We start from the raw sequence: 72,089 nt of genomic DNA, 5'->3' as shown, positions 1-72,089 counted from the left end.
ATCTGGCTCAGTCTAATCACTAAGGACTCTGTTTCATTTTAAAAGGGGGAGAAAACAGTGTTTTGAACGATTTCAAGTCTTATTCTAAAAAGTAAGATCAATGTTTGCTATATTTTTGTTAGGTTTCAAAATACTTTCCACACTGTCTGAACATGTGGACTGTGACAAATAATACAATATATAACATTACCTTAGACTCTAGTAACTACTTAGACTCTGAATTATTTTACTGGATAGTTGCTTTTCCTGTTGAAATCCATAGTCTTTCAGCATGTTACTTCACCAAATAATCTCAGTCTCACTTAAATGTGTATATTTATTTCATTATTAAATTATAGTGGCTTCCATAGACCAGTTCAGAGATAAGCTATAGAAAAAATGTTATGAAGGAACATTTAAAACCCATATTCCTTGGTTTCCATCCCCTCAGCACTTTCCCACCACACACATACACACACAGTAGACAAAAAGAAAATCCATAAATCTTTATTTTCCCAAAGCTCCTAGGTGAGTCTAATGCAGAGCCTGATTTATAAGTATTGATATAGCACATATGAACAAACTTCAGGCAACCATATAAAGTAGTTATACAGAAGTTCACCCCATTCCCATTGTTACTAGTGAGAAATATAGTCTGTTAAACTCTAAAAGAATGAGGAGAGAAAGCACAAGTAATTAATTCTAGCAAAAAATAAAAATAAAAAAGGCACAGAATGTGAGCAATATTTGCTGTTGTCTGTCTATAGAAAAGCATACTTTACATGCCATTTATGGCTAGTAGGATCTAAACACATTGTAGTTGTGACCTATTTGGATCCTAGGGCAACATTAATGAGAGCAAAATAAATACATTTTCAGCTAAAGAACAGCTGGGGGAGTTTATGTCTAAAATTTGCATTTTTATTTTAGCCTTTTGTGTTTTAGGATTAAAGTGTATGTCTTTTAGGCAACATATTATTCAGGGTTGATATCTTACCCAATTTAACAATTTTGGTCAGTTAATTACACTGTTTAGTCCATTTATGTAAAGCAATTATTAATGTGACTAGATTTCAGTCTGTCATCTTGCAATGCGATTTCCATTTGTCCTATTTTTCCTTATCTTTCTTACATCCTTTCTGACTTAATTTGAGTTATTTATTTATTTTATTTTACTAGCCAATTTGATTTTCCTATCGACAGCTTAGATCCACTTCTTTTTATTATTCTGTCCATAGGTGTTCAACGGTTATCAAGATGTGCACTTATCAAAGACTATTTAGAGTTAATATTGACAATTTACATTTTAAAATTCACATCACATTCTTGATACCTTCCACTTCCTACTTTCCACTTGCCATACTTACTTAATACTTCATCTTTTCCACTCCCATGTCATGCTATTCACTCCCACTTGAAAAAATTCTGAGAAACAATGTAATTCCACTATCTTTTGTCCACCCCTTGAGCTTTTCTGATATGTCTTTTATTCCAGGAATAATACCTCAATGCATAATACTTTGTTTTTACTTTACACAGATATTTGACTTTTATGGAAGTTAATAAATATTAAAGAACTTTCATCTTCATTTATATACCCTCATCCTGAGGAATATCATTTAGCGTTTCCTGTAGTGCACATCTAGTCATCTCAGTTTTTCTTCATCTGCAAATATTTTATTTTACCCTTAATTTTAAAAAGTATGTTCCTGGTTGAAATTTGATGACTTTTATTTTTTATTTTTGAGTACTTTAAAAATATCAATATCATTCCATTGCCTTTTGGTTTACATTGTTTCTGATGGAAAGTAATTTTTCAACTTTCTTTTGTTTGGTTTGGGTTTTTTTGTTTGTTTGTTTGTTTGTTATCTTTTCCTCTGGTTGCTTTCAAGGTTTTCTTCTTGTCTTTCACTTGCAATAGTTTAACTGTAAAGTGCCTGGGTGTGGTTTAGTTAGTATTTTTTATATTTGGGTTTGTTTAGCTTTTTATATGTGTCACCTTCATTCATCAAATTCAGGGATTTTTTTACCATAATTTCCTCAAATATTCTCCAAATCATTATCTTATTGTCTTCCTCATCTAGGATTTCAATTACACACACAGTAAAATATTTGGTATAGCTCACAAATACCTGAGCATAAATTCATAATTCTTCATTTTTAAGTGTATTTTAAGATTAGAGCGTTTCTACCAATCTCTCTTTAGAAATGCAGACCTTTCCACCATCTCCAATCTGATCTCAAGATAATTCAGTTAATTTTTCATTTCAATGAATATAATTTTTAGCTCTTGAATTTCCTTTTTTTTTTTTATTCAGACTCTATTTTGGCGAAGATCCCCTTTTATTTATATAAGCAATTTATTTGTTATTTAGAATATTTACCTTCAATATTTTGAACTTCTATTTGAACCAATTTATAATAACACATTTAAATTTTTGTGCTCTAATTCTAATGTCTGGCCATCTGTTATGAGTTTTGTTTCTTATATTTGGATAACAATTTCTAGTTGACTTCCATGTCTGGTAATTACATTTTAATAAACTTTATTAAAAATTTGTTTTTATATTTATGGGAAAAATTTTAAAAGTAGTAAAGAGTTCCTTATATTCACCCTTGATGTCCTCAGTTATTAACATCTTGAATTAGTATGGAAGATTTGTCACAATTAATGAAACAATAATGATCTATTTAGGTTATAACCTAAAGACAATACATTATTTAGATTGCCTTACTTGTTTTTCCTAATATCCTCTTTCTGTTCCAGGATCCTGTCCACGGTACCATACTACATTAATAGTCATGTGTCCTTAGTCTCATCTTCACTATGACAGTTACAATAATAATAATTATTACTATTATCATTTTCATATAATTTGCAATGAACCTGGTTCATTGCAGAAACTTTAATTGTATTATGTTCCTTCAAGAAATATTGGTTTTTATTCCAGGAGGCAATTCAGTTACTGGCTTTTGTTCTTGAACTTGTTTAGGCCAAGTCCATTCTATGATGTGGTAGCTTTATGGAAGGCTCAGTTCCCAAGCTTCTCTAACTTAGTGACGTTAAACTCCCCTACTTGGGTCTCCCTGAAGTTCTTGGAACTTCATTCTTATGCCTAAGGAGCATTACAGGTATCTCAACCCATGCCTGCAGAGTTATCAGAAGCTAACAAAGTTTCTCCTTTCTGCCCTGCCTGTACCATTCTGCTCCTCTTAGTTTCTTTTATTTCTGTTCTACTCTCAACCATATAGCAGCTGCTGTCTAGTAAGCCAGTTGAGGTAAATTTTCTTGGAATGTGAGCAGCCCAACTTTCAGCCAAGGATTTGTGGGAAATTTCTGTCATACCCCCTTTTCAGATCACTTTTTCTATTGCCTTTCATTACAAATTGTAGTTGCATCAATGACCCTAGTTCCAATATCTGCTTTCTTAATTCATTAGGACTCTGGCTTTTTATGGATGCCAGCTTGCTGGGCCAGAGGAAAAATATCATCCCAAGGAAGGGGATCCAAGTGACTATGGTGCTTACTAACTATATCTCCCTTCACTCAGGAATTACAGTGTGTATTGCCTGTTTTCCAATGCCAGGGATATTAAAGCAAACCTACTCTTGACAGACCCACACTTCTCTGATGAGTGAAATCTGCTTGAATATTTTTATATGGTTTTATTATTATTTATTATGGCAGGGCTAGTCTGGAATAAGTTATTCTACCATGGATGAATGCAGGAGTTCTCTGCTCAGCACTTGGAGGAGTGACAAGTATGTTTCAATGTTGAATAGAGGCCAGGAGGAAGAGGAAAGAGGTTTCCTTTGTGTTTGAGGTGCACAGTTATGATTTAAATAAAGTTATAACGTGGCAAACAAGTACAAATTCAGGTTAGAGACCAGACTGGAAATGCACAAATATTATCCTATGCATATTTTAATCACAGAGCTGGAAAAAATTTTCTAGGAAGTGAATATAGAGAAGATAAAATGCCTAAGGACTGAACCATAGGGGATTCAAATACCTCAAGGTCAGAAAGATACAAAAATACTCCCCAAAGATATAGGTAAGTAGTGAAAACTAAGGTGAGAGTTTTCCAAATACCCTAGAAAAAAGGAAATAAACTATACTAAGCAAGAGGAACACGGCAGGTATGAAAATGTACCTCTCACATCTCCTGCTGCACAGCTGACTGCTAGGCCCCACTGCGGTGCTCTAAAACCCATCTCCACATTGGCTCCACAGCCACACCTGACAGATGCTGCTCTGAGCCAAAGACAAAGTATGCGCTTCTCTGAAGGGTGATTTTGTTTGAAGATTCCCCACGAGCCTACTGATAAATACTTAGAACTGCAAAGCAGATTGGCCTAAAGAGATTATCTTCAATCTCTTTATTCTTTCTTTCCCTCTTACCTTTCCTTCATTCCATTCCTTCCTTCTATCCTTCTTAGGATTGAAATCTACATCATGATCTGATGATTCTTCAGTCATTATTTTAGCTCCCTCTCTCTATTCCCTCATACGCATTTGCCCTCAGTCGATCTTGTTCCTATTCATCCCATCTGCTTCTCCATGTCTGAGTCCGTAAAATGACCTTTATATGGAAAACAAAAACAGTATTCTAAAGAGACTGCTATGTTTTGTTAGAATGATGGAATAAAGTAAACTCTCAAAAAAGACTTTTAATTTATGAGGAGTTTGCTGATGAGACTATAGTACATGTACCTCTATAGTTTGGTAGAAATGGAAGACTAAGTCAGATTAAAGGAAGTATAGATTAAAGGAAGTATAGAGACATGGAATATATTCTTCCTCATAGCCTTCAGAAAGACCAATGCCTCTGACATCTTAGTCTTAGACTTCTAGCCCTCAGACCCATGATATAACACAATTCTCTAGTTCAAGCTACCCAGTTTGTGGTACTTTGTTACAATAGCCCTAGTAAACTAATATACCAGGTGATGCTTCAGGTATCTGTGATTCTAGAATTCTCTGCCTAAATGGCACCAGCCTTGGTTATTAGGAATCTGACTCTGGGAGAATGACCCATGTCTCCATTATACAGAGTTCAGCAATGTTCATGTGGTGACTTTGCTGGGTGAGGAGGTTACCGTGGACATGCAGTCTGAGATACCATATACACATTTGGTGGTTAAAAACAGAAGTTGGGAGAGAAGGGTGGTGGACAAAAGAGGGGCTATGAGCCCAGCTCTCTGTGTTAACACAATGTATTGTAGAACTCCAAGGGGTCTAAGAATTCTAGATTGCAACCTACTTCTATAAGTCATTTCCAAGATATATTTGTCAATATGAGGCAGAATATATTTTTTATCAACTACTTTATTTGATTTATGATTTGAAAAGTGTAGACATGATATTTGGACCTACATGTATATTTGGTTCAGGCCACATTCAGGCAAGGCTGTCCATGTTAAAGTTAATTCTTCCTATTGTCATTAGACACAGGCAAACAAATATTAAAAAGATAATCTCTATTTTTCTATTTTTCAGGCATGAGCTAGTTATTACTACTTTAAAAAATGTATTACACTATTAACACAAGGACAATAGGAACTTATATGCTCTTGGAAGTAGTTCACTAGAATACTTTAGGGCATAAAGCTGAAGAAGTGTACTGACTACATCAACCATATATATAACAATTGTTGATTATATATCTTGCCAATCACCTGAATTTATGTGATTAAACTGATTACTCTACTTGACCAAATGAAGTCCCATAAATGGATTTTTACTATGTCAAAAGAATCATCTGAATCATTAAGAGCCCATTCAGTGTTCATATAGTTAAATTTTGGAGTAGCTATAGCGATGTTTATTCCTCTTTACAACACTTAGCAAAATAAATACCTTCTTTTAATTCTTTAAATGTTCTCTTGTATTAGGGGACATAAAATCTTTTATTATTTTAATATATGATCATATATTTAACATAGCCTTTTTAACAATTATTTTTTTCTAATCATCACATGTATTAATTTTTCCAAATATTTTAAGTCCAATAAGAATATTGCTCATATTACTTATTATTCTTATTGTTCTTTGTATTATTATTTTTACTATCATGCTAATTTTTTCAATCTCTTCATTTATTAGGCTTTAACCAATAAGAATATTTTAATAGCTAAAAAAAATTCAATTCATTATTTGATCAAAATATTTTTTGAAATCAAAGTGCATACAATAAATCACACATTTATTTTATAAACAGTTTTAAATGTATATGCATAATATGCATATTTTTATAAATATGTATTTAGCATATATATTCGTACACATACAATTAAAACATAACACTTTCTATAGCACATGAAAAAGAATTTGGACATTAAAAATACATTCTATGTCATTGGAATTTGTAAAATGAAATGCCTTCTAAATATTTATATTAAGTATTTACTTAACATAAATAAAGTTATCAGGAAAATTTGGGATGTAGTGCTTTACTTAAAATTCACTAGCTAATAGATATATTAACCAAACTACTCTTGGAGCATTAAAGAACTGAGATTAATCTACTATTTCATATCATCTACCTTTCCATAAAAATGATCACAAATCCCATGTTGAATATGTCACTTCTTGAGAGATGTGCTTGAACATTCATTCATGGAACCCCGACAGTAAATGTTGAAATCAGTCAATGAGCCACAAGATGAAGAAGGGTAAATATGATAAAGGGAGTTCTGTTTTTTTTTTTTTTTTCCAGAAAGGAGATACAGTTGTTCAGTAGTATATTAATCATCAGTATATGCATTAAAAAGTCCTCAGTAGTATGATATCTCCAAAGGCAGATTATATGTAATTTATTATCTTTTTCAACTATTTGTGGTAGTTATGTTGAAATAATAAAAACTAAACAAATTCAGCAAAACTTTATGGTAAAAAACATAAATAATGTTGTTTTACTTTCTCATGGGTTAAACAAAATGTTTTTGTTGTTCCACTCCTGAGTAAATTAGAAAGCTATTTGTTTTTGCTATTATTCTAAAAATGAAAATTGACTTCTCTTTAGATAACTTGTTGTTTATATTGGAAATTTCTCCTTCATTTTTGCTAGAAAAGATTGCTACAGAAACCCAAAAACTTAGGAGGAAGAGTTAAGATGACGGAGGAGTAGGGGACCCCTTTTTCAGCAGGTCCCCTGAGTTGAGCTGGATAGGTACCAGACCAGCCTAAATAACCACGGAATCAGCCTGAGACGCAGGAAGATACATCTGGATCTCTACAAATGAACATCTCCAGTGCTGAGTATTGAGGTACGAAGAGGGGAGCCGTGAAACCACGCACAGATATCGGAAGATAAACGGAAGGAGGAGGGAGCCGCCGCGTTCGGGCGCCGGGAAACGGCAGCCACCTGCACAGGGGAGCAGTCAGACTCACAGTCGGCACCTGCGAAACAGCAGACTGAGACCCTGAACCAGGTGCACGCGCCACCAGGCTTCTTACGGAACTCTGGAATCCCGGTGTGCTCACCGGGCATAGACTGAGACCAGGAGATCCGGGAGCGCGCGGGGCAGCTGGCAGCTGGCGGCATTAGAAACACAAAGGACAGAGACGCGCCGGCCCTGGAAGTGAGGGCAGGGACGCCGGGTGTGGGGCGCACATCCCGGGACGCTGCAGGGTTGAGCAGCACCAACAGTAACAGAGTTAAAGTGGCCAGGACATTAGTAGAGAACGGGCTGCAATCCCTCTGTTCTGTGACAGAGGCTGAAATTCAGCCGCTGCTGCTCTGACTCTCAGAAGAGGCACAGCAAACTGCCAGGGAAAGCCGCCAGAGAACAAAAGCCTGGAAATACCAGCTCAGAGAGTGCCCATCCCCATCCCCCCTCGCAGGGGATGCTGAGACTCTACCCAAACAGGGTTGCCTGAGTATCGGCGCGGCAGGCCCCTCCCCCAGAACACAGAAGGCAGGCTGAAAAATCAAGAAGCCCACAACCCGGGCACCTGGGTGGCGCAGTCATGGAGCGCCTGTCTTCGGCTTAGGGCGTGATCGGCGTTCCCGGAAGAGTCCCTCATCGGGCTCCTCCGCTGGGAGGCCTGCTTCTTCCTCTCCCACTCCCCCTGCTTCTGTTCCCTCTCTCGCTGGTTGGCTGCCACATAAATAATAAATAAAATCTTTAAAGAAGCCCACATCCCTAAGATCCTTATAAAACAAAGAGGGCACCGCCTGGGACAGTCGTAATTTGGGCTCTGGACAACCCGCAACCTCTCCTCATCAGAATGACAAGAAGGAAGCCCCCCCCGCAGCAAAGAAAAGACAGTGAGTCTGTGGCCTCTGCCACAGAAATAATGGATATGGATGTAACAAAGTATCAGAAATGGAATTCAAGAGTAACGATGGTGAAAATGATGAGTAGGAATTGAACAAACTATTACGAGAAAGGTTACTGAGAATATAGAACTCTAAGGACAGAAATGAGAGCGAATTGACGAAATTAAAAAATTGCTATTGAGCCAAATGCAGGCAAAACTAAGAGGCTCTGATGGCCAGGGTCACAGAAGCAGAGGAACAGGTTACGGAATTGGAGGATACGTACTAGAGTGAAAAAAACATAGAAGCTGCTCTTAAAAATCCCACGCCCCTGAATGTGAGGTTACAGGAGATCACTGACTCAATGAAAGCGATCCAATGTTAGAGATCATCGGCATCCCCGAGGGTGGGAAAACAGAGGTCTAGAAGAGATATTTGAACAAATTGTAGCTGAAAACTTCCCTAATCTAGCAAGGGAAACAAACATTCGTGTTCAAGAGGCAGAGAGGTACCCCTCCCAAGCTCAACTCAACCGACCAAACCCTTACGCCACGTCCTATAGTGCATTGCAAATATTAGATCCAAGGATACAGATATTGAAAGCGGCTAGTGGCAAGAAATTTCTCACGTACCAAAGGCAAAGGCATCAGGAATGTATGTCAGACCTGTCTACAGTACCTGAATGAGAGTAAGGTGGACATATTTAAAGCTCTTTCAGAGAAAAACATGCAGCCAAGCATCCTTTATCCAGCAAGGCTGTCATTCAGAATTGATGGAGAAATAAAGATATTTCAGAATCGCCATGATCATTAACCATTTCGTGAACCACGAAAAACCAGCCCTACAGGAGATATTACAGGGGTTTATAAAAGTAAAGGCACTGGTGAGTGTACAGAACAGTAAAAGTCACAGCTAATACAAACAAAGACTTTTACTGGACAACATGGCATCATTAAAATCATATCTCTCAGTACTCAGTCTTAATGTGAATGTTTGAACCATCCCCATAAAGAACCAGGGTTCAGATTGGATGGAAAAGAAATGACCCATCCAGTTTGCTTCTACAAGAGACTCATTTCGAACCCAAAGATGCATTCAGACTCGAGAGTAAAGGATGGAGTACCATCTTCATGCAAAATGGACCTCAAAGAAAGCTGGGGTAGCAATTCTCATATCAGATAATTTGGATTTTAAACTAAAGACTATAGTTACAGGCGCAGAAGGGCACTATATAATTCTTAAAGGAAGTATTCAACAAGTGGATATGACAATTATGCATCATATATGCCCCCAACAGGAGCACAAGATACACAAGCCAACTCTTTAACCAGAATAAAAGAGACATATAAATAAAAATACATTAATAGTAGGGGACCTCAACACTCCCGACTATCAGAAATAGACAGAACACCCTGGCAAAAACTAAGCAAAGAATCAAAAGACTTTGAATGCCATACTCGATGAGTTGGACCTCATAGATATATATAGAACACTACACCCAGAACCAAAGAATACTTTCTATTCTAATGCCCATGGAACATTCTCAAGAATAGACCATGTTCTGGGATACAAAACAGGTCTCAACCGATACCAAAAGATTGAAATTATCCCCTGCATATTCTCAGACCACAATGCTCTGAAATTGGAACTCAACCATAAGGAAAATTTGAAGAAACTCAACCTGGAGACTAAGAACCATCCTGCTCAGGAATGACTCGATAAACCAGGAAATCAAAAATCAAATTAAACAATTTATGGAGACCAACGAGAATGAAAACACAATGGTCCAAAACCTATGGATACTGCAAAGGCAGTCCTAAGGGGGAAATACATAGCCATCCAAGCCTCACTCAAAAGAATAGAAAAATCTAAAATGCAGTTTTTATATTCTCACCCTCAAGAAGCTAGAACGGCAACAGAGGGACAGGCTAATCACGCACGAGAGCTAGTTGACTAAATTGAGCTGCAAATCAATCAAGCAGAAACCAGAAGTACAGTAGAGCAGATCAACAGGACTAGAAGCTGGTTCTTTGAGAGAATCAATAAAATTGACAGACCACTGGCAAGACGTATCCAAAAGAAAAGAGAAAGGACCCAGATTATTAAAATTATGAATGAAAAAGGAGAGGTCACGATGAACACCCTTGAAATTAGAAGGATTATTAGAAATTTTTATCAACAGCTATAAGCCAATAAACTAAGCAATCTGGAAGAGATGGAATCCTTCCTGGAAACCTATAAACTACCAAGATTGAAACCGGAAGAAATTGATTTCTTAAACAGGCCAATTAATTATGAAGAAATTGAGTCAGTGATAAACAACCTTCCAAAGAACAAAACTCCAGGCCCAGACGGTTTTCCTGGGGAATTCTACCAAACATTCAAAGAAATAATACCTATTCTCCTAAAGCTATTTCAAAAAACAGAAACAGAAGGAAAGCTACCAAACTCATTCTATGAGGCCAATATTACCTTGATCCCCAAACCAGGCAAAGACCCCCTCAAAAAGGAGAATTACAGACCGATTTCCCTAATGAATATGGACGCCAAAATCCTCAACAAGATACTTGCTAATAGAATCCAACAGTACATTAAAAGGATTATCCATCACGATCAAGTGGGATTCATACCTGGGATGCAAGCGTGGTTCAATATTCGCAAATCAATCAGCGTGATACATCATATCAACAAGAAAAGACTCAGGAACCATATGATCCTCTCAATCGATGCCGAAAAAGCATTTGACAAAATACAGCATCCTTTCCTGATTAAAACCCTTCAGAGTGTAGGAATAGAGGGTACATTTCTCAATCTCATAAAAGCCATCTATGAAAAGCCTACTGCAAATATTATTCTCAATGGGGAAAAGCTGGAAGCCTTTCCCTTAAGATCAGGAACTCGACAAGGATGCCCACTCTCGCCACTATTATTCAACCTAGTACTAGAAGTCCTTGCAACAGCAATCAGACGACAAAAAGGGATCAAAGGTATCAAATGGGCAAAGAAGTCAAAATGTCTCTCTTCGCAGATGACATGATACTCTATATGGAAAACCCAAAAGAAGCCACTCCCAAACTATTAGAAGTTATAGAGCAATTCAGTAACGTGGCGGGATACAAAATCAATGCTCAGAAATCAGTTGCATTTCTATACATGAATAACGAGACCGAAGAAAGAGAAATTAGGGAATCCATCCCATTTACAATAGCACCAAAAACCATACGTTACCTTGGAATTAACTTAACCAGAGACGTAAAGGACCTATATTCTAGAAACTAAAAATCACTTTTGAAAGACATTGAGGAAGACATAAAAAGATGGAAAGATATTCCATGCTCATGGATCGGAAGAATTAACATAGTTAAAATGTCCATGCTACCCAGAGCAATCTACACTTTCAATGCTATCCCAATCAAAATACCGAGGACATTTTTCAAAGAACTAGAACAAATAGTCCTTAAAACTATGGAAACAGATAAGGCCCCAAATCTCCAAGGAACTGTTGAAAAGGAAAAACAAAGCTGGGGGCATCACAATGCCGGATTTTGAGCTGTACTACAAAGCTGTGATCTCAAAGACAGCATGGTACTGGCACAAAACAGACACATAGACCAATGGAACAGAATAGAGAGCCCAGAAATGGACCCTCGGCTCTTTGGGCAACTAATATTTGATAAAGCAGGAAAAAACATCCAGTGGGAAAAGGACAGTCTCTTCAATAAGGGGATGCTGGGAAAATTGGACAGCTACATGCAAAAGAATGAAACTTGACCACTATCTCACACCATACACAAAGATAAACTCCAAATGGATGAAAGACCTCGATGTGAGACAGGAATCCATCAAAATTCTAGAGGAGAACATAGGCAGCAACCTCTATGACATCGGCCAAAGCAACCTTTTTCATGATACATCCCCAAAGGCGAGAGAAACAAAAGATAAAATGAATTTATGGGACTTCATCAAGATTAAAAATTTCTGCACAGCCAAGGAAACAGTCAGAAAAACTAAGAGGCAGCCCACGGAATGGGAGAAGATATTTGCAAATGACACTACAGATAAAGGACTGGTATCCAAGATCTACAAAGAACTTCTCAAACTCAATACACGAGAAACAAATAAACAAATCAAAAAATGGGCAGAAGATATGAACAGACACTTTTCCAATGAAGACATACAAATGGCTAACAGACACATGAAAAAATGTTCAAAATCATTAGCCATCAAGGAAATTCAAATCAAAACCACACTGAGATACCACCTTACGCCAGTTAGAATGGCAAAAATAGACAAGGCAAGAGACAATTGTTGGAGAGGATGTGGAGAAAGGGGATCCCTCCTACATTGTTGGTGGGAATGCAAGTTGGTACAGCCACTCTAGAAAATGGTGTGGAGGTCCCTTAAAAAGTTAAAAATTGAGCTACCCTATGATCCAGCCATTGCACTACTGGGTGTTTACCCCAAAGATACAGACGTGGTGAAGAGAAGGGCCATATGCACCCCAATGTTCATAGCAGCAATGTCCACAATAGCTAAATCGTGGAAGGAGCCGAGATGCCCTTCAACAGATGACTGGATTAAGAAGTTGTGGTCCATATATACAATGGAATATTACTCAGCTATCAGAAAGAACGAGTTCTCAACATTTGCTACAACATGGACGGCACTGGAGGAGATAATGCTAAGTGAAATAAGTCAAGCAGAGAAAGACAACTATCATATGATTTCTCTCATCTATGGAACATAAAAACTAGGAAGATCGGTAGGAGAAGAAAGGGATAAAGAAAGGGGGGGTAATCAGAAGGGGGAATGACACATGAGAGACTATGGACTATGAGAAACAAACTGAGGGCCTCAGAGGGGAGGGGGTTGGGGGAATGGGATAGACCAGTGATGGGTATAGTAAGGAAGGCACGTACTGCATGGTGCACTGGGTGTTATACACAACTAATGAATCATTGAGCCTTACATCGGAAACTGGGGATGTACTGTATGGTGACTAACATAATATAATAAAAAATCATTAAAAAAAAAAAAAACCCAAAAACTTAATTTCCCTCCTCACTTAGTTAATAATAGTTATACATGAAATCTTTGAAGAGTTTCTTGTTTTAAAATGGTTTTTCCTCTTTTTAGTGGATGACTGTTATTTCCTATAGATTATAATTTAGAATGTTTATTGATATTTATCTTTCCTTATATGTAGTTCTTGCCTTTAAAATAAATCATATATATCACATTTTAAATTAATCTGAAAGAAATTGGTTAATTTTAGTGTTGTCTGGAAAAGACATTGTCTTATCCAATGGCTCTTAAGTCAGTAATTTATATTACTTCCAACACATTACATCCTAACACCACCTGGGAAGTAAAATTTTCTGGAGGGTTGGTTTTCATTTCATTCTAAATGCCTGATTGATGAAATTAAGCATGTAAACATTTAAGAAGCTGAATTAAGAGGTTCATGAATAGAATAAACATTCTTTTACTGTGTCCCTTTAGATTTGTTGCAAGATGAAGCATAAAATCTAAAATAAACATTTATAAATGCTGAATTTCTGGGTTAAAATATAATCACATTTCAGGGATTCATATACATACTTACTATCTAAATTTAGTATCAGAAGAAACCTAAAAGTTAATCTAGTTATTCAAATCAGAGTATTTTATTTTTTTTACAAATTAACTAAGATTTATAATGGTTAAGATTCCTGCCCAAGTTAACAGGAATAGATAATGACAATTTTATTAGTACTCAGTGTTTCTGAACCAACACAGTTCCCCATAAAATACATCTATTTAGACTTTTTTTCTTAAGATTTTATTTATTTATTCGACAGAGATAGAGACAGCCAGCGAGAGAGGGAACACAAGCAGGGGGAGTGGGAGAGGAAGAAGCAGGCTCATAGCGGAGGAGCCTGATGTGGAACTCGATCCCATAACGCTGGGATCATGCCCTGAGCCGAAGGCAGATGCTTAACCACTGTGCCACCCAGGCGCCCCTCTCTTTAGATTTTATACATAGTCCTTTTTTACCACAGGTGGAATGTGCCAATTTACATAACAAAAGCTGTTTAAGAAATTATGAAGAGTTCTTAGTTTCAGAACTATTATTTTGAAATAAAGGAAGCAAATGTTTCATGATAAACAATTATTTTAGATTTCAATAGTATTTGGGTGAGATAAGTAACATATATTTTTTAAATATATGGAATGACTTAAATGATTTGACAACTTTGTTCTCAGTAAGAATAAGATCAATTCCAGATTCATTTTTGTACCTGTAAAATTTAAGACATAGCATAATATGGTGATCAATTAGTGTAGAACTTTATTAAATTGAAAATAGGATGAACACAGGAGTGAAAATCTCTGCCTAGGAAATTAGGCAACGAGTACATATAAGGAGTACAATGTTTTGATATCAAGGGGTTTTCAAAAGAAGAAAAAGCAGAAGATTTGAGTAATTCAAGTGTTCCTGAATTTTAAAGCATATTCTAATGTTCACATGTACATTTATTCTGTAGATAATAGAGAGAAAAATATCTGTTGGAATTATAGAGATCAAAACTACCAAGAAAAGCAGAAAGATGAAATTATCTGAAAATATGGAAGTGACATAATCTAATTTTCACGATGAGAAAGTAAATTGCAAATTGAAAGAGCAAAGGCTTTAGTATTTATTAAAAAATAATCAGGTCAAGTTACTGTTATTTAAAGTGCAAATATGCTTTTTTGATGGATATCCAAATTGTCTTTCTCAATCTTCATTTCACTTCTTTTTCTATTTGGAAAAAAATACAACTAAAAACATTTCCCAACTCCTTTGAGCTAAAATCACTGCTGCTGCCAATTAATAACAATTCAGTTATTTAGTATGAATTTGAGGGCTAAAGGGGTAAATGCTTTAATAGTATGGGTAGACAAGGATCCTGGAACATGGTCATAACACATTAAAACAGATATGTCCCTAAAGATACCTGTGGCCATGTTACAGGGTGACTAGGTCCAAAGGAAAGTGACTTGACCCAACTTTTGGGGAAATAACAGTTAATGAGATAATGCTAATTACTACAGCTATAGTAAGCTACGATGACATAATAATTTGGGTGAAGGTTGTGTTTTGGCTTAAGTCTAATGCACAGTGGGACCAACACATAGACGATCCACATTTGTGGTTATTTTCCCGGAAATGCAATGCATAGTCAGAATAGTCATAAGTTATGAACTAGCAGAATCTCTTTCTCCTCCACCCTCTCATCCCATTAGATCACTGACATGACAGTATGGGATTTATGGTAGGAAAGACTCAACAAAATAGCAAATTTGGTAAAGAGAGTGTCAGGAATAAATTTTGTTTGCATTATTTATTGCTGCATAAGGAAGTACAACAAAAATCAGTGGCATAAGCAATTACTTTATTATATCTCATACTTAGTGAGTCAGGAATCAGACCAGGGCTTGGTAGGGTGACTCTTCTGTTCAATGCAGCATTGATTGTGGTGTATTAGAGGTATTTGTCTGGTAGCTTGCCTGGATTGGATGCCCTCATATACTTGGAGCCTTGGCATGGGTGGCTATAAGTCTAGGCTCATCTGGGCCTCTTTCCTCTTCATGTTGTCTCAGAACTTTTCCATATGATCTAACAAGGTAATTGCATTTCTTAAAGGGGACTCAAGACTCCTGTAGACTATATTGGGACCTAGCAGATGTCTTACAGACTAGGCCCACAACTGAGATATTGTCGCCTCGCCATACTGCAGTTAAAACATCTACACACCAGCTCTCTATGAGACAATTCTCAAAAAAATGTGAACTTTTAAAAAATTTTTCCACAACCACATATTCTAAACTGGTCATAGTAATCATTGGTGAAACTAATTCTTGGATAATCCAAGGTGACAAAAGACATATAATAAATAAAGAAGGGATATCTTTTAAAAGGGTATCTTCTTATTTGTAGGAATAGTCTTTTGCTGCCTCCACGCTTTGGGGTATCAGTAGAGAGAGAGAATATAAACAGGATTCTTCACAAAGTTTTTTTTTAATTACTTTTTTTTTTTCACATAGGGGAAGCTGACAAAAATATAAAACTTGTTCTAAAGCACAATAGGAGTAAGTTTCTTATGAATGATGAGCATAGGTCTTCAAGTGTTACATATTTATAAGAAGAATGAGATTAGTGTCAGCCCAGTGTCTGGAGAAGCCAAAGGGAGGAGACACTGAAATAGAATTTATAGGATAAGACTGAAGAGAGGTGGTAGCAGTGGGTATAGATAGCCTGGTCCTATCATATTGGGGAGATCAAAGGAAATGTGTTTTTCCTTTGGCTGACTGGCTAATTGTAAATTTTCAATTTCTGTTGTCAATAAATTGCTTCCTACTATCTTGCCACTGCACATTAATTTCATGAGGGATGGAATATGATTCTTAAAATCTTAATTTGCAACCCATGACATACTAGGTATTTTTCCTTCGGATATTGAATTAATATTCTGTAATAAGTATTATTTTAAATAAAAAGACAATAATTAACTGCATATAGACTGATACCAACTAAATGGAACAGATAAAAGTATGTTCTCTCTAAAGTATTATATTAATGTAAATAACTTTGCTTAAATATTAAAGAATAATTATAAATTTAAATAAAAGAATGAGAATCCTCTATTTACTTAAAATGAATCTAGGTCACAAAGGTGTGATTTTAGGTTTAGAGAAAAATCAAATGGAAAGATACAGGTATCTTCCTTATACCTCCCATTCTTAGATAGGCATAGCCCCCTGTTTTAATTATACGATTATATGTCCTCCACCAGAGTGGTACATTTGTCTCAATTGATGAATCTACATTGATACATCATGATCACTCAAAGTCCATAGTTTACATTAGAGTTCACTTTCCTTTTGTAACTTCAATGAATTCGGATGAATGTATAATGACATGTATCCTTCATTATATCATGTAGAGTATTTTCATGCTGTAAAAAATTCTCTGTGCTTCCCCTATTCATAACTGTTTCCCCCTAACTCCTGGCAGACACTTTTCTTTTTGCTGTTTACATAGTTTTGTTTTTACAGAATGTCAGAGTTGAAATCATATGGTATATATCCTTTTCAGATTGGTATTTTTCACTTAGTAAAATGCATTTAAGGTCCCTCCATGTCTTGGGGCTTGATAGCTCATTTATTTATAGTGCTTAGTAAATATTCCACTGTTTAGACGTACCACAGTTTTCATTCACCTAATGAAGGATATCTTGGTTGCAATTATGTATGAAGTTACAATAATCATGTGTGTGCAGGTTTTCACACTCGTGTGCACCATTGCTGGCTAATATGGTAAGACTATGTTTAGTTTTGTAGAAAACAGCCAAACTATGCCCCATGGTGGCAGCAACATTTGTATTCCCACTAGCAATGAATGACAGTTCCTCTTGCTACGTATCGTTCCCAGCATTTGGTGTTGTTAATATTTAAGATTTTGGCTATTCTAGTAGGTATGTAGTGGCATCTCAATATTGTTTTACTTTGCAATACTCTAATGACCCATGATATGGAACATCTTTTTCCAATGCTTGTCATCTGCGTATCTTCTTTGGTGAAATGTCTGTTCAGATACCTTGCCCACTTTTTTTAATAGAGCTGTTCATTTTCCTATTATTGAATTTGAAGAGTTCTTTGTGGGTTTTTTTTGTTTTTTAGTTTTTATTATGTTCAGTTAGTCACTGTATAGTACATCATTAGTTTTCGATGTAATGTTCAAGGATTCATTAGTTGCATGTAATACCCAGTGCTCATCACAATACGTGCCCTCCTTAATACCCATCACCGGGCTAACCTATCCCCCCACCCCCTCCCCTCTGAAACCCTCGGGTTGTTCTTTTTTTATATTTTGTATAACAGTCCTTTATCACGTATGTCTTTTCGCAAATATTTTGTCCCAGTCTGTAGCTTGTCTCCTAATTCTCTTGACATTGTCTTCTGTAGAGGAGAACTTTTTAATTTTAGTCAATTTTCTTTAATTGATGGTGACTTTGGTGTTATATCCAAAAAGTCACCTCCATTTGTGACAACATGGGTGGACCTAGAAGGTATCATGTTAGGTAAAATAATAATCCAAGTCCACTTTCAAATAACACTTCACAGGTAGTGAGAGTACTTTATAATTATAAAATAATCTCAATTTCTCCTTCTCTTCTATGTTTCACTTATGTCATTAATTTCATTGAACAAACCATTATCTGTTAGATCATTTAAAAATAAGAAAAATGAAAGTATTTATTTACCTTCACCTATTCCATATCTGATGATCTTCCTTTCTTCATGTAGATTTGGAATTCTGACTGTTTCATTTTCCCCTCTCTCTGAAAAACTTCTTTTAACATTTCTTGCGAGGCAGTTCTACTGACAACTAATTCCCTCAATTTTTGTTTGTCTGAGAAACTCTTTATTTCTCCATTACTTTTGAAAGATAATTTCTCAAGATACAGAATTTCTAGGTTGGTAGGGTTTTTGTTTTGTTTTGTATTTCTCTTAATATTTTAAATATTACAGTTCACTCTCTTTGTGTTTGCATGGATTGTGAGGAGGAGTCAAATGCAATTCTTATTTTTGCTTTTTTAATAGGAAAGGTGCTGTTTTCCTCTGACTCCTTCCAAGACTTTTTCTTTACCTTTTATTTTCTGCTCTTTGAATATAATGTTCCTTTAGCATTTATCCTAAGTGGTGTTCTGTGAGTCACAGATACATGATTTGGTGTCACAATTATTTTGGGGAGGGGCGCCTGGGTGGCACAGCGGTTAAGCGTCTGCCTTCAGCTCAGGGCGTGATCCCGGCGTTATGGGATTGAGCCCCACATCAGGCTTCTCTGCTATGAGCCTGCTTCTTCCTCTCCCACTCCTCCTGCTTGTGTTCCCTCTCTCGCTGGCTGTCTCTGTCGAATAAATAAATAAAATCTTAAAAAAAAATTATTTTGGGGAAATTATCAGTCTTTATTGTTTCAAATATTCTACTGTTCCTTTCTCTTTCTTCTACTCTTAATATTCCCATTATGCAGGTGGGACATTTTGTAGTTGTCCCACAGTTCTTGGATATTTTTTCTTTTTTTCTCTTTGCTTTTCAGTTTTGGAGATTTCTACTGAGATACCCTCAAGCTCAGAGATTCCTTCCTCTGTTGAGTCTAGTCTACTAATAAGTCCATCAAAAACACTCTTCATTTCTTTTATAGTGTTTTGGATCTCTAGCATTTATTTATTCTTTCTTAGGATTTCCATTTCTGTGCTTACATTGCCCGTCTATTCTCACATGTTGTCTATTTTATCCATTAGAATCCTAAGCATATTAACCATAGGTGTTTTATATTCCCGAAATGTTAATTCCAACATCCTTGTTGTATCTGTTTCTCATTCTGATCCTTGCTCTGTCTCTTCAAACTGTGCTTTTTGCCTTTTAATATGCCTTGCAGTTTTGTTTTTGCTTTTGTTTTCCTTGATATCTGGACATAATGTATTGGATAAAAAGAATTGTAACATAGACTTTTAGAAACATGATAGTGTGTTGGTGGAGGGTACATTGTCTATAGTCTGTAGTCCTATGATCAGGGATTGGCTTTCAGTCTTTCCATGAGCCTGTGCTTCTGGTATATAAACTTCACAGGTGTGGGGTGTCTTGTGTCAGTTGGGCAACCAACTCTTGATTTTGGCTCAGGTCATGATCTTGGGGTTCTGGAATTGAGCCGCACGTCAGGCTCCATGCTTAGCAGGGAGTCTCCTTGGGGATTCTCTTTCTCCCTCCCCCTCCACCCCTCTCAAATAAATAAATCTTTAAAAAAATTAAAAAATAAACTTTGCAAGTGCTTCTTAGCTCCCACTCCTTTCCTTGGGTGGGACAGGATGGCTGAATGTGTTAGTAGAGTTGGGTATTTTCCTTCTTCCATGTGAAAGGACACAGTAGGGTCATGTTGGGTATTTTGCTTCTCCCAGGTTAGTCAGGCTCTGAAAAAAAAGGCCAATGGTTTAAACTCTAGTAAAATAGTTTCTCCTGAAGGCAGGCTTTGTTAAGAAGAACGGAATACTGGTGCATATCAAAATGGTTATGTTTCTCCTCCACATCAGGAAAGCATGAGAGGAATTTTCTCTAATATTCACTGTGAAATATGGTCAAGGACCTGGAGGTAAAAGTTACAAACTTTCATTCCTCCTATGACAAAGTTCCCCTGGAGTTTTTAACTCAGACTGGTCTACACTGACCCTTCATAAATTTGTCTACTGCAGTTTAGGTTTTCCTCCCCAAAACTGGTTCCTGCAATGGTTTCTGCTCATGGGTTTCTCCTAGAGAAAATTGTAATTCTCTGCATCTGTCTGTCTGTCTCTAAAGTTTTGGGAGCAGTCATTTTCCCTATGACATCATTTCTCTAACATATCTAAGACTTTTATTTTTTTCTCTTTTTCAAGCTTTTTACTTGCTGGTATGACAGTAACAACTTCCAAGCTTCTCACATGTCTAGCTGGAATCCAGAAGTCCAAGACATATTCTAAATCATGAAAAGTACAATGACAAACCATGTCTCCCCCCATCACTGCATACTAATTCAACATTAGGGATTTAGCACTATCTTCATGTCAAATGGATTGATCACCCAACTAACTGCACATAAACATTTTCTTTTCATATTTCTTCTTATAAATCAATATTTCAAAAACATTTTGTCCATGCACTTCTATTAGTAAAATAAAAACTGGAATACTGGCTCCTAATATGTCTACATTTATTTATAGTTTTTAAAAATTATATGTATAATACCAAGTCAATATCTATTTTAACATTATAATACATAGATAAGATAGACATGAAAATGATACTAAATAATGTGTGTACATGTGCACACATGCACACAAATACATAAATTTATCATTTCTATATAAATACATAAAATTTCTAATTTCTACTTTCTAATGATTCCTGCACCATAATCACAATGGATTATCCTGAAAGTTCCCTGGGTTGAATGGGTTTGAGATCATGATCTAGATAACTATTTAAAAGTTCACATTATCCTTACATATAGCCTCTTATGTCTCTAAAAAGAAAACCTTGAATCTCATGTTTCATGATATATGTTAGATAAACTGTGATTTTCAAAAAGTACATTCTATGTGCTATGAATACCATACAAATTATTAGAATCCAAAGGACAAGACTATTAAAAGAATTCCCAACAGGGTACCTTGGGAAGTGTTTTATGTGATTTGTACTCAACTGGGAAAGACTTGAGAAATCATATTGCTCTCTCCAGAGGTTTTTTTTTTTTTTTTTTTCAGCAGATAATAAATCCCACAAGTTTCTACAAATTCCCTTTGTCATTACTTTTTTTTTTCCTATTATCCTGGTGCCCCAGGAGTCTAGGATTGCTAGGGGGGATATTTCAAGTACTGAAACATATTTTATATCACAAAAATTACCTTAAATAAAACATTATATACCCATATGTATATATGTATGTATGACATACACAAATGCACATATATGTAATCAAAGTAAGACAATTTTCCCTATATTTTTATATAATACATTTTAAAGAACTATTATTTTTTAAGTATTCAGCTATCAAACTATATAATAAAGAATCCAGTAAAGTCAGCACAAATTTTTCCTTATGTAAAAGCATCCACTTTTTGCGTTTCCAATAGTATCCCAATTCATATATGGATATCTTAAACTTTTCATTCTTTGTGTGTGACAATATAGAATTTTCTATACAAAGTGCCATTTAATAGTAGAAATTATACTTGGAGTGTGCACATACTTTGTATAAATATGTGTTATTTTTAAATTTATCACTAGTATGACTCAAACTGCCAGTTAAAAACTACAGTTCAAATGAAAATGATCTACCTTTAAGAAAACAGACTGAGTATATTTGAAATTGTGGAAAGAGGTATAATGATAACAGATAATAATGTGAAAAAAACATATAGCAAAATTATGCCTGTCAGTGCTGAAACATGGGCTGCAATGGTTGCACATGCATGGTTAGAAATGAGTCAAAACTAGGTTTTTGGGTGTGGGAGGAACACCTTAAATAACAGATAAATGCAAATAATTTGCTTCTGAGAGTCAAGTATGTCAGTAAGGAACAAAAATAATAAAAAAAAATCATGAAGTTCTCTAGCAAGTGAATACTCTTACTCTTTCAAAACACACCCACATACGCAATGATTTAAATAATCCAAGGCTGTTTTATTAAAATATTAAGTGAATTAAAAACAAAAGGCAAAGATGCTTATTTTAAGTAGATACTATAAAACCATTTTGATATTCCATCCCCTTATCTTCCTGGTCTCATGGCATCCTATATTTTAATCATCATAATTTCATGATGCTGTACAGTTTGCCTCATTACCATTGTTTTCCCTGAACAAACTATAGTCTCCTTGAAGACCAGGGTCGTGTTTTACATGATAATTGCTGGGTGTTTGGAGTTAACACATTGTGGTCTGTAATAAATAGCTTCATGTAAGTGACTAAATGGAGAAATAACGGAATGAATGAATGGATGAATGAATGAATGAATGAATGAATGAATATGTTATACTATTCTTAAATTTGAGTATTTTTCTATTTAAAGTATTTTCCCAAATACAGATCTCTAAAGTAGAAGCCAGATGATCAGGGATATTACCAATGCAACTTGCAGGAAACACAACAAACACAAAATTGTCTCTGAGAGTCAATATCAAATACAAAAGAATGATATATGTCATCCAACTGCACATTAGTATGAAGCAGAAATTTTGAAAAAATGACAAATAATATTGGCTGAAGTGTCAACATGCTTAAGGTGAAGGACAGATGAATTTGGTAGGGAATAGGGTGATTGTGCCATCATTAAAACAGAAATATCATATTGCCCTTTCACAAATCTAGGATGATTCGGTTTTCTCTGTTTGAAAAAGTGAATGTGTTTTTAAAAATAGATATTCTGTATGAGATAGATATGAAAGTTTTTCACAATAGTTTTATATAAATTTATAAAAAAAATAAAAGAATATATCAGATAATCAGCCCAGTGAAGCTTTCAACACTAATAAGACATTTCCAGAGGCATAGCTGGCAGCACAATTCCCTGACAGGTTCTTTCTGGGATGGACTATCCTTGGGAGTTTGATATCTTAGTTCTCCCATGCCAAGTGAAAGAGGAAAAAGAAGAGAGGTGTTAAACACCAAATGCCAAGTCACACCAACACCTGTGTTTGAGGGGTGTGCTTGACTTGGGGGTTAAGGATGCTTGCATATGTCTTTTGTGTATCTGTCACATTCATATTTTGTTAGATATAATCATTATCAATCTAAAGTTTTCAAAGAACATTATGAAAGGCATTGGTTTTATTGAAATCATTAACAATAAAAGTGGGTTTTTCCCTTTTTTAAAATTTTGCTATATGTATAGACTTAGAATGTTTACAAATTATGTTTTTTTTTTGTAGGTTTCCTAAGAAAAGTCACAAAAAGAATTTACCATCTGAAATTCTATGGAGGCTTAAACCTATTCTAAAACAATAACATAGAAAAAAAATTAAATCTGTTTCATTCATGTGGATAGTAAACCCGCTACTCAGAATACAGTGTATGAGCTATCACTACAGCTGACCCTCAAACAACATGGGTTTGAACTGCGTGGGTCCACTTATATGTGGATAGTTTTCAATAAATACAGTACAGTGCTATAAATGTATTTCTCCTCCTTGTGATTTTCTTTCTTTCAAGATTGTAATTATTTATTTGAGAGAGAGAGAGAACATGAGGGGGGGACAGAGGAGGAGGCAGAAGCAGACTCCCCACTGAGCAAGGAACCTGACGCAGGACTCGATCCCAGGACCCAGAGATCATGACCCGAGTCAAAGGCAGACACAACCAACTGAGCCACCCAGGCACCCCTTCCTTGTGATTTTCTTAAAAATATTTTCTTTCCTCTAGCTTATTTTATTGTAAGAATACAATATATAATACATACAACATACAAAATGTATTGACTGTTATCAGTAAGGCTTCTGCTCAACAGTAGGCTATCAAAATCCTTAAGTTTGGGGGGAGTCAAAAGTAGTGCGCAAATTTTCAGCTGCATAGGGGGTTGTTGTCCTTAACCACCATGTTATTCAAGGGTCAACTGTATTAGTAGAAGTAATAGTTATAGTAATACTATTAAAAAGGTTGTCTCGATGGGTGCTTGTGCATATGAAATGTTAGTTCAAAAGCAGTTATAATTTACACATAAAATATCTAGTTTAAATTTGTATAAAATAAATACATATTGGATAATTCAGATTAAAAATGATTTCCATAGTAACTAGCTAATTGGAAAATATTTTGGATTATGTTTTGAGGGGAGGTCAGGACAAAATAGCAATATAAAGACACATTTTAATATTTTCCAGTTTTTCACCTTACTTAAAATATCTAGAAATTGACAGAATATGACTGGGATTAGGAGTTAATGAGAATTAAATATGTATAGTAGTAAGGCTATTATAATGTTAAATGCCATGGTTTGAAAAACAATTCTGCTTGAACATCTTAAAATTCCACAATATTAACCTGGAATGATAAGTAGAGTATTCCTACAGATAATTGTTTACTATCTTTCATACAAGTCAAAATGAATAATAGATATTAATATTAAATGGGTAAAGGAGAATAAGGAACCAAATAATAATTTTACCACTAGTCATTAACCACAACAGTAACAAATACATAGCTAAAGACCAAAAGCTACATGACGTAAGGCAATACCAAATCCTTAACAAACTTCACGAACAAAGAAATAGCTAAGCGTATAGTCTAATATATGTATATACACAGAGCTATATATATATATGACAAAGGTTTTAGAAAGTTTTAATGAAAACAGTAATAAAAAAATTGGACAAAATTTATCGTCGACTGAAATCTTACATATTAAAATAAATGTCTGTTGCACTGAAATAGCCCAAAATGTGTTCTAATAAAATAACATGATTATTTGGATATAAGTTTCACGGATGATTTTTTTTTCTCTTTATAGTTTTCTGTGTTAGCCATACTTTTATAACAACAATAAATTATTTCTAATATAAAGAATCAAATCTTACAAAAAATCAAAACCTGAGTTTTAAGTCATTAAGCCCTACAGTGATATTAACCTCAAAATTATATATTTGTATTTTCTAATATTATTTTAATTCTTATATATGTCCAATACAATGTTTAGAAAAAAATGATATATTTTAACACTATATAATTTAGTTTTGGTTCCACAGAAAATAAACATACATTTGCAATGGATATCATTGAAAAGAATTTTTTTTCTTCTTAGACATTACCTTTTCTGACTTCTATCACTGAAGTCTAAGAGTCTAAGAGTGAAACAAATGACATTAATATACTGTCATAGCTAAATTTAGTTTCTGGTATAAAGTGAGAAAGAAAGAAAATTTAATACAAGAGAATGTGATTTGTACAAACCATCCATCATATTGTCATACTATAGGCAAATATTTCATGATAATCTAATCAATTTTTGAAAATCACCTTTTAGTATAGAATATATATATATCTTAATGCAGCTGTGTTTTATATTTACTAGCAGAAAAATATGATATTTAAAATGGCCCGCTCTTTAAAGAACATTTTAGTGGCATGAACAGCATCTTTGTATTTTTGGAACTGAAAATCTTTATCTATGGACTACTTGGTTGCAGCAATATGAGAAACAATCACGATGAAACCATGGACATTTGCTCAGCTTATTTTCTATATTAGCAGGGCCTTTCTATTTAGCTGTTTTTATCAACTTGACTTTATTATTTTTGGAAAATTTGCATAGAAAGATAGATGTAACAATTACCACAAACTTAGTCAAATAACATAAATCATAAAACTCAGAATTGAGGATAAATTATTAGCTTATTGTCTCACATTCTGTAGGCCAGATATCGGGCTGGACTAGCTTTGTTGGTTTCTTGGCTTAGGGTATCCCAAGGCTGAAATCAAAATGCTGTCTGAGTAAGGGTTTTCTCTAGAAGTCTGCAGAAAAATCTACATCCAAGCTAGCTCATTAAGGTTGTTAATAGAATTTAGTTTCTTGCAGTTACAGGGCTAATGTCACTATTTGTTTCCTTGCTGTGGCGTGGGAGATGCTCTTAGCTTCTAGGCCATTGTATTCTCCGTTAAGGACCCCCTCCATCTCAAGCCAGTTATTATACTTTGAATCCTTCTAATGCTTCAAATCTCTCTTGTTTCCCTTTCCACCACAAATCTGATAAAGGGTTTTGCTTTTAAATCACTCATCTAGTTATATTGGGTGTACCTAGACAATCTCTCTTGTGATTAACCCAAAATCAACTGATTAATAAACCTAATTACATGTGCCAAATCCTTTGCTACATAATGTAACACAATCATTGGGGGCATCATATCTCATCATACTCACAGTTACATGGATTCTGGTGGGAAAACTTAAGGCGGCACTTTGGAATTCTGCCTATCATAATTAAAGTTGGAAATAATTTTATTGTTCATTTTAGAAACTTCCAGAAAACCCAACATCCAATATGGCTCAGGAACAAAAACAAAGAAATAGGACCTGTGGGATCATCCTGAGGGTATCTTCATCAACACTACTTGTTCCAATATGCTGCAGAAAATGTCTAAGAGTTCATTGCCCTTTTAGGAAGACACAGAATGACTTAATGAGACAATGTGTGCATCCAGGAAAGGAAAAGAGTTTCCTTTCCAGGGTATGTGGAACTCTTTGCTGCTCCACAAGCGGCAACGAGCATCACACCTGATAGAGGAACAAGGCATGCAGCACATCTCCTGGCCAGATAGGCCAAAGTGAATTCAACCAATCACATGATGACTTAACAAATGAAGGCCAGGTTTACTTCACTGACACTGGGGTGATCGCTAAACACCCTGGAATGATGAGAGGGGACACATGAAGTGGGAAGAAACACAGCAGACTGTGACTAGACCATGAACTTGGAAAAGAACTAGGACATTAATCAAATCACTGCATCTGACTAAATATGTTGAATTGAAATAAAATAATTTTGCTTAGGCAGATTGGAGAAAGAAAAGCAAATGTGAGTTTACTTACCAAAAAAAAAAAAAAATCCCCTTTTCCCACATTTTAATTTTGGGGCATAGATTAGATTCTGCTTCAGTTCCAAGAGATATGGTAAACACACAAAAAAGAAAAAATTATCTTGACAATCTGTAGGTTCTGTGAAATCTAAGGGTTCTCCTATCCCGCCCTCTTCTTTATAGCCACTGTATAATTGTGATGTGCACATCTACCCTCTGAAATTTATAGTATTGGAAAATCTCAGACAAGCACTCTTGGATGAACAAATATATAGATAGATCATCCTTGATGTCAGCAACTCCCACACACTCTGTGTGTGTTTATGTCTGTATCAGGTTTACAATTTCTGAAGAACAGGAATACGAGTCAAATTGTCCCCAATCATTTGTTAATTGGTCAGTTTAAAATGTCATGAAATTGTCATCCTGATCACTTGTGAGCAATGAGGGGGTGATGAATTCAGTTATTGACTTGGCTTTAAAAAACAGAAATAGTGAGAAAAAAGCTGCTTTTAAAATCTTGGTTACTTCAGAACTGCAAGCAAACAGAAGTATTAGAGTTAATGCATCTTCCTTTCAAAGAAGAGAGGAATCTGCAGGAAAATACACCTGTTATTTATCTCTTGCTGAGATATATCCTCAAAATCTCTTTGAAAGAGTTCCTATAAACTAATCCATATTGTGACATCCTTTTCAAAAGCCCTGCATACATAAAGTCTAAAGGGGGAGGGGGGGTCATTTCAATGTACTGAAAGTCTCACTATGTATCACAATATGTATTTTCCAATCCTTTTTATTCTGACCTTCTCTTTTTTTTTTTTTAAGTCATACTTTACTTTTCAATTTCCACTGGCTTTATTCTAACAAAAGTGCTGCTGAGAGTAGGTGAGACTTTTGTAAAATATATAACCTCACTCATATCTTTAGCCATTCTCCATTCTCCCTCTGACCCTGCCAAAATACAAGACACTAAAAGTTTCACTAAGTGGAGGAAAAAATTTATGTAACTAATAAAGATATTTAATCATCATAATAGTTCATACTTATGTAGTATTTCACATCATCTTACTGTGTTTATACCTCAGCAGAAAACTATCAGAGTGATTTAGAATTTATAATTGTGATGTGCACATCTACCCTTAGGGTCTGGGGGAACAAAGATAAAGAAGTTAATGTCCCTGACTCAAAATAGCTCAAACCCTAATGAGATATGGAGACGAACAAGTATCTATAGGAACTTTTTATAGTACAAAGACTTTAGGGAGTCCAGAAGAAGGTTTCCTATAGCACTTTGACTCCCTGATTCAGAATCTCTCAGGACTTCATTCAGCTTAGGGCCAAATCCTAGAGAAAGAGGAGGGCTTTTCAAAGTAGAAAGATAAGTGAAGAGACACTCTCAAGAAGAGAGTGAGAAAGACCAGAAACAGCATGGTGGAAGAAATCTGCTCCTATTTGCTGAGAGTAATGTTACAACATCTGAAATGAAGCTGAAGAAGAATGAAATAAATCACAGAGGACCTATGTCACAACCCAAAGTCTACATTATATTATTTCAAAGGCCATTAAGAACTTCAAAGAAGGTTTTCAAAAAGAAGTGATATAACCTATTTCCAATTTCTATTTCACATATATGAAGAAGTAATATAGGATGGATAGTGATTACATTAACTGCTGGACTCTTGAAATAGATCAGTTGTGTTCAATTTCCAGCTCTGCCACACGTTAGCCCTGTGTACTTGGGTAACTAACGTAGTACTCTGTGCCTCAATCTCATCATCTCGTGTCAAGCGAATTACATTGAGTTAATATGCTAACTGGAATTTAAATAAAAACTTGAAACAAAAAAAAATTTTAATTAAAAAATAAAAACTGAGTTACTATAGAGTACTTAAAATGATGCTTGAAATAAAAATGTGATAGACTAGTTAGCTATCTAAATAATAACTGTTAATACTATCATCAGTTATTGTTTTTATTTTTTAGGAGGTACAATAACACTGTATGCAGAAAAGCCATATTAGAAGAATATGGTAATATTTTAAGGAAGAGAGAGCTGTATTTCTGGTTTTAGTCATTTGGTTAGAGAAAAAGATGGACTAAAAAAAAACCTTAAAGATGCAAAATTAATATATGACAGTTATTGAAAGTCAAATTTGCTTCTGTTAAAAGATAAACTGAGGGGCGCCTGGGTGCCTCAGCCATTAAGCATCTGCCTTCAGCTCAGGTCATGATCCCAGGGTCCTGGGATCGAGCCCTGTATCGGGCTCCCTGCTCAGAGGGAAGCCTGCTTCTCCCTCTCATACTTGCCTTGCTTGTGTTCCCTCTCTCGCTGTCTCTCTCTGTCAAATAAATAAATAAAATCTTTAAAAAAATAAATAAACTGACGCATATTAAAAATTTTATTTGAGCAAAAATTGATTCCACTTGGGTAGTGCCAAACTAGAAACTCTGGAAAAGACTTTTATAGAGAAAAGGTGGCAGCAAAGCAAGAAATTATTTATTGGCTATTAAAGCCTCATTGGTATTTGTGATTAGTTGTCTCTAGGTTTAAAGTTTGTACCCTTGGGGCATTTACAAGGTTAGATTTTAGTTCACTAACATAGGCTACCACAGCGTTAGAGCCACATCAGTCAAATAACATCCTAGTTTAATTAATTACACACTTCTCATATATGTAGTTTGACCAATTGGTTGGGTGCCGTCTGAAATAATGAATACAAGGACAGGTGTGTAACAAGGATATTTAAAAAATTCTCTTTTGGAAAATATTAGGGTTTTATGAGACTATGGTACTGATAGATAGCAATACTTAGCTAATAATTATATTTACTTTAAAAATGTAAAATTTTACCTTATGGTTGTGAGTTGGCCTTTTAAAATTTTCTCTTATTAATTTATTTTGTGATTGTGCTGGTAAGAAGGGATGAATGCTGGGAGATTTTTGTAAATGTGTTACTAAAATTTGCTTCACTAAGGAAGAAACAAAAATTAGTCTACTACTTTTTACTAACTTAATATAATAAATAATAATAATATTGCTTTTGTTTAAATGACACTGGAGGTTACAGAATAAGAAAGGAGGGTAACACTGATTAAAAAATGATTATGGGTCGGGGCAGGATTATTATGTTGTGCATTTTGCTTACGCAAATAATAATAAATTAAAATTTAAGATCAGTATTCATTATTTCTATCTTAATTTTTATTGTAAGAATGATGGATAACAACTTCTTAATCCTAGAAATTTAAAATGTATCTTTTGCACACAGACATATGGGTCAATAATGGTTTTCCTGGCTCACCCTGCTTTGCCTTCAGGCTGAGATTTGGGTTCAGGTCTATTCCATTTGTCTCCTCATTTTAGGACCAATGACTGTTTTCCTTCATAGTGGGTTAGAAAAATATGAGAGTAAACCAAAACTTAAAAGCACATCTAAATTTGTTTCTCTCATCAAGTTCCCTTGTAAAAACAACTCACCTAGCTAAGCCAAATTTCAAGGTGACAGGAAAATGTACTCCATCTGTTCTAGTGAGAAACACAACAGAAAATTCACATGGCCAAGGGTATGGATCTATACTTCCATTATAGGAAGGAAATTAAAGGTTGACAGTGATAATCCATTCTATCATATTTACTCTTTGTTTTTTTAATAAATAACAAATAAATAGAAAGCAAGTTTTATTTCAAACTATTTAAACTTATTTATTATAAACGAAGTCTGAAAAAAAACCATGTGAGAAGGTATTAACATGTGCTCCACCATAAATTCTTCTAGCCAGAGTCTAAGCTAAATGGGACCAAGTATAAATTAAACCTAGACAAATTTATGACAGACTGCATGGCGTGAAAAGAGCCATTTCAGGAGCTTCAACATTTAAGATGTAGATGAAATAAGAGAGATCATGAAAAAGATTAAAGTCCTGAAACACAGAGGGAGAATCACAACAGATGGAAGAGAGAGCTCAAAAAGAGAAGAAGCACTGATTAAAGATGAGAGTAAAAGTAACTTGAAGACTGACAAATATCTATTAGATGTGGCGGTTAGGAGTTCATTAATGGCCTTAGCAATGAAATTAATGCAAATCATTTATTGCTTTACAATTTCCAATTTAAAATAAATAATAAAATTCAAATATTTTACCAGACCAAGATAAATAAAAATTGATTAGACAAATTAATTTTCTTGACAGCTTAGGATGACTGAACAGCATTTGAAAACATAATTCAACCTCTTTATTTATGATGACTGATGGGAAGAACAATAATTTTTATTTTTATTTTTTTAATAATCATTTTTTTATTATGTTATATTAGTCACCATACAGTACACCCCTAGTTTTTGATGTAAAGCTCCATGATTCATTACTTGCATATAACACCCAGTGCACCATGCAATATGTGCCCTCCTTAATACCCGTCACTGGCCTATCCCGATCCCCCACACTCCTCCCCTCTAAAGCCCTCAGTTTGTTTCCCAGAGTCCATAGTCTCTCATGGTTCATTCCTCCTTCTTTTTACCCCCCTTCCTTCTTCCCTTTCTTCTCCTACTGATCTTCCTACTTCTTATGTTCCATAAATGAGTGAAACCAATGGTAATTGTCTTTCTCTGCTTGACTTATTTCGCTTAGCATTATCTCTTCCAGTCCCGTCCATGTTGCTGCAAATGTTGTGAAATCATTCTTTTTGATGGCTGAGTAATATTCCATTGTATATATGGACCACATCTTCTTAATCCAGTCATCTGTTGAAGGGCATCTCCGCTCCTTCCACAATTTGGCTTTTGTGGACAACCCTCTATGAGCAATTCAGTAATGTGGCGGGATACAAAATCAATGCTCAGAAATCAGCTGCATTTCTATACACGTACAATGAGACTGAAGAAAGAGAAATTAGGGAATCCATCCCATTTACAATAGCATCAAATTTCATACTTTATCTCAGAATTAACTTAACCAGAGATGTAAAGGATCTATATTCTAGAAACTACAAATCATTCTTGAAATACACTGAAGAAGACACAAAAAGATGGAAAAATATTTCATGCTCATGGATCAGAAGAATTAACATAGTTAAAATGTCTATGCTACCCAGAGCAATCTACACTTTCAATGCCATCCCAATCAAAATACCAATGACATTTTTCAAAGAACTGGAACAAACAGCCCTTAAATTTATGTGGAACCAGAAAAGGCCTCGAATTGCCAAGGAATTGTTGAAAAGGAAAAACAAAGCTGGGGGTATCACATTGCCTGATTTCAAGCTATACTACAAAGCTATAATCACAAAGACAGCATAGTACTGGCACAAAAACAGGCACATAGACCAATGGAACAGAACAGAGAACCCAGAAATGGACCCTCGGCTCTTTGGGCAACTAATCTTTGACAAAACAGGAAAAAACATCCAGTGGAAAAAAGACAGTCTCTTCAATAAGTGGTGCTGGGGACATTGGACAGCTACATGCAAAAGAATGAAACTTGATCACTCTCTCACACCATACACAAAGATAAACTCCAAATGGATGAAAGACCTTGATGTGAGACAGGAATCCATCAAAATCCTAGAGGAGAACATAGCCTGCAACCTCTTTGACATCAGACACAGCGACTTTTTTCATGACACATCTCCAAAGGCAAGAGAAACAAAAGAAAAAATGAACTTGTGGGACTTCATCAAAATAATAATTTTTTTTGATAAAACAAGATAAAAAAGAGATCAATAACTTCTATCAAATGCTTAATGGCTTCAAATTTCATAAAGAAATGTCATAAATGCTAATTATAATCACTACCCTCATACTTCTAGAGATAAAAATAAACTTAAGCAACACATTCCTAATATAAAACTTTCTATACTTCACTCAAAATGTAATTGTTTTCCAGACAATACTTCAGTCGTGTTGCTTTGTATAACTTTAGAAACATCTGACATAGTTGAAAACATATGATGCATAAGAATAACTATAAACATTGTGTTCTTGTTTTCTTCTTTGCTTAGATTTATTTGTAATAATAATTACTTTTATATAAAACATGTAACTTATTTGTTCAGAGTTGTTTTTTGAATTTATTTCTTCTCATGTGTTCATTTCCACAGTTACATTTTTAAGGATATAATTTTATTACTAAGAATTAGTGGATATTGGTCTGTAATTTCTTTTAAAATATTTAATTTTTCCTGAACTATATCTAATACAATACAGAGAAAAATGTTCATTTACATTAATGTCAAATATGTGTGTGCGTATACACATAACCAACAGCTTGTTATAATCATATCACCATTAGTCAAAATCAAAGAAAAAAGAGATATTTTCCATTAGTAATTTTGAAATATAAACATAAATCTTGATAAAAATAGTATTTTAAATTTTAGATGTGCCTGAAATGATTGAAAAAAGAGATCCACTTTGAGAAACAAATATGTATATTTTAGGATCTCCAAATCTGTAAAAGACACATTTATCTTAGACATCCAAAAAGAACCCCAAAGCTATCATTGCACAGTTCATCTTTCTAATCTATAGGGAAGTGTGTAATACAGATAAGAACTTTAAAAACTCTGATATAATATAAATACATGCTTATATTTCTTTCTCACTACATATATATTGCATTCACCTCCATTAAAGGTATGAAGATAAGTTTCTTATTTCTCAACCAAATCATAAAAGATTTTCACTTACTTGAACTAACATATATTTAACATTTTTCTCTTTCTTTTATTTCTTTAAAATTTCAGCAAGTATTTGCTGATCCTCTTCTCCATATGAGACACTGTACTAACTTTCCCCTACTCTGATGTTTTATTGTTATATTCATGAAAGGTATTTGATCAACATTATGGCTACTGTGCTTTTTTTGCTCCTTATAATGAGTATGAGTCAGTCCATGTCACAATACCCATTGAAAGTTATATAGGAAATACAATTGTTCCAGTAACTGTGGCTGCATAACTAATTACTCTAAAACTCAGACGTAACATAACCATGTATCATCCTATGGATTATATAGGCCAGGAATTAAGGTAGGACACAGCAAGATAGTTTCTTTTAATTTCCCAAAGGCTAAGGTTTCACCTTGAGGGCTTGAAAGTTGGAATAATTTGAAGGCTCACTAGCTTATTGGCTGACAGCTGATACTGGCTGTTTGCTGAGACCTCAGTTGGGACCATCACTGGAATACCTACACGTGGCCTCTCCATATGACTAGAATTCCTTGACTACATGGTAGCTAGGTTCCACAGTTGATCATCCAGAGAAAGGGCCGGGTGGATTACTTTTAATGACATAGCCCCAACTCTCAAATAGTGTCACTTCTGTCATGCATATTGTACCTAAGAGTCACAATCCCTCTCCCCCAAGATTCAAAGGGAAGCAAAATAGATTCCAACACTTGATAGGGAAGAGAAGTGGCACTGTTTGGAAGAGTATATGGGAATGGAGATATTGCTGTGGTAACTTGCAAAATCCACTTCAGTACTGAAGCATCAAATGCAGTAATCTCAGGGATGTCAGTCTAAGGGTATTTATTTATGTTTTAATTCTTTATAATTATTTTTATATTTCATATTTTAAATAATAATAATATACTTATTTAAAACAAAAAAGTAATATGTGTGTACATAGTAGGAAAATCATCCACAGATGTCTTATCCAGAGTATAGGAAATAGCGTATTATGTTTTATCATTGTAGTTGTCCTTATAAGTTTATATAGGCAGCGAGGCATGGTAGTAAATATTTTATCCCTGAATGTTTTTTTATTTGACAGTAAAATAATAAAATAAAAGTATCACTGTTTTTCAAAATATTTTTTGTTAAAGTTATCTATATTAGTTTCCTAGAAATTCCGTAACAAGTTACTAGAAACTAGATGGCTTAAATGACATATATTTATTCTCCCACGGTTTTGGAATCCAGAAGTTGGAAACTAAAATGTCAGCAGGCTCTGGGGGAAAATCAGTTCCATGCCTCTCTCTTCTAGCTTCTGGTAAATGACACCAATACTTGTAGATTCATCATTCTAGTCTGCATCGCCATTTCACATGGCCTTATCCTGTGTGTGCCTTCTTTTCTTCTCTTCTAAATACACTTGTCAGGGGATTTAAGATCTATCCAGATAATCCCAGGACGACTTCATCTTGATACGCTTAACTTAAGTACTTCTGCAAAGACCCCTTTTCCAAATAAATTTACACCCACAGGTTCTGAGTAGGCATAATTTTGGCAACACCATCATTTAATCTATTACAATATCAATGGTAATATTTTACCAAAAGTATAAAAAATCTATTAGTACACAAAATGCTCAATTATTCTAAAGGGAAAGCACAGAAAGTTATTTTAGTTTCTCTACTTTCAATAACTTTTTTTTTTCTTTTTCAATATTATTACTATGTGTTGCTAGTCATCATTAATTAAAGTACTTTATAAATTCGGGGAGTTGTTTGCTTTTCTTTCTTTCTTTCTTTCTTTCTTTCTTTCTTTCTTTCTTTCTTTCTTTTTTTTGATGCTGCATTATCATTGAATTAAGGTTAACATAGTTAAACTTAAGGCTAACGTTGTCATACTTTAAAAATTTTACAAAGATCACCATTTACTTGTTCAACTAGTTGATTTAAAATTCTGTCCATATATGGACCAGTAGAGTAAGACACCTACCTGTCTATCATACCTCATTCACCCCAGGAAAACAAAAACAAAAACAAAAACAAAATCATATATATACACACACTCTTTTCCCATTCAATCTCTTTACACCCAACATGGCCTGCAATTGTTCAATTTATACCAAAGCATAGATAATTTATAGTGGAGAAATTAAGTAGATTATAAACAGTGGCTTAATACAACTAATTAATCCCTATCATTCTTAACTTTTTATTAATCTGTACTTGCTGTTGACTTTCCACTTTTCACAAATACTCTTATGTATAGGTGGCCCAATTATTTTACCATAAAAAGCCTTTCTTTCCTGTTTAAGAATGACATGTTATCTATTAAATGCATTCACTAATTTTCACAATTTTTTTCTCAAATTCCACATCTCTACAACATTGTAACTGAGTATGTTAACCCTATGATTTTGAAGGTAAAAGTAAATTAAAACATGATCAACATAAAAGTTAAAATCTTTATTTCTAAGAAAATATCACATTCTTATTTAATATGTATTAAATAGGGAGTATGGCTTTCACACACTCTTTTTAGATGCTTATGATTTAAAACATCCCTTAAATTTGTAGTCATAAAACAAAATATGATTTATGTGTAGTTGTTTTTGTTTAATAGCTCACTGAAATTATTCTTCACTTCAGTATATGTGTATAGGTCTCAGTGGTGACTCCTGGTTAATAACTATAAAAGAATATAGAATTTAACATTGGCACAGATAAATATTTTATATTTAGCATACTCTGTAAACTAATTTTGTGTAGAAAAACAACTTTCAGGTATGGCATATAAAGGGCCAGTTAAGTCTAATTTCATAGAAATGAGAACTTATAGGTAAAAAAGGACCCTGTAAATCATGAACCTAAGGCAAATAGAGTTTTGAAAACTTGTTTGAGTCAGTTCTAAGGCAAGAAACAGAATACTTTGATTTCCAGTTCTATTTTCTTTATATCATTACATTTGAGAAAATGTCCTCAATTTATCCCCCAATTTAACGGGGCTTTACAATTTAGTTACAAATAAATTAATCAACAACACTTAATTTTAGTTTAGGCTTTATTTAGTTTTTACTAACAAGGAAAATTTGATAGAGATTTTTTTCCCAGCTTGAATTATCTCAAAACTTAATAGTAATTTAGACGAGTTAGCTTGAATTATCTCAAAACTTAATAGTAATTTAGGCGAGTTAGCAATAGGATGCTTATTTGGGGGTAGAGGGAGAAGTGTACTAGAATCAAGTGTAAGAGTTTCTAAAGTCACAAATGTAAATGTCGAATTACTATGTTCATACTAGTATGAAACACCTAAAACTAATACAAGATTGTATGTCAAAACGATACTTCAATTAAATATACATTAATTATAAATAAATACATAAATACATAAAAACACACAACCACAACTTGATTCCCAGTGGTGATTAGTTTAAACTGTGCATTAAACATTTTAATGTTTAAATTTCTTAAGTTCTCTTTAAATCGAGAAACTTTTAAAATATTAAAAATAATGGAATGTTCTAGTTAATGTTATAGTGTTTATTATCATTATCACTTTATTAGTTGAATTTCAAAGCTGTGCTTTTAATTGTACTCCTATGTTATTTATAATTGCCTGAAACCATCAGTTAAACTAAAAATAGACTTTTTTTTAGCATAATGACACAACGTTTCTCTGCTTATTTTATGGGAATGTAAAAGAAAGATGAAGTTAGTTATTTTCTTAAATTGGATTTCTCTCTGAAATTCCTTTTGTGCAAAACAATGTCTTGGAAACTGCTTTACATTTTTTAACAAAGAAAATCTATCTTGTTTAATCCAAAAATAAACTAACTACTGATTAACTCAATTAAGAAATGTGTTGTGGGAAATCAGAAGTTTACTTATATTGGTTATTTATAAAGTTGGGAAAATAGTCTTTTTTTTAAAGATTTTATTTATTTATTTGACAGAGAGACAGGCAGCGAGAGAGGGAACACAAGCAGGGGGAGTGGGAGAGGAAGATGCAGGATGACAGCAGAGGAGCCTGATGCGGGGCTCAATCCCAGAACATCGGGATCATGCCCTGAGCCGAAGGCAGACGCTTAACAACTGAGCCACCCAGGCGCCCTGGGAAAATAATCTTCTAACTGGAGTATCCAATTTTGTGAATCCATAGCACAAGTACGTATCATAAAACTATTTTGAAATTTGAAAAAATGTACTTTCATTAGGTTCATAGAATTATAGGGTGTTAACTGCTATTTTAATAAATAATTCATAGCCTGATTAATGTGTGGTATGAATGCATCTAACTTTCAGTGAAATTTTTTCATTGGGTATTAACTAAAAATATCTTCTATAAATAAAAGTACTGTAAATAGAAATTACAATTTATGTAATTTCATAATAATAATTAGTAAAGATTTGACCCTTTCTTATATTTAGTAAATGAGAAACTACAAAATCAATGTTTAATAACTATCAATTAATATTTTAGCTTTATCATAGATATTAATTAATTTAAAAGAAAAATAAAGGGACCCAAATTAGGAAAAAAAACAGTAAATAAAGGCTTCTGGAAAACTTACAATTTCCATTAACTGAAGTATTTGGTAAAATAACTTTCACAATTGAGATATCATATACTATACTCACAAAATACTTTTTTAAAAATTCTGAGCATTTATATAATCATTACTTCTTTTATGTGGTTAAGTCTCATTATTTTTCCCCACATCATAAGATGTAATAAAAGTGATTTAAAAAATACATTATTGGGGTGCCTGGGTAGCTCAGTAGGCCAAGCATCCAACTCTTGATTTTGGCTCAGGTCATGATCTCAGGGTTGTGAGATAGAGCCCCCCATCTGATTCAGCACTGGGTGTGGAGCCTGTTTAAGATTTTCTCTTTCCCTCTCCTTCTGCCCCTCCTGCCCTCAAAAAAAAATACATTATTAGATCACATTTTGGGTCTAATCTTTTTTACTTTCAAGATACAGAATATATGATAGATTATATGTGTATAGTTATTCTCTTCAAATTTTGCATAATTGCCTATCTTACAAGAGAAGACTCCAAAATTAAGATTAAACTGGAGTTTGTAATGATTCACATTATTTGCTACATATATATAGTCATAAAATTTGTGTTTGTTTGGTTTTTTTTTCTTTTTTTGTTTGAGACGAAAGGAGCGTATCTGTGCATGGTGATGTAATGTGGTTACTGTGTCACACTGGGCAGAGATGGAACACCAAGTAAAAAAGGCTTGTTTGTTTTGTTTTTTTGCTTTGCTTTGCTTTGTTTTTGTGTCCTATTTTGATATATATTCCTTTTCCTGTTCTGCAGGAAGGAGTAGAATATGGGAGGAAAGGTAGGTTTACAAATTTCCTCCTCCTTCTTGAAACCAAATGAATAAAGAAAAAGAATTTTCCTTAATCATTCCCAGTGTTTTTGTTTCTCAACTATTAAGCTTGTAGTCTACAAGACGTGCCTTCTCATCTCCACCAGGTATTGCTGCTCCCCAAATCACGAGGGTGTCCTAATTGTTAACCACTGCTCTTTTGTGCATATTCCACAGACCACAAATGAGCAGTATGTTTGTGCTTCAGAAACCTCAAATTGTGTCATAAAATGCATCCATGGAATTAACAAAAACTCTCCCTACCCCATCATGGCTTCCTTTTTTTTTTTTTCTCAAATTTCATTTTTTTTCACAAGAAGACAAGTATTTTCAAAACTGTCAAGTTTGTCAAACTCATCAAAATCTACTTAAGATGGGGAATTTTACCATGCAATTTTTCTCAATAAAAATAAAGAAAAAATTTCAAGTTTTTGAAAGATTTCTAAGCAAATATGATTACAGAAACAGTTTTCCAGAATGATCTTAATTTTCTTCTTAGCTTTTGAGTCTCCAACAACTGCATGTTTTTTTTTTCCTCTCTAACTTAACCTGGCATTGTGTGCTCTTTTGTAAAAATGCCACATTGCTTATATATTTATTAATAAAACCTATCTTGCTTCTCTTGACCACGCCACTTGTATTTTGAGAAACTAAAACAATGACTAGAGCCATCTTGAAACTGTAAGACCTTAAGATGGAGGACTAAGAAGATGGTATGAATGGAATTGCTTCTTGATTCTTTCATGGATCCTGCCCACATATATCCCCTCTCTTCACTCTGAAAATAATTCAACACAAATAAAGGAATTGATTTGGACATCTTGTCTAATATTAGCCACCCCTTCACCTGAACACATGTATTATTTCTTCCATTTATTTCAATCTTTTCTAAAATCTTTTTATGGTTAGCCAAAAATCATGACTTCTGTGTTGAATTTTAATTTTATTAGTATTAGAGAAAAAATAGTCTGACACTTGTTAGAATGGTAAGGCAGATTTTATTCAAAGCTATTGTGATAGGTGTAGGTCAACTGCAGTGGAATTTTGTGGCAAGTGAGAGAGATTAGGCTCAATTCTGAATACAGCAAGGAAAGGTGGGAATTTATAGTTAAAGAGGGAGTGGGTGGTCGAAGGATGGAAAATTACAACAAGAAATATCAGGGGTAATTCTTTGCTAAACTGACCTAATAGGATTCTTGCTGAAGACAAGTCAGAACAATCAGATATTACCTGGGGGATGTTGGAGGATGATGAATTGGATCAGATATTGTGAATGGGTAATTCTAGTTAAACCAACATTACAGGATTCTTGCAAAAACTGGACTCTACAAGGATAGAGTTGAAAGCCCAAAATCAGGCCTAGTAGGTGAGCAGTCTCAAAGGAGCCTGACTGAAGTTTGGTCAAGGAGATAATCTTCACCATTGGCTCTTTGACTAACACAATATTCCTTAGTTACTCCAATAAAATACCAAAGGTTTTATTTAAGAATACCTATGTTTTGTGTAATAACATTCATATCATAGGAGTCCCAGAAGAAGAAGAGAGGGGAAAAGGGGCAGAAAATTTATTTGAGAAAATCATAGCTGAAAACTTCCCTAATCTGAGGAAAGAAACAGACATCCAAATTCCAGGAAGCACAGAGATCCTCCATCAAAATCAACCAAAGCAGGCCAACGCCAAGACATATTGTAATTAAATTTGCAAAATATAGTGATTAATGAAAAAGTCCTAAAAGCAGCAAGACAAAAGAAGTCCCTAACTTACAAGAGAAGAATACCTATGTTTTGAAAACTATTTGGAGTTTATTTTTTACCTTGCAATCATATCGTTGGCAAAAGGGAAAAATTTTTAATTTTCCTTTATAAAATGCACATTTATTATTTAATTCTTCTATTAGTTAATTTGCTAGTACTGGCAATAGTATTGAATAGAAGTGGTGTGAGCTAAAATCCTAGGTCACCTATTCCTGATGATAGGGGAAATCATTCAGCATTTCATTATTAATAGGTAATTTTCCATAAATAATCTTTATTAGGTTAAGTTTTTTAATTCACAAGTCCCTGATTTTTTATTAATGAATAGGTATTGAATTTAATCAAATACCTTTTCAACAACTATCTATATGATTATATAATTTTTGTTCCTTTTTATTTTTGTTTCTTATGGTTAATTACATTAATTGATTTTAGATTTTTGAACTGATCTTGCATTGCTACAGTAAAGCCTGCTTGGCCATGATGTACTATCTTTTTGATATACTGAAGGATTTTATTTATTAAAATTTAAAAGAAGGCTTATGTCTAGGTTTGGGGGGTTGTTTTGTTTTGTTTTTGTAATGTCTTTTTCAAGTTTTGTAAACAGAGGTATGTCAGCTTTATGAAATGAGTTAGAAGTATATTGCCCTCGTGTATTTTCTGAAAGACTTTGTATAAATTGATTTTTTTTCTTAAATTTTTTTATTGGAAATAATGTGAAGTGGAATTTGAAGGTAGGCTTTTTGGTTACAGATTTAATTTCTTTAATATGTAAAAGGCCCTTTAGTTATACCAAAAATACATTGTTTTACAGTCAGTTGTGCACAACTGAGGATAAGTGCCATTTACAAGGTATTTGTCCTGTTCATTTACATTAAACTTATTGACGTAAGGGGATATTATCTTTTTAATGTTCTTAGTTTATGTAATGATATTCCCTCTTTCATTCTTGATATTGATAATGTGTTTTTCTTCTTTTCATTAATCTTGCTATGTATTCATCATTAAAAAATGTTTTCAAGGAACCAGTTGTTGAATTTGATACTTTTCTCTATTATACATATGTTTTCTATGTTGTTTACTTACTTCTGCTCTGATATTTAGTGTATTTGTTTTCTTTGACTTATATTGTTTTTCGTTTAGTTGGTTTGGTTTGGTTTATATCACTAATTTCTCTTTTTTTCTCTTTCTTTCATTATTATAGAATAGTTTCAGATTTGCAGAAACATTGCAAAGACAGTATGAAAAGTGTCTGTAAACACTTCACTCAGTTTTCCTTAATGTTAACATCTTATAAAAAAATTGTATATTTGTCCCAAATAAGAAATTAAATAGGTAAAATACTATTAGCTGAATTCCACACACTTTTTAATATTCACCTGTTTTTCCAGTCTTGTCTTTTTGCTGGTCTAGTATTCAAACCAGGTCCACATTCCATTTAGGATTTCCAACTTTTCAAGGTGAAATGCAAATAATGATTCCAAATCTTTCCTGTTTTTTTTTTTTTTTAAAGATTTTATTTATTTATTTGACAGAGATAGAGACAGCCAGCGAGAGAGGGAACACAAGCAGGGGGAGTGGGAGAGGAAGAAGCAGGCTCATAGCGGAGGAGCCTGATGTGGGGCTCGATCCCACAACGCCGGGATCACGCCCTGAGCCGAAGGCAGACGCTTAACGACTGCGCTACCCAGGCGCCCCCAAATCTTTCCTGTTTTTAATACAGATAATTAATGTTATAATTTTCCATCTAGGAATTTTTTATTTCTATTTCACAAATTTAGATGTGTTGTAATTTAATTATTCAATTGAAAGATTTTATAATTCCCTTTCTTATTTTTCTAGGAACCATCAATTACTTAGAAATATGTTCAAATTCCAAGTATGTTGGTGTTTTCAAAGTATCTTATTACTATTTATCTGTATTTTAGTGTTGTTGTATCAAAGAAAATATTCTGTATAAGATTTCAATCTTTGTGATCTATAGCTCAGAATATTGTCTATCTTTGTGAATATCTCATGTACACTTGAAAATAATGTGGTTTGGGTGAGTTTGTTTGTAAATATCAACTAGATCAAGTTACTTGACAGTGTTCCTTAAATCTCCTATATCTCTACTGAAATATATTTTTTGCCTAATTGGTTTTATCGTTACTCAGAGAGTAAAGCTAATGATTCTGCCCCCAATAATATTTATCTACCTGTCTATCCATCTATCTATTCATCCATCTTTTTATTTTGTCAGGTTTTGTTTCATTTTGATTCATCTTCAAAATCCATGGAGCAAAACCTGACAAAATAATTCTGGTTTTATGAGTTCCACATGAATTGATCTTTTTAGAATTATGAAATGTCCATTTTTATGTCCACAAAAACTTTTTAAAAATCCATTTTTAATAATGTTCACATTTTCACTTCCACCTATTTGTATCTCTATATTTAAAGTATGTTTCTTGGAAACAGTACATAGTTGAATCATCCCTTTTTATCCAAACTAATTGTATGATTTTCTTTTATAATACAGATAATTGAAATTATATTTTCTCAGATTATCCCTATAATTAATGGTTATATCCATTATATTACATAATTACTTATTTTTATAGTAAAAGTAACCATTTATGTCAACCATAAAATGTAGGCATTTTAGAACTTTTTATAAGTGTTTTGTCAATAAAAGATTATGAAGCTAGCATAATGCTTTCTTTTTCTATCTAATTTATAGGTTTAGCTTCCTTATTATGTTTTTTAACTCATTTGAAGAGCATATTTTATTTGTTGTGAGATTTTCTTCAACTTTAATTTTTGTTCATTTTTTGGGTAAATTTTTACTAATCTCATCTAGTAAGAAATCAGCTGGAGTCCCCTTCCTCCTTGTTGGTGCCACGTCTAACATGTACCAACTTCTTATATACAGAAGAAAAAAAAATTCTGAACTCCTCACTTAGCTTTACTTGTTTATTGGTTTGTTTCAATGCAAATATCATGATGTTTTTATTTGTTTGTTGCTGTAGCATGTTTTATTGTGTGTCTCTTAAAAATTCATTTAATAATTAAGGGACTTTTATGTGTTTATATGTTTTATCACTAATTTGTGAGGCTCATGAAATATTCTATTAGAACATGTATTGTTGCTCATACAGAATAAGCTTGTGAAATACATGATAATGTCAAATAAAATTCAAAATAGTTCAATTATCCAGGTAATTTATACATTTGTTTCTCAGAAAGGTCATACAGAAAAATCTCTCTATGCAAGAGTAGTGATGTTTAAATCAAACTTTGGTCGGTTGATTTAATTCCCCCCCTTATTCAAGAAACTTACCAAATCCAGATGGGAAAGAAAATACCACTATATGCCAGAATAAACAAATAAAAATTTAGAAGCCAAATTGAATAATTAGTTTTTACTTCAGTTCTACCAGCTGTCCGGAAAGTGATATCTTCAGCCACCTGCCTAATTATAATCACAACTATTCAAAACTTGTACAGATATGTTATGCAAAAAACTCTTTATAAGACTATTTGTTTAGATTATTTCTGAAGTATCTCAAAGTATTCTCTATTTAGTGGTCTTGTTTGATAATACACAGGAATTAAAACAAAAATACGTGAAATATATTATTAACCCACCATTATATTTGAAAATACTGTATTATGCTTTATTATCTGACAAAGTATTCATTAGTCAAGTGAAATATTTATTGGAAAGATATTATAGAAAGCACGGTATATAAAATCAAACAACACAATAGATGGTATCCATATTTATTTCTATGATTCTTTCTTGGTAACCTTAGTTTTTTGGTAACCCTACATTTTTTAATTCAAATTAATCAAAGAGAGAGATGCCACATTTCAGAAATAATAATTTGCTAATGATTTAATTTCAAATAATATAAATCCAAACTTTTTGAATAAATATTACATTTTAGTCTTGAAATAGTGGTTATAATGTATATTTATAATTTACATTATATAAATCCAAAAAAATAGATTATTTGAAAATAATCCTAAATTTGTGGCAAAATATAGAGCAATCGTAATCCTTGTAGAAGGAATATTTTAATGGAAGTACTTTTGTTATTTTAGAAAGAGTGGCTAAAAAATTGGGATGAATAAAATCCATGTGCAATATGCAAGAGACTATATTAAAATGTACATGAGCATAACATGTATAATTATATGTGTATGTGTAACTATGTATATTATATATATATATATATAATTATAAATATACATATTCAAGCAACTATCCAAAATAGATTTTAAAAGTCTCTGTGTGAATGTTCAGGTCAAATTTTGAATCCAAATTCTATTACTAAAACTACTGACCCAATGTTAATATGTATTGATTTACATAATTTATGATTTATATAATTTGTCAGCACAAATTTGTTTTGAAGACTATGCTCATAAGTCCTTAGCAGTGTGTGTGTGTGTGTGTGTGTGTGTGTGTGTGTGTGTGTGTGTGTTTTATTATGCTTGTAGACATTGGTTTAGACCGCTTGTATTTGAATACCTGCCTTATAACTTCCTCAGTGTGTGTGTGAATCTGGGCAAATATACACTGCTAAAGGATCATTTTCCTCATATTTAAAATTGGGAAAAAATGATTCTTTTGAGAATTAAAATACCATCATTGATGGTAAGCACTTAGGAAAATGATTCAAGCACAGTCATCACTGCTTTTTAAAGTGCCTTATTTCATTGATTCTTAAAATTCTTCAGTTTTTTTTTTCTAACCTTTGTTTTTCTACTGTTCTTTATGATTAGTACAAGTATTTTTCTATCTTTTGGCTTTGAGTTTTCATGAAATGCTAATTAAATTACCACATGTTTAATTTATAATACTGAGCCTTGGAGACTGGTCAATATTAACTGAAAACCCAAACTTAAGGACTTCCTTCTAGATAGTGATTTTGTACACTCCTGATGATACCTTCACTTACATATCACAGATGGCAATGATCCTGGTGGTGGATGTGACTGATTAATATAAAACTGTTACTTTATTATGTATTAAATTGCATCTACACTTCTTATTCAAGACATACAATGGGTCGCCTCTGTCAGTTGGGTGTCTGCCTTTGGCTGGGTTCATGATCTCAGGGTCTTGGGATCAAGCCCCTCATTAGGCTCCCTGCTCAGTGGGGAGCCTGCTTCTCCCCCACCCCTCTCTCTCTCGTGCTCTCTCTTGCACACACACTCTCTCTCAAATAAAATAAATATTAAAAAAATAAAAGAAATACAACCTTGAGATATCTTCCCAGTTGTGAAAAAAGCCTTAAGAGGAGACTAGAGGACAAAATAAAAGTGAAAAATAAGGTATATTGAGGAAAAAAAAAAAAAACAGGGTGCCAAGGCACAGTAAATAAAAAGAGTACAGGAAAATTTGCAGTATTCCTCACTTGATTAATAGATTGAAATGAAGGTCATAAAAGGAAAAGACAAAAATACTTGGGTACCAGGGTGGCTCAGGTCAGTTAAATGGTCAACTCTTGATTTCAGCTCAGGGTCATGGGGCTCTCCATTCTGCAGGGAGTCTGCTTGAGGATTTCTCTCCCTCTCCCTCTGCCCCTCCTCTCTATCTCTATGTCTCTCTCTCAAATAAATTTAAAAATCTTTTAAAAATGGGAAATAAATAAATACTCACACCACAATGTACTAACTTCAACTCATCTCAAACTGGAAATATAGTCTTTAAGTATTATAGAAAGTTAGTAAATATTCATTGTAACGTGTCACTAGAGCAGAGGTTTAATTTAATCGGCAAAGTCATTCTGTAAGTGTAATTGGAAATGTTCTGAACTATCGGTTAAATCTGATTGATAGTCATAGTTCTGATATTGATTAGCCAGGGTATAGCAATGAGTCATAGCACTGTAAGAAATGTCCTTACATTCTGGTTCTACCACTCTCCTTTCCTCCTTCCCTCCATCTCTGTCAATCTCTCTCTCTCTCTCTCTCTCTCTCTCTCTCTGTTTCTGCCTGTCTCTCTCTCTCTCTCTTCCCTCCCTCCCTCTTCCACTTTTAGCAAATTAATTGAAATAATTCTGATTGACTCACAGACATATACTATGACATAGATGTCTTTCTGAGTGTACCTCTCTGGGAGACTAATGTCCTTCTCTTTTTATTAGTCAAGCTTTAGCTCCCTGGAACTCTTCTGGAAGCAACGTCTTCCCTACTGGAGGTGAAAGTGTTCTAATTGAGATAGTACCCCTTTCCTTGCTCAAGCCTGCAGCATACTGGTGTTGAAGATACTGCAAAGCTTTCTAACTCTAACCAGTCTGACTTGGTTTAATTTTGTTTCCAGAAAGAAAATAAAAATAAATTAATAAAGACAATGGGTGAAATTACAGCAATTAATACAGCAATATTCCAGTACTGAGGTGAAAATGGGTAGAAAAGAGGTTATTTTTCAATATTCCTTTTAATGTCAAATTTTCTTGATTGACTTCCAAGTTGAGACCAGTGATACACATAAGCCTATCTATGTCTTCAAGCTCATATAATTATTACTTTCTCATTAATAATACCTACATGTTCTATATACATGATAGTGTGTCGGCTACATGCAATATCCTAGAAGTATGGTTTGCCTGTGGTAATTTTTTTGTGAATCCTATTAAGCCACATCTTTGGTTCAAGTTTCAATGTCTGGAAAGGACACTTTATATATATTAACCTTCTGAATCACAGTTATTTCTATGATTATAGTCTTATGGTATGGTATCTTTGGTAAAGTCCCAAGACTTCAATATTTTTGAAAGTACTCTGTTAACCAGTGGTGTTTGGAGTAAACCCTTTAAATTGAGAGATATTCAATATGGAAGTACAAGTGTGCTTTTAAGGATTTTTCCTTTTCAAATTGAAATGTTTTATATTTAGCCCTGCATCTTTACTTTCCATATTAATTTTAGATGAAGTTAAGGAAATATTTATCTATCTAAATTTGAAGATGTAAAAAAATTATTAGTGCAAAGTTTTATAAGAAAATTAAGAATTTTAAAAAAAGAATTATATTAACTTTTAAATTGATACCAGGACTATGTAGATTTATTGACTATTGATGCAAATTAACAACATAATGTATTTTAATAAGCTACTTTAAATTGCATAAATAACACAGGGAAAGAAAATTGTTTTAAAAAATCAAATGAAGTCCATATTTTTTCTTTTGTTTTTGTGAATGGATTAAAGATCAAATAGTAAATATGAATTCAGTGCTGTTCCATGGTAGAAACACAAAACTCAATGACTAAACGCATGTTTGTAATGAATTGAATAGTGTCCCCTGAAAATTCAAGTCCAAGTGGCCTATCAGAATGGGACCATATTTAGAAAGAGCATCTTTACAGATACAATTATTAATAAAAGGATCACTGTCCTTATATTAAGATATACAGATACACAGGAAAGAAGGGCATATGGAGACAGACAGAGGTGGTAATGATGTAGCTATCAGTCAAGTAATGCTAAGATTTGCTGGCAACCACCAGAAGCTAAGAAAGAAGAATGAAAAAGGCTCCCTCAGGGGTACCTGGGTGGCTCGGTCAGTTAAGCATCTGCGTTTGGCTCAGGTCATGATCCTAAAGTCCTGGGATCAAGCCCTGTGTGGGGCTCCCTGCTCAGTGGAGAGCCTGCCTTGCCCTCTCCCTTTGCCTTCCCCCACCATTGTGCTCATGCTCTATCACTCTATCTCAAATAAATAAATAAAATCTTAAAAATTTTTTAAATGAAAAAAAAAAAAAACTCCCTCAGAGCCTCTAGGAAAATAAAACAATCCTGACAACACCTTAATTTCAGACTCCTGTTCTTCCAAACTGTAAGAGAATGTATTTGTTGTTTTTAGCTTCCCGGTTTGTGTTACTTTATTTTAACAGCCTAGACAATTAATGTAATGTATGACTATGACAACTATAACTCTTTTACAAAGAAATACCTGGCAGCATATTGCTTGGAATCTAGAGGGGAAATATGATATATAGGAATAAAATAGACACAAACACTATATCAACAAAGTCAGGATATTTCAAATATCAATATGGTAAAATAATAAAGTTATGACCATTTCCAAGGATAGAAAACTATGGCTTGAGCCATAGTGGGTTTGAGGTTTATCATGAGGAATTGATCGGAATTTGTGAGAAGGTAGATTATAGAAAATTCCAAGTTTGGTACCAGAGTGGGGAATGGCATAAACTATAAAAGTCATTAAAGTATAATTAACATATGCATATTATGCTTATGCAATATTATCTGGAATAATGTGAAGACCACGAAGATCTCAGTGAAATGATGAAACTATTATTTAATATAATATATTCCCTGGGGTGCCTGGGTGTCTCCGTCAGTTAAGCGTCTGACTCTTGGTTTTGGCTCAGGTCATGATCTCAGGGTCCTGAGATTGAGCCCTGTATAGGGCTCCAGGTTCCCCACTCAGCGTGGAGTCTACTCGAGCCTCTCTCTCTCCCTCTGCCCCTCCACCTGTGTTCTCTCTCTCTCAAATAAAAAAATAAAAATATGTATATAAACAAATAGTCTTTTAAAAAATATATTCTCCCTTCTCATTTTTCTTCTACCTATATTATGTCTAAATATCACTTAGTGTTTATGACACAAGTGGCGAAACTTTCTCAATGCTCTAATTCTTCGATTCACTTAGTTCAAATTAAACTGTGCCCTCCCTGAGTACATACATTCATCTGCTTTTCCAAGTAAATTGAAGTTTATTATTTCTGTGTTATAATTTAGAACCAGTTTTTTATTAAGCAGACCAATTACTTTTAATTTTACATAGGCTCAGTTAAACTCATCATTCACAAATCGTGCCATGAAATTTCAGGGGAGACAAAAAGAATATAAGTGGATATAATACATTTTAACATTTTCTGTTAAAGTATTTATTGCTATAAAATTGTATTTATTCTACAATTCTTTGTGACTCTTAATGTTATACATTGATAATTTGAATGTAGTAAAGTGTGAAAAATAGGAAATAGCAAATAGGCTTCCTTATTCAGCATTGAGAACTAAATCTTTACAACCTATAAAATAATCAAGCAAATTAAAAAACAATTATCAAAAGTGTTTCATAATGTATTTTATTTTTTCTGATTGTCTTTAAAATACCCTATAGATACTCCTAACTATAGTGAACAAACTGATGGTTACAGAGGGGAGGTGGGCGGAGGTATGAGTTAAATAGGTGATGGGGTTTAAGGAGTGGACTTGTTGTGATCAGAACTGGGTGATGTATGGAAGTGTTGAATCACTAATTTCTACACCTTAAACTAATATTATACTGTATGTTAACTTACTAGAATTTAAATAAAAACTTGGGGCGCCTGGGTGGCACAGCGGTTAAGCATCTGCCTTTGGCTCAGGGCGTGATCCTGGCGTTATGGGATCGAGCCCCACATCAGGCTCCTCTTCTATGAGCCTGCTTCTTCCTCTCCCACTCCTCCTGCTTGTGTTCCCTCTCTCGCTGGCTGTCTCTATCTCTGTCGAATAAATAAATAAAATCTTTAAAAAAAAAAAGAATTTAAATAAAAACTTGAAGAAAAAAAATACTATATAATTAAGTCTGAGAGACTTTGTTCTTCTTTCAGTTATAATTAAACAGAAACAAATACTTTTCATGTTTGCATTATCCCTGTACTGTAATTAGTTGTTTATTTGAAGACTGCATTTCCTCAATGTATATAATTTTTTTGGTATTACATATTTTATATTGATAAAATACTATTACTTATGTTGCTTTAGTGACAACTTAAAGTTTTTTAAATAAATTAATTTTATTTTAGGCATGTCAAAGTAGAGAAGGCAAAATAAAAATGATTACTATTTTATCCATTAATGATTTCACATGTGAGAAAATATTCAATATGTTTACTACTCTCCGTGCCAAGAAAAGCAGCTAACCAATTAAATTTAAATGAATATGTAAAATTACATGTCTGATTTTAAAATTTAAGATTTCAGTCTTCTTAAAGAAAGTATTTTTTTAAGATTCAAATATGTGTGTTTAAAGCTTAACAATTGAAGGGTTTCTTTTTTTCCCACCTTTGCATGTTTGGTGTAGGTTATATACCTGAAGCTTAAACTGGTTCAAATGTTGTATTAAAATAAAATATATTTAATTTGATTTTTATTATAAATGAACAGTTTTACCTGGAAGAATATACCCAAATATTTCTGTAAATAATAACCAACCAGACATTTCTCTACTCATATCCTTTCCTTGCATTTTCAGAAAAAAAGAAATTCCTCTACTGATTTTTTTAAGAAACATATTTTTTTTAATTCAGAATACACTGAGAAACACTTTTTTTCCTTCAATTGAATGTCAGAAACTTTTGGATGAATAATCAGTGGGCAAATCATTTGCAATGAATAGTTTAGGCAATATAATTCTATAAAACTAGTAATAAAAAGATCTATATTTGGAAACCATTTCCAAGGAAAAGATGATAGTTTGGAATTAAATGCAACAAAAATATTTTCATGAGAAAAAATAGTATTAATTCTTCCTATGTATTTATATAAATGTGTTTAAAATCAGGGAGTATGTTATGGCTGAATAGGGCACTCTATTGGTATGAAACCGGAAATGTTGGTTTTTCATGTGAGTGTGGATTTTTCTTTACATATATTCATCAATAGTATTCAGTATCTTCCAAAAGACATACATTTTGGTTTTTGCTCTTTATGAATAGAAACAAAGGCATAATGCATCTCATGCTCAAATGTTGTATTCAAGTTTTCCAACAGCTTAGAACCTACATTATTCCCAGTAACAATATAACAACTTAAAAGACAAAAAAATAATCGTTACTATATCCAAGGTAGGGGGAGGATCTTGGTTACGTTTAGTGAAAAGGAACTTCATGTTTGCTTATTGGTATTAACTTCAATTTTACCTTTACTATAACGCAGTTACTTTAATGCTGAATATGAACATGTTTTATTTCTTTCTAATATCCATCATATTTTATATGCTATTATGGTGCATATAATATTATTTGATAAATCTGTACTATGTATTTAAGTTATATAACACTTTTTGCATATGCACCAACATTTATAAATGAATTAATGGAAAAATGCTCTTCCCTGACCTATAGCAGTTTATATTTTTAAAAGTTGATACAATGTTATTTATTAGGGTCATAAAAGGTGATAACAATGCTAGTAAAATGTTGACGTATTTTTAGTACTTGTTTTAATAAACATCTAGGTATGAATCAAGAAGTTTATCTTACTAATTTAAGCTCAATTTAATAGTATGAAAACACACACTCTCAAATATTTCAATGGAAAATAACCATGTGTGTGTTCAGATTACCTCTTAAGAAAATGCTCTTTGGTTCCCTGTTGCGGATTTTGGGCTTTATTAGTTCATGCTACAATTTTCCTGTTTATCCACTCTTTTATCATCAAAATAAGCTCCTAACATTCAAAGGCTGCATACGTTATAAAACAGTCCCCTGGCAGCCATGAAAATATCTCTCACATCTCTTACGTTAGAAAATATAATTGATTGGAGTGCCTGGGTGGCTCCGTCATTTAGGTGTCTAACTCTTGATTTTAGCTCAGGTCATGATCTCAGGGTCATGAGATCGAGCCCCAAATTTAACTGTTTGTTCCAGCTCTGTGAAAAATGCTGATGGTATTTTCATAGGAATTGTATTGAATGTGTAGATTGTGTTGGGTAGCATAGATATTTTAACAATATTTGTTCTTTGAATCCATGACTATGGAATGTTTTTCCATTTCTTTGTGTCTTCCTCAGTGCTGGACATGGAGAGCCTACTTAAGATTCTCTCTTTCCCTCTGCCCCTCCCCCACTGCTTGCATGCTCTCTCTCTAAAAAAATGAATAAATAAAATTAAAAAATAGAAATTAGGAAAAGAAAATATAATTGATTAATATCCCCAGCTGCTGCACTCTATAGCTACCTTATGTTTGCACTAAAGCCACACTTTTCTATAGGGTGTTCAAATCAATTAACTGATCATGGTATGATTACTAAGACAGATCTATTCCTTTGAAATTTGTAACAGCTCAATGGATGACTTTGGCTTGAGGCCTCCTAACTTATTTTACTGAAGCTTCCTTAGGACTGCATTCAAGTCTGAGATCTTCTTTTTTCCTTCTCTCTCTTTTTCACAGTGGTTAGACCTGCATCATAGTCTTCGCATTGAAGAGTAGCATTATCACAAGAATCGATCCCATTTCTTATTTTAAAATATACTGTTACTAATAGCTAAAAATAGTTTAATACTCAGACCTTCTCCCTTCCATGAATTTACATTTTGTGACATAAACAAAAAAGTATTTCAAATTCCATGGAGGATCTAGAGGAAATTCATCTTCAGCTCAAGATCTGCTCACATTCCACTAGTAGACTGCATATAATACTATAAACTGTATTTTCTTGGTTGGAGTGAATCTATTGTGTTTGGTTTCGCTTTCCCTAAGGAAGCATATCTGCTTCATCCATGGTGGAGAGTAAGAGGAAAAGGAAAAATAATTCCTACTTAAGTTATGGGATTTCTTTATCAGTTGACCCTTGAACAATATAGGGATGGGTCAACAACCCTATGCATAATCAAAAATCCACACTTAACTTTTGACTACCCCCCCAGAAATTTAACTAAATTTAACTAAATTTAGCTAAATGCTGACTGGAAGCCTTACCAATAATGTAAACAGTTGATTAACACATATTTTGTATGTTATATATATTATATACTGTATTCTTAAAGTAAGCTAGAGAAAAGAAAATTTTATTAAGAAGATAAATACATTAACAATACTATATGGTATATATTGAAAGAATCTGCATATAAGGGACCCACACTATTCAAATTTGTGTTGTTCACGGGTCAACTGCATTTTTCTTTATTCATTCAATCATATAACAAATCTTAAAGACCCATTATGTGAATATATACAGACAATGTGTTAGTTCTTATAGAGGTAATGAAACCAAACCAAACCACAAACTCTGAACATGAAACTCAAGAGACAATATTTGATTTAATGAAACATTCATACAAAATAAATATGAATTTATAACTCTGATAATTGATAGGGGAGGTACTTGCTGGTATGGGAGGATAAACAGGAAAAAATTGTAGACTTTAATGAATTAATAAAAATTGAGCTCTTGTTTAAACTGTATTAATTTCCTATTGCTTATTTTTGTGTATGGTGTAAGAAAATGGTCCAGTTTCATTCTTCTGCATGTGGCTGTCCAATTTTCCCAACACCATTTGTTGAAGAGACTGTCTTTTTTCCATTAGATATTCTTTCTTTCTTTGTTGAAGATTAATTGATGATAGAGTTGAGGGTCCATTTCTGGGTTCTTGATTCTGTTCCATTGATCTGTGCATCTGTTTTAGTGTCAATACCGTACTGTCTTGATGATTACAGCTTTGTAATACAGCTTGAAATCTGGAATTGTGATGCCTCCAGCTTTGGTTTTCTTCTTCAACAATACTTTGGCTATCTAGGGTCTTTTCTGGTTCCATACAAATTTTAGGATTGTTTGTTCCAGCTCTGTGAAAAATGCTGATGGTATTTTGACTGGGATTGCACTGGCTATGTAAATTGCACTGGGTAGCATAGACATTTTAACAATATTTGTTCTTCCAATCCATGAATATGGAATGTTTTTCCATTTCTTTGTGTCTTCCTCAATTTCTTTCATAAGCGTTTTATAGTTTTCAGAGTACAGATCCTTAACTTCTTTGGTTAGGTTTATCCCTAGATATTTTATAGTTTTTGGTGCAATTGTAAATGGCATTGATTCTTCTGATTTTTCTTTCTGTTGCCTCATTGTTAGTGTATAGAAATGTGACTGACTTCTGTGTATTGATTTTATATCCTGTGACTTTTCTGAATTCCTGTATGACTTCTAGTAATTTTTTGGTGGAGTCTTTTGGGTTTTCTACATAGAGAATCATGGCATCTGCGAGGAGTGAGAGTTTGACTTCTTTGCTGATTTGGATGGCTTTTATTTCTTTTTGTTATCCGATTGCTGAGGCTAGGACTTGCAGTACTATGTTGAGCAACAGTGGTAGGAGTGGACATCTCTGGCATGTTCCTGACCTTCAGGGAAAAGCTCTCAGTTTTTCCCCATTGAGGATGATATTAGCTGTGGGTTTTTTGTATATGGCTTTTATGATATTGAAGTATATTCCTTCTATCCCTATATGCAGAGAGTTTCTATCAAGAAAGGATATTGTATTTTGTCAAATGCTTTTTCTGCATCTGTTGGGAGGATCATATGGTTCTTATCCTTTCTTTTATTAATGTGGTGTATCACATTAATTGATTTGTTGATGTTGAACCACCCCTGCAGCCCAGGAATACATTCCACTTGGTCATGGTGAATAATCCTTTTAATGTACTGTTGGATCCTATTAGCTGGTGTCTTGGTGAAAATTTTTGCATCCATTTTCATCAGGGATATTGGTCTGTAATACTCCTTTTTGGTGGGGTCTTTGTCTGGCTTTGGGATCAAGGTAATGCTGGCCTCATAGAATGAGTTAGGAAGTTTTCTTTTTGAAACAGCTTTAGAAGAACAGGTATTAATTCTTCATTAAATGTTTGATAGAATTCCGCTGGGGGGCCATCTGGCCCTGGACTGTTTTGGGGAGATTTTTTACTACTGCTTCAATTTTTTTGCTGGTTATGGGTCTGCTCAGATTTTGCATTTCTTCCTGTTTCAGTTTTGCTAGTTTATATGTTTCTAGGAATGCATCCATATCTGCCAGACTGCCTAATTTGTTGACATATAGTTGCTTATAATATGTTCTTATAATTGTTTGTATTTCTTCAGTGTTGGTTGTGATCTCTCCTCTTTCATTCATGATTTCATTTATTTGGTTTCTTTCTCTTTTCTTTTTGATAAGTCTGGCTAGGGATTTATCAATCTTATTAATTCTTTCAAAGAACAACCAGCTCCTAGTTTCATTGCTCTGTTCTGTTCTTTTGGTTTCTATTTCATTGATTTCTGCTCTAATCTTTATTATTTCTTTTCTTCTGCTGTGTTTAGGCTTTATTTGCTGTTCTTTTCCAGCTCCTAAGGTTAGTTTGTGTAGTTGAGACTTTTCTTGTTTCTTGAGAAAGGCCTATATTGCTATATACTTCCCTCTTAGGACTGCCTTTGCTACATCCTAAAGGCTCTGTAGTGCTGTGTTTTCATTTTTATTTGTTTCCATGTATTTTTTTTAATGCCTCCTCAATTTCCTGATTGACCCATTCATTCTTTAGTAAGATGCTCTTTAACCTCTATGCATTTGTGTTCCTTCCAAATTTTCTCTTGTGATTGAGTTCAAGTTTTAAAGCATTGTAGTCTGAAAATATGCATGGTATAATCTAAATCTTTTGCTTCCCATTAAGATCTGATTTGTGACCCAGTATGCGATCTATTCTGGAGAATGTTCCATGTGCAATCGAGAAGAATGTGTATTCTATTGTTTTAGGATGAAATGCTCTAAATATATCTGTTAAGTGCATTAGGTCTGGTGTGTCATTCAAAGCCCTTGTTTCTTTGTTGATCTTCTGCTTAGATGAGCTTTCCATTGCTGTGAGTGGGGTGTTAAAGTCCCCTACTATCATTGTATTATTATCAATGTGTTTCTTTAATTTTGTTATTTTTATATAATTGGCTGCTCCCAGTTAGGGGCATAAATATTTACAAAGAGTATTATGCTAAGCAAAATAAGTCAGTCAGAGAAAAACAACTATCATATTATTTCACTCATATTTGGAATTTAAGAAACAAAACAGAGGATCACAGGGGAAGGGAAGGAAAAATAAGACAAAATCAGAGAAAGAGACAAACCATAAGGGACTCAACTATAGGAAACAAACTGAGGGTTGCTGGGGCGGGTGGGTGGAGGGTTGGGGTAACTGGGTGCTAGGCATTAAGGAGGACACTTGATAGAATGAGCACTGAGTGTTATATGCAACTGATGAATCACTCTAAGTTCTACCTCTGAAACTAATAATACACTATATGTTAATTAAATTGAATTTAAATAGAAAAAATTTCCTATTGCTTTATGAAAAGAAAAAAAGGTTATTATGTTAGATGAGTGAAGTTCTAGACAACTACAGTAAAACATAGTTTCTTTGGTTAACAATATGATACTGTGCATTCAAAATTTATTAAGAGGATATATCTCATGTAATGTGTTCTAACCACAAAAAAGGGGGGGGCACAAAAAAACTCTGGAAAGTACTGGATATGTATATTCCCTTGATTATGGTGATGATATCATGGTTGTTTGTATATGTCTAAACTCATCAAATTATATGCATTAAATATTTACAATTTTATTTATATATATATAGTATGCCTCAATAAGTCAATTAAAATAAAATAGATAAAAAATACATAAATAAAAATCCCAAAGCTAGCGCTTTTCTCATTATACCAACCTGCCTATTTTTACTTTGAAAGTTATAATTTATAGTCATAATTTTCCCATACATTCTCAATATTCAAATGTTCATTAAAAAAGTATGACCAAAATTAAATGAAGTTATTTTATAATAAAATTTTAAGCTTTTTCTTAAAAAAATCACTGCAAACTTAGTTGCATGAAACAACATACATTTATTCTTTTATTATTCTGAAGGTCAGAAGTTCAAAATCAATTTTAAGGTATTGACAATAGTTCTGCTTTCTCTGGAGGCCATGAGGAAGGGATCCTTTCCCTTGCCTTTTTCAACTGTTAATGACCAATCGTACTCCTTGGCTCCCACTATCCTCAAAGCACACCATTCCATTCTGTACATCCATCATCACATTGCCTCTCCTCGTTTACCTCCTGCCTCCTTCTGATGAGACTCCTGCATTTATATCAGATCAACCAAATTAATTCAGGTTGAAATCTCCCTAACTCAAGATCCTTAACTTAATTACATCTTGTAGGATTCAAGGCTGTTACCTTCCTGGGAAGTCAAAGGCCTGCCTGATTTTTCATCTGGATTAAGGGAGCATTACCATCATCACCCCTAAATAAAGTCTAAAGGTACCAAGAGAATAAAAAATAAAGTTGTGTCATTACACTTTCTGGAAATTAGAATGGTACATTCATTCAGTCTACCACAGTAACTAATGAAATGTGATTTCATTCTGCAAAGTTAAATTTTAGATAGATAAAACAGGGATTACACAGATACTTAAGACAGCTTTTCGCAAAATAAAACAAAACACCATGAAACAACTGTTTTATGTTCCTTTTTGCTGCACTTAAACTTCACTCACAGAAATTCATTTATATATTATCTGGGAAAAGAGATATTGCTACATATATGTTAGTACTTAGATTCTGCCCTTAGGGAGATTTTCTTGAGGACACTTTGCCAGTCCAAATGAAGACACTAATGAAGTTCTCAATTTATGTTTTCACAGAGGTGACTTCCCATATTATTTTTCCCGTGTGCCTCACTAAAGTTCTGAAAAATAGATTTCTTCTGAAGTCATCATACTCCAGTCACCCCTTTGCCAATTAAACCCCAGCATCTCATTTTATATGCTTGGCAGTCTGCCGATTACTGAAGGTGGCTTTTGGCTTTTGTAAAATGCTCGCTTCTCCATTTTTAATAAGGCTCATACTTTTTGCCTAGACATCACCAAAATATCATTCCCTAGTAATTGCCATACTTAATATTTTTCTCACATATTAATTATATCTACAATTTTATTTATTTATATCTCCACCCATTTCCTAAAATGCTTTACAAGGTTAAATTTAAAATACATATTCATTGTAATATAATAACATTATTTAAATTATTCTCCCATTAAAAAAAATACTCTCCCATTTTAGATTTAAATAGATGAATTGATTCCATTACATCTAATTAAATCTTGCATCCTGAACTTACCATCCCTTTAACTGAAAGTCCAGCATAATATCGTTTACACTCTTTCTGTTTACTTATCTCTTATTCCTAGAGAATAGACTGAAACAAATTTACCATTTTCAGCGTACTTAACTCAAAATAGACTCCCTGCTCCCCCAGCTTCTCTCCCAAAAAACAGGAAAGAAACACAAATTTAAGATAAGGATTTCAAATTTTAAAAGTGTTTTCTCTCTTGAGACAATAAGTTTGGAATATTTAGTCAGGTAAATTCACTTAATTATTAAAAATATTCTTATTTAAAAATACTTTTGTTTATTTTATCATTAATATTGATGTAAACCTAACACAAAGATATGATATTGTCTCTCAAAATATTGTCAACTTTAGAAGTATAAGTGATAGTATTTTAGAGCATGACAGATTATACACACATAAATATAAATTTAATTGTGCGTTAAATTAAATTTTAATGTTATTTATCTTTATAAGAGCAATAGAGCTCAATCTATTGTGTGTATAAGAAACACTTAGGAAGATAGTTTAAGTCATAGATTTCTGGGCACCAATCCTCAGCATTTTTGGGTTAGTAGATTCGAAATAGGGTACAAGGAAGGATTTTTTTTCTTTCTTTTTCTCTTTTTTTTCAACGATTTTATTTATTTATTTGAGAGAGAGAAAGAGAGCGAGCGCACAAGCAGGGGAAGAGGCAGAGGGAAAGGGAGAAGCAGACTCCCCACTGAACTAGAAAGAAGGATATTTTAACAATCCACTCACATGATTCTGAAGTAGGTGCTAAAAAAGGGACCATTCAGAAAATACGACATTCCAGTGTAGGTTTTATGCAGTTTGATTTACATATTTTGAAATTTACTGAAAGTTGTATCTTTTTTAAGGAGTGCTAGAGAATTATGATTTACCCTATGCCAGACTATTAAAAAAATCCCCTGTAATTAATATGGGAACTTATCTTTTTTTTCCTATATGATTTTGAAAAAGTAAGTATCTGCTATTTGTGCATAAAAACTATATAATTTTGCTTTCATTTTCTTTGTTATAAATGTATGGAGAAACTATCTGAGATTCAGTAACAACATAGCTATAATCTTTGTCATAATTAGATTGATAATTAATATTACTATCTCCAGAATGTGTTCTATGCAATGCTGTTTAGAAAAACAGGAGGGTAGGTAGAGGTAGGGGATGAGTAGAGGGCCTGTGATTAAATAAATTTGGGAAATTTGTGATAAACAAAAGATTACTTCATGGCCTGTTCCCTGCAATGAATGTTGGCAAAGGTGTATTGTTTCATGCAACATATGATTATTGATTTTTGTTGAATTTTAAAATGCTTCTTTGGCATAATAGACATCACGTAAGATTTCTCTTTTGAGGGTATATTAATGTACTTGTGTTCTAGAGTAGGAAAATGATATTTGAAATTAATGAATTTATTACTATGATTAAATGCAAGATTTTTCTACAGTAGTAACTTGAAGCCATGCAAAATGCAGTACATAATTATATTCATTGTTAATATTTCATTAAAATAATAAACTGCTTGTATCCATATAAACAGAATTAAAGCCACTATTTTTCTTTAAGCTACGACTGGCAAGAGTACATTTCAGCCAAAGGGGGGAAAAAGTGTATTTTACAGTGTGAACTGTTCTGAAAATTGTTTATATTTATTTCACAATTTAAAGTTATGATGAGGTCTTCAATAAATGATGTAGAAGTACGGTGGCTACTTGAGAATAGCTAGTGTTTCCAGTTTTAACTGAGGCACGCGTAGAACTAATGATGAGACAATTAGTATTTGCCTGTCTTTTTCTTTCTTCATACTGAGAATGTCTTTTTACTGTTACCTCAAGTTTAATTTCTGACTGAGCGAGAAATTCCATGATATTTCAACTTTAATTAAGAATTTTAGAAATAGAATATTCCTGGGAAGGTTAATGGCACATCAAAGCTGAATGACTTAGCTGGATGATTTTAAAAGTCTGTGGTCATAATTAAGGTTTTAGAACTTCCTTTGTGTGTCTTTTCAATAATAAAGGATAGACATGGATTTACTGTAAACATTTCTTTCTACTAAGAAAGTAGAATTTATTATTATTATTAAAGTTGTCATTTATTGAGTATACACGCACTAATCAATATGTGTAGAATCTTCAGGAATAAACTAATTGAATACACATATCACCTTTATAAGATTGCTCCTATTATAACCCCTATTTTATAGATTAAGACATTGATAAAATGTACAAGTAACTCTATCAAGATCAAGATCAAACAACTAATACTAGAATGTGAACCCAGCTGTTAATGACTATCCATAACGTTAAATCAATGATTCTACAGAAGCAGTACAGACTTAATCCATCTACTTTGTATTTTGACAAATGATGGGCATATTTAAAATAGAATGTGTAAATTTCATATATACAATTTTTGGGTTTAAGTCCTATCTATAAAAATAGTGAATTAAACTTGAACTATATTACCTTTTGATTTTTACAATGCTTTATTTCTATAAGCACTACTGTTCTCTAGCCATAGTGAACGTTTTTGAAAATATGGCTTTGTCCTTCATGTAAATGGTAAATGTCTGTCTTTTCTGCCAATCATTTTTATCTTTGCAGTGTAAGCTAAAGGTAATATGGCTTATTGCAAAAGACGAGGGTCATCATGAAAATGAATTTCAATATTCCTTGATGTTTGTGTGCTATCAATTGTGAAGAAAAGCCTTGAGCATGAACTATGAAATCATAAATTCTCTTGCAATCTGTTCTTTGTATAAAAGAAAAAATAAAGATAAGTGAAACTATGCACTGTATATGATGTCATCAATAATGAAATATATTCAATCCGAGATGAGAAAAATCATGTTCGGTATGTAGGTTAGAATATATACTCTAAGTTTATTGAAATTTATATTAAAATTTTGAAAAAACACAGATATTGAAGACATTCAAATTTTAAATGATGTGTAGATAATCCATGTGTGGCTGATAAATATTAGAAGATGGAAGCAAAAGTACTTAAGGGAAAAAAAATTGTAGGGATGAATAATATTGATTGCTTCTAAATTCCTAATCCCAGTATGCACTGAGAGTTATCCACTGTTGACAAAATTTGTTGGATTCACTAAAGTATAAGATGACTTGCTATTAAGAGACCTAAAATAACCATACCATCATCACCAAATTTCTATTATTTCAACAATGCCTCTTCACCCACCACTTGAATAACCTATTGATCAACAATTACTAAGGACTTTAGATGTGCATGATGTTCTCCTGATGCAGGAGAGGGTTCAAAATATTTAACAGATGTAAGATACACTGGGAAAAAAATCTCAATTTATTTGGGAAACAAAAACTGATAAGAAATAAATACTATAAAGATTAAAATAAAATTTTATTTATTATAAATTTTATTTATTTATTAAAATAAAATTACTTTACTTTTATAATGATTCCTAGCTACTATCGACAATTAATACAAAGTAACTTTCTCTATATAGTTGTGTTAAAAGAACCCAAATTATGATTATAGCTATAAACATACTCTCATTTTTTGTATTTTAACTATCTACGTCCGTTCCTTTGGCATTTTCTCTTCTTGGTTAGAGTCAATGGCCCTGCCTTACTAATATTTATTATATTTTATAAAATACAATAATTTATACTTTAAATTATATATTAACATGTAGTTTATATATCCTAGGCTGACCTCAAATTGTTTCACTGTCTAGATAAAATTCCCACTGTCTCTAGCCCTGGAAAGTGTACTAGCCTCCCAACTTGTTTCCTAACTTCAAGCTCTTTGCTCTAGTGTGTTATGCACACTGCTACCACATGATCAAGTTCTGCAAATGCCAAGAAAACCACTATGTCCACTCCCTCTCCGTCCTCCCACAATACCCCACTCCCTCAACAGTTAATGTCTAAAAGTTCTTAGCCTGGCATTTAATGCCATTCTTAATTGTAAATTATCCACCTCTCCAGCCTCACTTTCTTTTTCTTCTCCATGATATATGTGCTCATACTAACCATGCAAACCACAATCATACTAAAAATATTTTAATATGATGAGAAATGTGTTTAAGATGGTGGAGTATTAGGAGGATCCTATGTTTGCCTTACCTCTCAAACAAAGCTAGATAAATAGCAAATAATTTTGAACACCCAAGAAATTGATTTGAGGACTGAGAGAACAAACTGCATGAGAGGGAGATAATAGGCCACATTGTGGAAGTTGGGAGGTACTGAGACGTGATTTGGGGGAGAAAAGAACCATGGGTGCTGTAGAGTGGAGGGAACCCTGATCACAGACAGAGGAGAGAGAGACAGAACTTACAGTACACAGGAGACTGAACAAGAAAAACACTTCCCCAAAACCATTGACTGGGAGAATAAGAGGGACTGATTATTCCAAGTTTTTATAACCAGTGGAAGTCAAAGACTAAAGTTTTAGAAGTCCACCAGTGTGGAGCCTGTCAGGTACAGTGATGTTCCTGTGGAGAAGGAGGGCAGAGGCCCTGGAGCAGACAGGATGATCTGAGGATCCCCTGGGACACACTGGGAGAGATGGTTCACCTTCTTGGAATGCTTCTGGAAGAGGTGGAATTGCCTCTCAGGAGACAAAAGAGCTGGCGGGAACCACTGCACTTCCCTGTTCTTTAGCACAGGAACAGAAACATATGCTGAGGACAGCTAACCTGGACACGTTTTTTGTTTTTGGGTTTTTTTTTTTTTTTTTGGGGGGGGGGGTTGTTTGTTTGTTTTTGTTTTTGCTGTGCTTTACTCTAAACTCAAAGTTCCTGTGCATTGGTGTGACTGCCCTTCTGGGACAAAAGTATACTAGCCCCACCATGGTAAGATGCTCCCCCAAAGGACAAGCCAGGGTCCATGTTGCACTGGGTCTCTAAAGTTTGGAGTTTTGAAACTCAGGTGGCATGCCTGAGATAAAACACTGGTGCCTGTGCTGCCAGGCAGGCAGACAGCCTGGACACAGACAGGTTAAAGGCAGGGATCTGAGGGACACCTGGAACAAACAAGGGGAGATTATTTACTCTTCTGCAAGGACTTCCTGGACAGTGGTGGGCATGAACTCCCCTCTCCAGGAATGAGGGAGAGTGCTGGCACCATTTTTCTTCCCTGCCTATAAGCATCAACTGACTAAAATGAGCAGCACAGTGGAGGCCTGAGCTGCTTACACCAAGCTCAACACCCTGGCACTCTGCAGCTGCTTCTTTACTAGGGTAAGTGTGCCTGAGAGACAGAGCAGCAGCAGGTCCCTCCCTCAGAAGACCAGCACAAACACTCCCACACAACAAGTCTACTGATTATAGAGTGCTGCAAAGCTTCATCTAGTGGAAATAGTTCAGGCCTTTTTTAACAAGTGGACTAGAGCACATGTAGTTAAAACTGGTCACACACTACATGAGGTCCAAACACTCCCCACTGTAGGCAAGGAGAAACTCTGCAAAGGACTGATCTGAGGAAAAGATCTGGCAAAACACAGCAGCACAGTGCACACAGCATACACCAGAAACACTTCCTGAAGTGCCAAGCCCTGGACAGTATATGACCTCTTCTTAATAAAGCCATTACTTTCAGGAGTAGGAAATATAACAGGTTTTCATGACACACAGAAGAAGAGAAACTAGACAAAATGCCAAGATGGAGGAATTCATCCTAAAAGAAAGAAGAAGAAAAAGTCACAGCCGGGGATTTAATTGAAACAGATATAAGTAATAAGCCTGATCCAGATTTTAGAACAATCAGAAGGATACTAGCTGGGCTTGAGAAAAGCACAGCAGACACTAGGGAGTCCCTTACCACAGAGATAAAGGCTTAAAAATAGTCAAGCTTAAGTAAAAAATTCTATAATCGAGATGCAAAACTGATTGGATGTAATGACCACAGGGATAGATGAAGAAGAGGAATTAATAAGTGACACAGAAGATAAAATTATGGGAAAAAATGAGGCTGAAAAGAAGAGGCAAAGAAACATATTGGATGACAAATGCAGATTTAGGGAACTCAGTGATTCCTAAAGTGTAATGACATTCAAATCATAGGAGTCCCAGAAGAAGAAGAGAGAGGAAATGGGGCAGGTTTATTTGAGGAAATCATAGCCAAAAATTTCTCTAATGTGGGGAAGGAAACAGACATCCAAATCCAGGAGGCAGAGAGAACTCCCTTCAAAATCAATAAAAGCAGGCCAACACCAAAACATATCATAATAAAATTTGCAAATTGCAGAGATAAAAAAAAAAAAATCTTAAAGGCAGCAAGTGAAAAGAACTCCTAACTTACAAGGGAAGACAAGTAAGATTAGCATCATACCTATCCACATAAACTTGGTAGGTCAGAAGAGATGGCAGGATATATTCAACATGCTGAATGGGAAAAACACGCAGCCAAGAATACTTTATCCAGCAAGGCTGTTATTCAGAATAGAAGGAGAGATAGTTTCCCAGACAAACTAAAACTAAAGGAGCTGTTGACCACCAAACCAGCCCTGCAAGAGATATTAAAGGGGACACTTTGGGTGGGAAAGAAAGACCAAAAAGTGACAAAGACTAGAAATGAACAGAGAAAAATCTCCAGAAACAATGACTTTACAGGTAATATAATGGCACTAAATTCATACTTATCAATAATCATTCTGAATGTAAATGGACTAAATGCTCCAGTCAAAAGACAGAATGGATTAAAAAAAAAAAAAAAAAGACCCATCTATATGCGCCTACAAGAGACTCATTTTAGGCATAAAGACACCTAAAGTTTGAAAGTGAGGAGATGGAGAACCATTCAGCATGCTAATGGACATGAAAAGAAAGCCAAAATAGCCATACTTATATCAGACAAACTAGATTTTAAACCAAGCCCTGTAACAAGAGATAAAGAAGGGCACTATATCATAATAATGGGATCTATCCAACAAGATCTAACAATTGTAAAATTTTGGTTAGGTTTATTCCTTGGTCTCCTACAGTTTTCGGTACAATTGTAAATGGGATGGATTCCTTGATTTCTGTTTCTGCTGCTTCATTAATTGTGTATAGAAATGCAACAGATTTCTATATGCTGATTTCGTATCCTGCAATATTACTGAATTTGTTTATCAGTTCTAGCAATATTTTGGTGGAATCTTTTGGGTTTTCTACACAGGGTATCATGTCATCTGCAAAGAGTGAAAAACTGACTTCTTCTTTGCCGAGTTGGATGCCTTTTGTTTCTTTTTGTAGTCTGATTATGGAGGCTAGGACTTCCAGTACTATGTTTAATGACAGTTGTGAGGGTGGACATCCCTGTCTGGTTCCTGACAAGAGTGGTAAACCTTTCAGTTTTTCCCCCATTGAGGATTGTATTAACAGTGAGCCTTCCATATATGATCTTTATGATATGGATTTTACCCAAAAAAATACAAGAATACTGATTTGAAGGGGCACATGCACCCTGATGTTTATTCCAGAATTATCAACAATAGCCAATTTAAGGAAAGAGCCCAACTGTCCACTAACTGATGAATGGATAAAGAAGTGGTAATATAAATACAATGGAATATTACTTAACCATCAAAAAGAATGAAATCTTGCCTTTTGCAATGATATGGATAGACCTAGGGTATATTATGCTAAGCAAAATAAGTCAGAGAAAAACAAATACCATATAATTTCACTCATATGTGGAATTTAAGAAACAAAACATAGGGGAAAGAACAAAATAAAGAGAGGAAGGCAAACCATAAGAGAGACTCTTAACTATAGCAATCAAACTGAGGGTTGCTGAAGTGGAGGTGGCTGGGGGGATGGGATAAATGGATGATGGGTATAAAGGAGGGCACTTGTGATGAGCACTGGGTGTTAAACATAAGCGATGAATCACTGAATTCTATTCCTGAAACTAACATTACACTCTATGTTAACTAACTAGAATTTAAATAAAAACTTGAAATATTAATAATTAAATAAATAATAAAGTAAAATTTTGCTTGAGATTTCCAAAATCAAAAAAATAAAAAATAAAACTCTTTTAATATGATGAGATAGAATGTATTCTCCAGTAGTTCATAATTTTTACTGAAAACATTTGGTAGTGATTTCTATAGTAAAATGTCAGGTGTTTCTAGCACCCTATACGTTTGCACTTGTGATTTCTTGCAGTTACCTTATTATGAATGCAAGAAAATACTTGTATAATATAACCTTTCATTGAATCCATTGTCCAGATTTGTATTAGGATGATCTGTATCTTCTAATATAGGTAATATAGTAGTCAAGTTTTTAGTTTTGTTTTGTTTTGTTTTGTCAACTAATTGAAACATCTTCAAAACTCATAAATTTCATCAAATGTAAAGAACAGAAGTTATTTTTTCAATGCTGAATAATCCTTGTGAAAATATATCAAAACTGAATTCATTCTTGTCTGGTTGAGAGTTCAGGGAGGAAAACTTGCTTTGACTGGTAGATGGTATGTGGTTTTGGAAACTACTCTCATTATGTTGAAGGTGTTTTGTGAGCTGTGTGGGTCCCACCTTCTTTCCCAGGACTTTTCTTAAAGAATAAAGGAGGCAAATGAGAGCTCTGGCTGTATGCCAGCATGGCCAGAGCTTCTATCATGGACAACACAGCATAGTGGTTGAATTGGTATTTTTACTTAAGGAACATAAATAAGAACTGAAAAATGGGAAAAATGTTACATGCAAAGAAATGCCTGAGCAGAATAGACTTTTGAGCTGAAAGACAAGGATTATGTATGTGAAACTTTGTTACCATTGTGCAGTATTTGGCTAGAGCAAAATATCTTGTTGACTTTAATTCAGTGAGAAAGTGTATAGATTTGGCAGGGGGCTCAAAGAAGGCAACACAAATATAAAATTAGTTTTGAATGTCAATTTAAATGAAACATTATGTTAAACATTACTTGTCAAAGAGCAAGTGTAATCAGCTTTTTAGCAATTCCTGTGAAAGTAATCATAATAATGCTATATTTTAATTATATTTCATTGCCTTTAAAAAGCATGCTATACAGATGATTACACAGTTAGCTTACATACAATTTTAGAATCATTCTCTTCACTTCCAGATAATAATATACTCTTATTAGGTACGGTTATAAACATTAATATTAAAGCAAGATGGCATAAACTATAAGGGCAGACAGAAACTTTGTAGAATTTCCTACCCATCTTACATCAACTTTTAGAATGATAGTTTTCCTAAAAGCAGAAAAAGTTGAATGCTCAGACATTTGTGCATAGGCCCTTCTTTTCAAGCTTCCATTAATATTACTTAGTAAAACTAAAAATTTCGTGCCCATAAAAACTTATATTCCATGGATAATTCAAGAAATTCTCTAATCTTTTTATTATATAGGGCATTAGGTATAAAACAGCCTCTGTAATTGTATTAATAATGTACCATCCTTAGGAGAACTGAGAAAGTATTCACTCAAAGTCATTTTTGTGTTCTGAGGTTCAGATAAAGAAATACAGTTAAAAAAGAATATCTTAAACAATAATATCAGAAACTATTCTAAGAAGTAAAATGTGATCTCACAGGGAAATTAATATTTTTACATGGAACCTCAATTCTCTGTTGCCTCAATCTTAACTTCAGATGGCATGGGGAATTACTCTAATCATCCTACTTTAGTAGTGAATATTTATAATCAACTCTGTTTTGATATAGATAGATGATAGATAGATGATATAGATAGATTAGATGATAGATAGATGATAGCTAGATAGATAGATAGATAGATAGATAGATGATAGATAGATAGATGATAGATAGATAGCACTTAGCTATGATATAATGCCCTCTCTGATAATATATTTATTTACCAACTAAAAGGGAATATCCACTAGTAACCTTCCTCTAATTTTTCTTAGAATATTTTATTTGACTTTTGCCTCCCCATGAGAAAACTGATGTTTACTTGAACTCAAATATTTCTGTATTCACTGAAGATATTAATCATCAATATTCTTGTGATCCAGTGAACAAAAATGAAGGCCGATTTAGTTGTTCTCACTGGAAAAATATTCAAATAAATCCAGGAAATACTTCACAGAATTTCAGTGTTCAATGACTGAAAAGGCTAAAATAAGTTGAAATTTCAGTTACTAAATTGAGTTCAGAAGTTTTCCCACCCATGTTTTCATAATGTTCTCAATTTTGGGGGGGGGGGCATAAATTGGTATGGTAATAAAAGGCATAAATTGGTATGGTATTTAATTGCAAACTGTTGCAGTGGATAAAAAGTTGTTTTAACTTATATAGTATTGAGTCAAAATGAATTCTTTTAAATTAGGTGGATAATCACCCTAGTTTGAACCTATGATACATAGAGAAATTATTACATAAATACAAATTAATGTTCTAAATGATACATACATGTTTGTTATATTTTTATAGTATTTGGTACCAGCTGATAATTAGATAGGATTTTGTGAGGAAACTTTTTAACATTTCTCTCTCTCTCTCTGCTAACGTATGATTTTGTAAATTCTGTAACATTAACAACTTCCCATACTTTCCCAATGTAAACATTTATATTTTTAAAGACAGTACTCTTAATAAACAATCTTTTCTTCAGTAAAAAAATAATAAATGTTAAAATCCAGTCCTTTATGCCATAAAGCAATCCTGTTCTGTGATTTTCCATTAAATTAATGAAACAGAATTTTAAAAATAGGTATGGGGTAGAGTCATAAATCTGACACCTAAACTTTCTTTACCAATAGTTATTTTTAAAATTCATATTGCAAAAAGAAGATGAGAAGGGAGAAATATGAAACTGTTATATTCCCTTCTAAAACAAATATAAATTTAGCCATCTGTTTGTTTGTTTTTTCACTCATCAGCTTTGAACGAATATCAGTTGGATACAAATAAGATAGCCTAGTGTGTGATTCTTACTATTAACATGCTTTGAAATTACAAATTAAATAGGATAAAGTTAGAGGACAAAGAGTATGCCAATGCTCATGCTTCATAAGAAGCTAGTTTACTCAACACCCTTGTTAATACCACATATAATTCTTTCTTTTAACATTATAGCTAGTACATGAAATGAAGTCCTGCTAAAACAGAAAAAAATAATAGAATAAATTATAATTCTACTCTCGATTTAATAATGGCTATAGAAAGTCAATGCTGTTATCTTCGCTGGTTTTTGTCATAGAGAGAAACAGAGAGAGAGTACTAGCAGTGGGAGCAGCAGGCAGAGGGAGAAGCAGGCTCCCCACTGAGCAGGAAGCCCCATATGGGACTTGATCCTGATCCCCGGACTCTGGGATCATGACCTGAGCCGAAGGCAGACACTTAACCGACTGAGCCACAAAGGTACCCCTATTGGCCAAGTTTTTTTAAAAAGAAGGTGCTCTGAATCAAACATTTTAGATAACAGTTGGTTCTAAAATAATAAAGCTTTCTAGTAAATTTGACTAAGAGGGATCTTAATTTATTAAAGATTTCACAGAACTCAAATTTAACTAACTCTTTAATCAAGGTTTCATAATAGATTAGCTAAGAATAAGAATTAAAAGTCTATTTTCACAGTAATATTAGCTCTAGATAGAACACTGTAATTGTGTCTGGGTTCATTCTTTCATTCATTTGAAATTACCTTTTAAATCCTTACTATACAAAGAACACAGTGTCTAACATTATAAAAAAGGAATTTACTTTTATAAATAATGGTGGGGAGAGAAGGGAAAGATACATAACCTTTATTCAACAATTTATATGTACCTTTACATAAATACTTCTAGTATCTATCTAAACCAGGTGTAGTTAGGATCACTTTCAACTTTTCACAAATGAGGAAACTGAAATTTGGCAAGTTAAATAATCTACTCAAAGTAATAAAATTAGGTGCTGGTGGAAACCAAGTTTTTAACATTAAGACTGTTGAAGGCACAGACCAAAGCATGTTCCACTAGAACATGCTCCGCGGGTCTTAAGTAGAAAACAACATATGTTGTAATATAAGATATAAAGTAAAAATGACATAATAATGACATATAAGAAGTCCATATACAAAAATTTTAATTCCAAATAGATGACAAGAAAATGAAGATAATTTAATTTACTAGGGGAAAATCCTACCAAGATAGTATGTGAGATATTGGGAACATGTCGTTTTAGAAAGAAAGATCAGAAGGGGCTCACATTCTAACACTAGGAACTATTAAGCCTCAAGTTTTATTTCCAGACCTACACATTCTCCAGTTATCTGCATCAAATATGGAATTTTCATTTTTCTCACTTATCTTGGAATAAGGAGAGTGCATACTATTCTCCTTTCTCTATATCTCTCTACCTATTTCTCAATCAATAGCTGATTGATTAGGCTTACTTGTGATTATTTTACTTTATGCCCAATTTAAAATCCCAAAAAATGAAACTAGTATGTTATTCTAAGAAATGATTATTTTGGTCAATTTTTTTTAGAACCTTCTTTTTTTTTAAGATTTTATGTATTTATTTTATTTTAGAGAGATAGAGAGCACATGAACATGAGTGGGGGAAGGCGCAAAGGGAGCAGGAGAGAAAGAATCTTAAGTAGACTCCATGCTGAGTGAAAAGTCCCAAATGGAGCTCAATCTCACAACCCTGAGATCATGACCTGAGCTGAAATCAAGAGTCAGATGCTTAATCAACCGAGCCACCCAGGCACCCCTTAGAGCCTTATTTCCTCATAAACTTCTCTCTTAACTTCTTTCAGAGTAGATTTTTTTTTTTTTTACCCTGGTGTTTGTGCCATCCATAAATGGCATATAGGGCATTCATGACTTGAATGTGGCTCTTATGCTTATGCGTTTTAACATCTTTGAGCAGCCCTAGTGTGAAAATCTCTGCATCACTTTTATGTCTCTAAAGAAGATAATATCTGATCTTCCCATGTAAAATGACAATGGCATTATGATTTTCACAAAGGCTTAGAGAAAAATGAAATATAATGTTTACTGAGAAGTTGTATTGAAACTTGGAAATGA

Source organism: Ursus maritimus, unplaced genomic scaffold, assembly GCF_017311325.1.
Source record: "Ursus maritimus isolate PB19 unplaced genomic scaffold, ASM1731132v1 scaffold_15, whole genome shotgun sequence".
NCBI lineage: Eukaryota > Metazoa > Chordata > Mammalia > Carnivora > Ursidae > Ursus > Ursus maritimus.
Note: the sequence above shows the minus strand (reverse complement) of the source record.